This window comes from Eutrigla gurnardus, assembly GCF_963514095.1.
Source record: "Eutrigla gurnardus genome assembly, chromosome: 12".
Lineage (NCBI taxonomy): Eukaryota > Metazoa > Chordata > Actinopteri > Perciformes > Triglidae > Eutrigla > Eutrigla gurnardus.
This window is the reverse complement of record NC_139926.1, coordinates 20,693,159-20,756,465: the sequence shown is the minus strand read 5'-3', so window position 1 is coordinate 20,756,465 and position 63,307 is coordinate 20,693,159. Positions and strand designations below refer to the sequence as shown.

Genomic DNA, 63,307 nt, shown 5'->3' with positions numbered 1-63,307 from the left:
TATTATTATACTTTTTTATAGTTGGAATGTCACACAACCTTATTCACCCTAAATGCAGAATTCACAATTCAATTCCACAATCTATAATGATGCAGTTATAGATTGTTACACCACTTAAAAGATATAATGCAGAGGTGGGGGACAAACATGATTCAATTCTACATATTGTATAACTTCGCCTCCGTTGTCAATCATTTTCAAGTTTGTGGGGAAATAAAGAAGTCAAACAGCCTGAGACTCACCTCTGCTGCTCTTGTTTTTTGTCCAAACTGCTGCTAATGCAAATGTCGTGTTTGCCTGTATTGTCTATTTCCATGTCTTCTCTCTCAGGTAGATAGTCATATCTGGAGCTAATGGAGGGCAAGCTTCAAGATCCCGGCAGGACTGTGAGGGGAGGGGAAGCCTCCCCTGAAACATTGATAGTCTGGTGTAAATTCTATTAACGGCAAGGGGATATTGGGAAGAATGAAAAATCAATACCTTGTGGGCAGTAATGTTTGAAGGATCGGGCTGAGTGGAAATGTGAGCTGCGTCGGCCTTGAGGCTGCTTCTGTAAGTGGTTAATCAAGTGCTTGTCTGACACCCAGATTGCATTTTCTTCCCACCATTCCTCCCGTCTTCCCCTTTAGTATAGAGAAGATGTGCTATCAAAGGTAAGATGATAATCGGAGTAAACTCAGCAGGCACCGATATGATATAGCTGCACTCTACTAAAGGGATTGGAAATTGCGTTTTGTCTGAACATCTCAGATTTCAAAAAGACAAATGCAGCGTTTCGCACTTCTGCACCGAATGCATCTACACCAGGGAGGCACACACACACACACACACATATGAGTCGTATGTTTGCTTCTCAGACTCTAATCTCACGATTATGTGACTCACCAAGCAAACATGTTGCATCTGTTGTGTTAAAGTGAAGCCCACCATTCTGTTAAATAAAGAAAAGGAGACAAATGGGCTTTAATAATGGCTATTTGTAAAAATCTGCTATAATTTAACTCAGAACTCAGCACTTTGTTTGATTTTTTTAGCTATTTTTTTTTAGTATCTGCCCACTAGTGGAAGATAAATAGGTGTCATAAACAGAATAGCCAACGCAACATTTCCAAAGGCGCCGTTTCACTCTGTTTTGGTGGCCCACGAGGACAGAGTCGCCCTTTAATGTGCATCATTAATGGTTCATAACACTATGATGCCATGGGCTGCTTGCACTAAATCTGTGCCTGACAGTACACCAGCACAGACAAGTGACAGAAAGGGGGCACTGCATTTGATCAGGGCTAAACTTAGTTCAGCTAATAAATCAATGTTCATCATTTACAGTTTTAAAGTTGTAAGCTACCCATGATATTTGTTAACTAGCACGGTCACAAAAAAGAAAATAATGAGGCCTCCAGTAAAAAAAAAAGTGACTGTTTCGTCATCAAGTGCTTATTTTATTTGCAATATTGTTTTATTTATTAGATAACTTTATTGTACATTTTCATGGTATTTTGTCTACAAAATTAAATCTAACAACACCACAAACCAGGGCCTCAAAAAAGTAAAGATTTACTCTATTGTCTTACATTACAGTGTTTAGGCTTCCATTGTGTCCAAATCCTGTATCAGACCTCACAGATTCATAGTAATAGTGTTTTCAATATGGGGCTCACATGCACCACTATACTATAATATTCACTCACATTAGAATGGCCTTAGGGTGAGTCCTGCAAAACCACAGCAAACCCAGGCTTTAATATGCGTAGAAATACTGGAAGGGGTTGATTGGGGGAGTATAGGACCTCAGCAACTCATTTTTGCTCAAGGGCCCCCAAGCAGCTTAATCAGGTCATGCCAACAGCCCAGGTAAATTACCCAAATCAGTCACAACACAGCCCACTCAGTTGATGCTAAAGAAACAATGTGTGCTACCGCCATCTAGTGGACTTCTAGGTTGGTTTTTTTTTTTTTCACAAAAATGAGACTCAACTCACATCATTCTGACTCATTCACAGCCTGTCAGCTGCACAGAAAATCAGTCAGGGTTAGTGCTTCCCATTTCATGTCATTCAGATACAACCAATCCTCCAGTAGAACATCCCATCTGTATTATACCAGATGTGGCTGCTCCCAAGTATATGCTAAACTTTAGGGGGAATATAAATATGTAATACTCACATTATGCCATTAAAACAAATCACTTTTGTAAAGTGTAGGCCAACACTGGCCATCGTGTCTCATCACAGGTCTTAGCCTCACATAGAGAACTCTACACGAGAATCTAAATGCTTAAAAAGAGGCTGTTAGAGGCATTATTATCCCCCTCAAAATCTAATGATGCTAGTAGTGACCTAATAAATGAATAGCAAAAACTACCTCCCACTGATATCCCCAGAAAAGCTACTCAGTTCCAGTGAGACCACAGCATCCCTGTCAGCAGGCTGCACATTGTTGCTCATTAAATTGCTGTCAATGTCTGCACTGTACAGTGGAGTGCCTCTTGGAAAGTTCGGCGCATCAAGAGAGCAATCATTATTTCTGTTCAGAGGAGCTCATTATATTAACGTTTTCACTCCCCACTCGAAGCCTGCATGATATACAAGTTTCTGCAACCAAACACTATTTCGCAAGGTATTCAAAAAAGCCGCATTGATGACCTGCGTGGGTCAAACGTTTACCCTGACATCCTTCCAACGGTTAGTGGACGTAAGCTCCCGAGGCTGCACTGAGAGATGACATAACGGGAAGTCTGATGAGAATCTGCCGTCTACTCCAAACCTCGCCACCACCAAATAAGTGGATCAAATGCAAAGCCGCCCTCTTATCACCACTTCCCGTGTCTGTTTGGTAGACTCTGGTATCTGATGAATCCTTATCGTGGCCGTACAGTGCTGGCTCACATGTCATGTTATCACACAGGTCCCTTCCCCGGGGCTCCCACAGGAAGAGTCCGTTCCCAGGGCACCACATGCCACGTATGGCAAATGCCTTACGGTGAGAAGAAAGAGAGAAATGTGGTGGGTGGGGAAGGGTCTGCTCAGTGTTTCTGTCATTATTACGCTCTTGTAAGTCTCAACACAGGACACTCAATGCTGGTTCTGAAAGTGCCCCACTTAAGATTCAGATGGAGTCAAAAACTGCCATGTAATATTAACAAAAGTTAAGGTTAAACACCAAAACCGATTTGTCATTTTTAAAGGTTGTGTATTAAATAATGTCATTACGGCGACTGGGACGTATATTGTGTGGCTTAATCTGGAAAATGTAATATTTTACATTCAAAATCCAGTTTGTAATTGTCTTGTCTCAAGTAGAGTTTTGAGTGGCTAGATTTGATCAAATAAATTAATAAATATAACTACAGGAAAACTCCAATTTGTTTCTAGTGGTTCATTTAAAGAGTGTTTTTTTTTTTCCATTAACTGCATGAGTCATATTTGAAAGCCTCATTACATCTGTGTTATACTCTCTGGTGTGCAGGATAAATCCCTTTTTTGTTGAATTTAACAGCAGGAGGATGTAAACACGTGTCAAGCCAAAGCGTAAATATACTAAGGGGTTTTTTGCCCTCCGGTCTCGGAGTGTAGGCTACACTTCACTGTTCACTGAGGAAATCCACCTTCGATTCGTGGTTATTAAAATCCTGGTAAGGAGGAAGTACTGAGTCAGAGTGTGTGGGAGGCGACCAGGGACTCCACTCCAGGCGCGGATTTCATAATCCCCCCATCACGGTGACGCGCTGGTGACCTGCTGCTGCTGCTGCCGTGAAACGGTGCCTGCTCCTTCGCTCGAGAGATGCATCTCTTTCACGTTTCTACTTGAATCACAAGTTGATCAAGAGGAGACATGTCCGCCCAAGGATTGCTGAGCAGCGTGTTCTCGTGCTCGCTGAGCCCCAAAACTCTCTCCAAGCGGAGACTGAGGCAGACCAGGAGCTTGGACACGGCGTTGATGAGACATTATGGGACCGAAGTCGAGGAGACGTCGTACAAGGTTGGTGACCCGATGGCTCCGCGGTGCGTGCGGTTGTACTCGTTGTCGTATTTGATTGGCTGAGGAACTTAGTGCACGATGTTCTTCCGCTTCCTAATATCGAGATATTAAATCGGGTTGCGGTCCATAAAAGTTGTTGGTGTCGATGACGTGTGATTGAAATTAATAGAATGCGATTTTTAATAAACTGAGCCCTCAGTTTATTAAAAATCGCATTGCATTAATTTAAAAATAAATAAATAATATATTAATAATTAAAAATAAATTATCTAAATATATATATAACCATTTTTTTTTACTGATATGACGTTTGAACTGCTGTTTTATTGTCCAAATGCATTAAGTTGTAGAATACTTCAAGAGTGAACATAACTTCACTTCAGCGTTGTACAAATATTGCATCCAGGTACCGGAAGTGGCTGGAATCCCTTTGGATGATGTAGCCAAGTACAGATTGTCAGTATTCCCCCTTTTTATCTTAAATTAACACATTTTAAAACATTTTTATTGTGCATTTGGCACATGTGATTATTATTTGCATTTCCTCAAACAGGAAAGACGATAAAAGGAATGTGTTTTCTCCCTATTGCAACACCAAGACCATGACTAGTGAGCTTCATGGGCCGTTGGTGCACTATAGTTCTGTCGCTGCGTCACCGGACACCAAAAATGACTCAAGTCATTCCTTTTTTCTGACATGATGTCAGCAGAAACCTTTGCTTGTGCCAACTTGCAGATGTTGAAAGAGGTGTGAGTGGAAGTCTTTGTCAGGTTTGGCAGGAATCCAAAAAAAAAAGAGAAGCATTTTCTCCTATTAAAATACAAACTTTGAGGTGGAGTTCTGGAAAAACAAAAAGTGTGGAAGAGGCTGTGTGGGTTTAATAATTTCCCATGTGAAACCTCCAGCCTATTGTACAAACATGGCAAACAGCAATTTGATGAAAGTATCCCAAATTGGTGCATTGTGAAGGTGAGGTCGCCTGAAAAAGAGCCTGGAAACACACAGCATGGTCTGCTGTGTGTGTTTTCAGGCTCTTTTTTCAGGGTTAGGGTTAGGGTCCCACCTCTGTAAAACATTTTTCTGTTTCCAAGGTTATTTATTGATGTATTTATTTATTATAAGCCTCATAAACAAATGTATGACCTCCACACCATGTAAAGCAGCAGAAGCAGTACATTTTTTGTTTTAAATACTTTTAAATTGTATTATTGAATTAAGATTATTATTCCTGCATATCAGGGCCTGGACACATGGAAAACATTACTGTATGTTCATCTCCACAAGGATGTGTCTTACTATGTCATTTAATAAGCAGAAATGAGAAGGAAAATACACAAACATTATAGTAAATTCCATTGCAAAGGCCATTTCCATCCCTTTTTTATTAAAGATACATCTATTTTAGAGTTATAGTTATACTTGCAGTGTCACATGTTCATGATTTGAGCGGATCTGTACTGCTGTGCTTAAGTCGGTCCTCATGGTAACACTGTGTGTTTAGTATAATGGAAATGCATTACAGACTTGACATTATAATAGGCTCGTAATGAATACCAGGTATCTGGTCGCTCTTGGAGTCATCAACAAGAACCCAGATCCTGCAGCCAGAGCCCTTAAAAATGTAATCACAGTAAATCTGAATGAAGCTGATTAATATTGGAGACAGCTCTGTGTCAGAGAGGATATTTAACGTGATTTATGACTTTGGAGGAGTGCTTGCGTGCACCATTATGCTCGGAGAGCTGCAGTAGAGCCTCGACATTGTTAAGATGGAAAATGTTCCCCCCACTGCAGAAAACAACCTCAGACACATTCTGAAAAGTAGTTGTTATAGATATCCTCATCAATCACTGATTATTTTTTATTATCACTAGTCCGTTTTGGGGTTATTCAAGACAGTCGAGCTCTACTATATTTTTGGGGTCCAAGAAGTGGTGACATCTGAGGTGTGAGATCCTTCCTGGAGACTCACATGATCGTGCCTTACTGTATGCAAACTTCCCTCCAAGTCCGTAATGAAAGTCACATTTTCAGGGTGTGCAAATATCAGCCCAGCAGTTCAGTTGAGGACAACGGTATCTAAGACACCACCACAACAACATTAATGAAGTCAGTCTGACAATGTCTCTCCCAAAAACACACACTGCTACACCTCCACCCAATAACAGCCCAGCTCTGCAAGAATCTCCTTTTATGAGATGCACTATTATATGTCTTGTAACTAAGACTGTCCAGGCCTCTTGTAAAAATTGCAGTATTTAGTTGTTTGAATGCCATCCAGTCTATATTTATTGCGCTTAGGGAAGAGTTAATCTCATAGGCAACTACAGGTTATGTACAAGACATACCTACTATCACAGCATGCCAAAGATGGGTCTATAATACATGGAAATCCATTATTGCAGCGTGTTTGGTCAAAGTGCATAGTCTGTAGTCTATGGTATGCTCTGTTTTATGTCTGTGATGCATATGATTCAAATGATCACCAAGAGGTAATTTATTGTATGGTGCTCCTGGCATAAAAACACATAATTTCCCTTGTGTAAAAAGCAGTGTCAGACTGGTATTTTTGATCTATGTTCCGAGTGACCTTGCATTTTCCATAGGTTGAACATCACCATCATCGTCTATTGGAGGGTGTACTCACCCGGGGTCTCGGTAGTCTTAGCTGAGATGGAAAGCAGAGACATCTGGTTTACATGAAGACGGCTTCAACTCTTATTTCTCACAGTAGTGCAGCAGGCAGCATGACCTGATCCTTGGCTACGGTCCCTCGGGCACATATTTCTTCCCACAGGAGACGGTCCGTTTGCATGGCAAGGAACTGAACCTGTTGGCTTCAAGCTGCAAGCGCCATAGCATCCAGTTTGTGTCTGATGAGAGGTCAAATGAACAGAGGGGTTAGACTTGAACATAGGTGGTAAACCATTGCGATCAAATATTATTATGATTGGCTTCTTGCTGAAGTCAAACGATATTCCTAGCCTCGATAGTTAGATACCTGCACTGCACTAAATACCCAAAGTTCCCGTGAGAAGTTTCCACTCCAGTCAGAAAAGGTTGGCACACTATTGTGTGTTTGTTAGGCTTTCAAGGTTGATTTTGCATTTCATTTTGGGCTATTATTCAAATGGAAATTAAGCCTTTGTGAGATATTGGAATATATCCCAGTTTGGTTATTACCCATCATTCAATGTCTTTTTATTTCCACATGAAATCCTGTCCGTGAAAGATGGTGATTTTGAAAGGACTTAAGGCAGTGTGTGATGTAATCTTCATTAATTTGATATAATGCACAACCCTATAGAGAAATAACGTAGTCGGTCACGCCACATAGGATCGCATCAGATATGCAACTATAAAATATTTCTCCATTTGCTGGGGTTTGTCTTGGGAAGCCAGTAAATTGCAGGAAGTCATAATGCCTTTAGAGGGAGCCATTCAGTATTTTGTTGCAGTAATGTAGAGAGCAAATGAGGACATTAATCACAAGAACAATGCTGAAGGTTAACAATAGGTTTAAACATGTGGGCATTAATCTTATATCATGCAAAATTCTTCATTACAATTAATTAGTATGTTATATAAAAATGCACATAGCTATCCTATCACTGCAGTTTTAACATTGTACATAGAGTATGGTGTATTACTTCAACATTAGGTGCTGCTGCATGTTAAATCAGCATGGCTATTGGCCACATATTTCAAATGTTAATAACTTCTATGTCAGGCTGGAGGAGGCTGAATTTATACTTCTGTGGCAGATTTAAAGGTTGTGGTGTATTTTTTATGTACTATGGCAGCTTTTCTCTGGGCATTACAGTCACTCTTAAACACCCAGGGGTGATTATTATTCCATCATTAATGAAATGTAGCTTTAAGTGCACATTCTAATTTAGAATGCCAGTATGCAAAGCTGCAAATGTAATCCTGAAATAGAAATATTTGCTGTATTAAATATCATTCCATGATGTGTCCAATGGCCCCTTAAATATATTGGTGGAATAATGTCATGATGCACAGAAGGAAGCTTTTGAGAGTACTGTAGTACTGACACAACTGTAGAGCCATCTATTCCATGGAGGAGAGGTGGCTTGCAGGAGGAGCTTGCTTGGAGGACACTGACATCTTCCCTCTGTCACAAAGCCACTCGAATCTCATGAAAGGAAATTAATTTACTAAACACAACACATAGATTTGGAGACCCAGTGCTGAAAGTAGGGCTCCAATTAAAGGATATGAAACACAAATATTTTTGACCTAGGTGGCTCACCAAAATCTTTTCTCTGTCAGTGTACTCTTTTACTTTCAGTACCAAGCACTGGAAACAATTTACATCACCATGAGACAATAAACCTTTCCATTTAAATTCCATGCTAGTGAACTCATCAATGCTTCAAGGGAATTCTTCAAAGGAATACGTGACTTACAAACATTTGGACGTGCAGAATTTGCTGTTCTGACTACTAACAGTGAAGCTAATTGTTGTCAACAGAATGTGTACTCAACGCAATCTGCAGGCCCACACAGCTGCTGGTCTGCTCGCAATAAATTGATATGATATTATGATATTGGGGCCCAGGTACCACCTGTACCCTGTATTTAGACAATGTGTCCTCGACTCACTGAACAGTGAAGTCGAGGACAGTGATCATATCTGTATTTAAATGTCTAAAACATAAAGCTATCAATATACTAATATATGTTTTAGGTGAAATTATATGTAACCGTTATTGAGACTTCTTTATTGAGCCCTACGGTTTTCAAGTATTACTAAAGACACTGGGGACCATAAAGAGGTCTTAAAGTGAAAGGGAAATTTCTCCACCCAACATTGCCTGCAAAATAGTTTGTTACTGTCGGACACGCTGCTTCCTGTTTATCATCACCCTGCCCGATAGAATGTAAAAGAAGAAAAATGTCCGACCAAAATTGTCTTCAGTGTCACCTCCAGTGGCGGCTGGCCATATATGGTGCTAGGGCAACGCCCCCCTTACGCCACAAATTAAAAAAAAAATAGTTTATAATAATCGCCTCACACATTATTTACAGTAATTTATAATAGCCATCTGATTTTGTTCAAGTAATCAGAGATACATGTTATTTTACATTTCGTTTACTGTGATAACGAAATAGGTTGGCCTATTTAATAGCATTAGCCAACACTCTTTCAACACCTCACCAACATATTTAGTCACCACTGTGTTAGATTTATGAGTTTGTCTGACAGTTTATTAAACCAGTATTTGAAAATTCACTATTAATGTTGTCACATTTCACTGTGACCTTTGAAATCAGTCTTTTATTGTGTACTTTATGACAGAAAGATGACTGAGCAAAATCACACTCTGATTGAACCAACCAATCTACAGTACAGTAATTGCTGTAATTAAATTGCATTAGATTCATGTTGTTATCGGGTTTTGAGATGTCTTGGAGCTTTCCCGTAACCACCATTAAAGTTAGCATTAGCCTGTGTACACACACCAACTACCTAGCTAGCACTGAGATGCCAGCAATATGCATTAATCGGAGTAATCACCAAGCTAACAATTCTAGGTGGAGATTTTGTTTATCTTTGCTACAAGTGCCTCCGTAATTCGCGCGTTTGACTTCTTCCCCATGGCAACGGTGACCAAAGGCTCATGGGTATTGTAGTATTTAGAACGTTTCCAACCTGGGCCAAGCAGACGTTCTAGATATTTAATCACGTTATCGTGGCTCAGTGCTACGGTAGCATGACCTCCAGCCATACGTGTACGTGCTGTGTAACACTGCCTAGCTAAGTCAGTTAAGCACGTCTGGTTGTTTATCTCCTCAGGGGGGGAAGAGTTCTTTTGTTAACTTGTGACCTGACCCTGTCCCCGTCAACCCCTCCCAAATCCATTCACAATCAGCGGCAGCGTTAATGCTACTCACTGGGTGTGTGTTTGGGTCGTCTGTGTCACCGTCACCGTCACGCTGCGCACTTAAATCAGACGCTGGGTTAAATTTGAAATGCGCTTTATCCGAGATCTGGACCCAGGCTGTGTGAGCATGCGGACTTGTTTTTACGTGGGGTCGTGGAGTCCGAAGTCAAATGGCGTTGTTTGATTCGGCATCCAGTGGTGGTCTAAACCTGACGGGTTTTTGAGTGACTTCGGGTCCGGTTTCGAGTCTCTTGGAAATGGGGGATCCCCTTGTCAAGCGAAGCATCGCCTATCTGGTGAGTAGATCTGTTGTCGGGCTTGTCTCGGTAACTAAAAGCTGATGCGTGTGTTGGCTTCCTGGAGGTTTTTGCCCCCCAGTATCACAGCGTTAACATCAACAGTTTAAGTGAAGGGAATAGTTAACGTCACAGGACAGTAGACAGTTAATGACATCACCTCAGTGCACGTGACTCCTTTTATACTTATCATATTTTTTGTGATTTTTTTTGTCATTTATCAGCTCATCAGGATAGTATTGACTGGTCTCCTCTGTGTTTCTCACTCCTCATATGTGTCATCACCATAATATTCCAAATTTAGACCTAAAAGTACTTTTTGTTAATACATTTTTGGTACCATTACCTTGAAAGCAAAAAAAGAAAAATGAATAGACTGCTCTTACATTGTGCGCAATCTCAAGTACTACATTAGAGCACATTTATACTCCTTTTTAAGAATAGCAGGATGTGAGTAATTGAATGAGTTTTTGTGCTGATGCTGCTCGGGTCCAGCTTTCAAGGACACCCCATGTGTTATTTTTATCCTGTGACACATACAGTATAGTGATAGATGGGGTGAAAATCACCAATCAACGTCTAAGTTAATGCAGGATTTGCTGTGGAACCCAGAGGGGTGTGAGGCACTCTTGGGGGAAAGTTTTCCCGCCATTGAATGGCTTCCTCGAGGAATATTCATCACCTCACTGCATCTCGTCCAAGTGTAATCTGGGTTTTCAATCTTGCTATATTGTATGAACCACCTTGCACGTTTCCTCTCATTGTATTCCAGTGAGCAGCACGAACAAAAGCGTTGCATTTCAACAGGGCCTTGAATTAAAATTAGGGTACTGCACAGCCGAGGAAAATGCACCTTGGTGTGTGTGTGTTTGCTGGTGCAGAGGCTTGTTTTAACAGCATAGAAGTGGTGGATGCAAACAAATAAATGTAACATTTGGAATAAAGCAATGGGCTTGTTTCTGTCCGGATGGCTGATGACGTTAGAGAGGCAGCCGGGACAAATCTGGTATTTTCATTTTAAGGTTATGAAGCGCCGGTTTCATCAGTGACCGTCGTAATCGTGAGCTCCGTGTGATAAGAAACAGTAACTTCCTCCAGCTTTGACAATGAGCTCTTCTGTAGCAGCTCGGAGCGGCTGTTTTGGGGTCTGACTTTCGTCCACTGTGACAAATGTACATGTTTGTGTAAAAACTCAAAAATATCTGTATTTATAATCATTATAAAGAAATGTTGACTCACTTTTGCATCGTCTGACAACGATCAAAAGAGGAAATGGGTGATGAATTAGTTTCAAGTGAATTGTGCTCTCAAACATCATGTCCGGACATGATTTACTCAAACCTGTGATTATGGAATAGCTAAAGGGGTATTGCAAAATGCGATAGACATACACATGTTATAAAGTTTAGAAATGCAGGTGGAGAGAACAGGCTCTGGTTTCCTTCCTCTCGTCGGTCGAACAAATGTTTCATATTAGATTCAATCTTGTGTGCCTCGAAAGTGTTCTGTGACTGTGCAGATGTAAAAGAAAATGCCAGAAAATCAATGGAGAACAGTAAAACTCCTTGACTGTGACCCACCTGGGAGCTAAGACCAGTCCTTGGGAATGTCTGGGCAACTCAGTACTTGAAATTCCCCCCAAAAAAAGGAGCTTTCATTTGAGAACGTCACTTCACTGACAGAGAGAAACTGTGGGAACTAAGCTCACCCATCATCAGATAGGGAGAAAGTTTCCACTCCCATATAGTCACACGAGAGGAATGTCTGAACAAAATGGGTAGATGGCTACAGACGTTACTATGTTTTTGTGTTCAGATTGTCACTGAATCTCCCAGAATTGCAACACAGAGTGCGTACACGCTGTTACTTCTTTTGTATTCTTGATAGCGTGCCTCTGATCATCTGTTGGCGTGCTTAAATGATGAATCAGCCATAAAAAAAATAGGCCTTCAGAAAGGGATAGTTGTGACAGACTTATGTGTGTGCCCTGCCATCAAGGCCTGTGTTGAATTTTTTTCCCCCCAAATATTAACAGTAAAGCTAAGGCTATAAAGTAGAGAATTTTGCTTTTTTTCTGATAACAAGCTATATTGTTTTTGTTTCTAATTATCATCACAAAAGTTCCCATCGTGTTATTCTGAGCTGCTTTGCTTTCTTGGGTTACTTTTTTTCAGGGGTTCGTGGGTTTTGGGCATCAAGGTTGTAAAAAGTGTCACTGTATGTTTTGTTTATGACAGGTTAAGTACCTTTTTTTTTCTTTCAAATTCATTCAGCCTGGGTGGCTGTGACAGATACATTATTGGTGAGTTTGCACCACCCACAGCCTTACCCTTTATTTTTGCCTTACTCGGCTAGTTTGTGAATATTCTGAACAATAAATAAACCAGGGCTTTATTTGCCTTCTCCTCCAGCAGTCTTGTTGCCCTTTTCCCTCGACAGCTACACCTCCACTGTGCTACACTAACATTATATATTCTGTTTTCAGCAAAATAGTTATTATTGTATGTATATATGATTGTATATATTCATTATACAAACAGCAATTGCTTATAATTCATTGTCTCTGTCTCTAAATCAATTTTTTTGTTTTTTTTTGTGTGCAGTTAAGGCATTAATTTCTTTCTAACCGTCCTGATAGAAGACACCGGTGATCAGTTGCTTATCTAAAGTCAAACAGGGTACCGGCCAGTGACCACAGCCGTTGTACAGTGAGCATATGGACAGAGAAAATATGTCATATCACATTCTCAGGGCATATACTGTATGTGTCATACAGTATGTGTACTAGAAAATCGTATGCTACTGTAGCCCGGTCCTAATTCTCATTTAATGGGAGTGAGCCACTTTAGTGTAAGCCTTATCCTGATAATGAGTTACTAAGCCTCTTTGGAACATGGCTCATATGATTGGCTTGACTGTACTGGATCAAAGCACTGTAATCTCCAGCATGGAGATACTCAAAGGAGGAGGATTTCAGATCAGATTATTTGCCCCGTCATTACCGCAGCACTAAATCTTCAGAATGACTCAACTGTAGCAGTGTTTACTAATGAAGTGGGTTTTTTATTAAAATGTTTTTCATTTAGATTGATAATGAATTATTCAGTGGAGTGTGCGCTCGAATTGGACGCAGCCTCATGCACTTTATTAAGTTGTGAAGAGACCGAATTACGATGAGGTGTTTAACATTTAAGAGCTCATGGTAAAGTGTTTGCATTATTTATAAGCATATTCTTGCTACATGTAAAAAAAAAAAAAAAAAAAAAAAGCTAATTTACATAACTGGTATTTTTTGCTGCTTTCTCTTATAAGACAGTTGGACAAATACTGCAATAAAGGAGTCCTGCCAGACAGTGTTACTAATGTCAACAACTCACAGTCCTCGTTTTGCTACAATCAGAGAAATTAAAAATATACTATTTAGACATATCTGAAAATTAAATGTCTCCATCTGAACCTCAAACCAACCAGCAGGTTTGAAAAGCATGTTTTCTTAAAAAGAAATCAGCAAAAATAGACAGTTCATCATACCCAGAAGCTGTAAAAACAGACTTTACTGTATCATTGGATTTTAAACTTTTTCCCAAAAAAAAAAATCATATAAAATACAAACCGTTTTGCAGTAACCAGCTAGTGTAAAAAAAAAAAAAAACATTAAATTCTAAGCTTATCAGGGCGGCTGGAGATCCGTGATTGACTTGGCTGAGAGCAGTCACATGACAGAAACTTGACGAATCTGCAAGCTGCTGAAAACAGAGCAGAGAGGAGAGCTTATTATACAGATTGTAAAAATGTAAGTAGTTTAATATGTACATCACATGAAGCCTCAACTTCTGCCCCAGTATTAGTAACACTTTGGACCTCTTGGAAAAATATTGAATAACAAATTTCAAAGTCAATTTGTTTTTTTACACAAGATTTTCAAGCTTTCTACTTCTAGTTATGTTTTTGCTGCAAAGGAGCAGGACTTAGATATTGCTGCATTAACAAAAAAAAAAAAAACTAAAAAGCTCCGAAACTGCTTGAGTTTCAGAGGGTTTGACGTTTTTGTTGTCATGGAAACAGATGATTAATGTTGTCGTGACTCTCAGCCGGCAAGTTTTAGAAAAGGTTTCTGTCAGCTCATCCAAACTGAGGTTCTGTAGGGGGGTGCGATTGGTGGTGAACTTAGAAGGTGACGGCGATGATGGATGATGTATCTGATGTGCTGTGTGCGTGTGTGTGTGTGTCCTCAGGATGACTTCACCTGGAGCAGCGTGTCGGGGCGCAGCGTTGGCCTGAAGCCCGTCCCCCTGCAAAGCCTCTCAGAGCTGGAGAGGGTTCGACTCCAGGACGTGGCCTTCAGGAGACTGCTTCGGGATCGCGACCTGTGCTGCCACATCAGCATCCCGAAATGTATTAAAACACACACTCGCACTAATTGTCCCCTCCCCTTAGTCACCAAGTTGCTATCCCATCCCAAGCGTGTCACGAGTTTCTTTGCATTTGTCAGCTCTATTGAATGTAACCAGATGAGAATATCAAGTGGAGCAAGCGAGAGCGGGAGAATATTAACCTGGCTTCCTGTTTTAAACCGTCGCTCTCCGTTTTTCAGACGGCCACAAGCAGAAGAAGTTACTCAGGCGGAAGTTGGACTCGTTATCTAAAGAGAAGAGCAAAGACAAAGGTAATGTGGGATGTACTGGATGCACTTTCATGCTGTAAAGGGAGTGTTTGTTCTCACCCTTGCTAATTGTATTTGTATATTATTGGTCAGCGTTTATGACTTGGTTGAAGCTGTGTAGACCCACTGACACAGACGTCCTCAGCTGTTTGTGCCCATGAAGCGCTGAGTGATGAGAATCTACAGTATGGTAAATGGGTCTCAGAGGGACATGTGATCTTCAGCCGCCACACCGCCCCGCCCCGCCGCGGCAATCTGGCAGCAAAGTGATGTTCTCTGTCAGCCGGGGAGTCGAGGGAAATAACAAAAACAGTCTTAAGTGGTGGCTCATTCATTACAGCCTATCCTCCGGCACGGCCGGCCCCCTCTTTCCTCCTCTCCCCTTTTTGTTTACAAAGGCACTTCAGAAAGTATGCGCTCCCTGACTCTTGAATACTGAGTGTGCAGTGCAGAACCCGCTGTTACGAGGCATTTCTCTTGTTAGATTCATTTTAAGCAGCGTTTATTTAATGAAAATTCAAATGTTTTTATTGGATTTTTTTCTCCCACACTCCCAAACATCCAAACTAAACCGCAGCATTTATTTAGAAAGATCAAGTTAGAGTTTAAAGGACGAATGCAAAGAGAAAAGGGTGCTTTGAAGAGAACATGTAAGCTCCAGACACATATATTAGTAATACGCAGACATGGCTGATGCAGTTGACTTTGAGCCAACGAGATGAACTTTAAGTCTCGCCCACTAACAACAGAGGCCGTGCCCCAGGCGTTTGGCATACCGCTGTCGCAGGTCATATCCAACGACCGCGCGCACAAGCAGCGGCACGATCCCCCGCGGGAGGAGCACAGCGACCCCACCGAACTGATGCTGTCCTTCCTCCACCTCAACGCCGGCTTCAAACGGGGCAACAAGGAGCTCTCCAGCAGCAACTCGTCCCTCAGCTCCACTTCCGAGACCCCTAATGAATCACCTCGGCTCAGCGTGCCAGACGCCGCCCCGCGGACACGCAGGAGGGTAGGCTTGTTTTTTCTGTCGATTGCGGCTTCACAAGGCTGCTGGGGAGCAACAGGAATGTGTCACATTGCATTTGCACAATAGATTTCTCTGGGAGTCTTTAACCATTTTGGACATTCACTCTGACTGTCACTTTATGGTTGTCTGCTCGACAGGGCGGAGTATCGGTGGATTGCATCACTGATCTTGATGATAACCAGTCTCGGCTCTTGGAGGCCCTTCAGCTCTCTCTGCCAGTGGAGGCAGCTGGCAACAGGAAGAAGCACCGTGATAAAAAGCTCAGCCTTAACCCTATTTACAAGCAGGTGCCCAGGGTTGTAGATCTCTGCTGTCAGCACCTGGAAAATCACGGTACGCGCTATCAAAGTTGAAAATGAACACTTGAGAATCACATAATTTGAATGTCTTTGAGGACATTATTTTCCTCTTTGCTTACAGGCCTACAAACGGTAGGAATCTTCCGCGTTGGGAGTTCCAAGAAGAGAGTGCGACAGGTACGATTTCAGCTGCTTTTACGCACCTCTCAAGCTAAATACATTACGACGACGAGTAACATCTTTTCTGTAATGATTTTTCATAATATTTCATCTAGCTTCGCAAGGAGTTTGACCAGGGATGGGAGGTCCATCTGGAAGAGGAGCACAGTGTCCATGATGTGGCTGCATTGCTCAAAGAGTTCCTCAGAGACATGCCTGACCCACTGCTCACAAGAGAGCTCTACACAGCCTTTATCAACACAATGTGTGAGGAGCGCACACACACACACACACACACACACAAGCAAAATATAACAAAAGCAAGTCAATGGTAAAATCTTTAGCTGTTTATTTGTCTTTTCTCCATTTTTTTTTCAATGTGTCGGCCTTTTTTTCCCCTGCAGTGCTGGATGATTCAGATCAAGAGGGCGCCATCCAGCTGCTGATATTTCTGCTTCCTCCCTGTAACAGCGACACGCTGCAGCGCCTCCTCTGCTTGTTGTCCACAGTGGCTGCGCATGCTGACAACAGCCTGGACAATGACAGACAGCAGGTAAAGAAAATGCACACGAAACTGCTTTGTTTTTTTTCCTGGCCTGACAAGGTGAGATTTCCATACACATTTTAACACATTTTGTTGATTCCACCAGCACGTACAAAAAAAAAAAATCTGTGAAGCAGCTATCACGGAAAAACAACGCAAATAAACAGTTTACAAGTTTAATGTGATTGTGATGAATCCCAGCAGACATCTGAAGGCAGTAAAACAGATGTTTTGGTACACCTGCAGCCTCTAATTTGAAGAAAGTGATGTGCCAAAGCACGGCACATTATGCATGATTTTCCATTGTGGGTGCCTTGATTAAATGATGCACGACCAACACCAACCACGCTACACTAACTACATACATCACAGCGCTCGGGCCTAATTTACTTCCCCAGGTTTTATGTGTTGTAAACAAGAAGTGTAAGTAGATTCAATAAGTAAAGTAAATTGCAACATAGTGGGAAAGAGCCACATGGGGAAACAAGAGAATATTATGACCTGCTACATCGAGCCAGTCTGGGTCCAAAGTCCCTTTTGTAATGATTATCTTTTCATAGTAATATTATATTTTGACCGCTAAATCGCCACAGCGGACATCTAAAACCAGTTTGCTCTTGGCCTCGGTCCTCGAGGATACATACTGCAACGGCGAACAAGGTGAGCTCGGTCTCTTTGAACAACAGAGCTCGCCTTATTGATGGTGGCGCTGCTGTGTTTTGTGCACATTCCCAAACATTTCCAGGGTGCCAAGGTCTCCAACACAAGGCTCTCCAAGCCGTAATTACACTACTCATTGCGTTGGAAGTTTTCATTCCTGTGTGCAAACACACATGCAGACTGAAAGAAAGTAGGGTAATTAGCTCCGTTGTTAACTTTGATACCAATCATGTGAGAAAGCATTTCTTGTAATTGCGGGGGTCAAATATCCCAAAACTGATGCATTAGATTAGTTTTGCTTTAACTTTAAGATTATTTAAAAAATGAAGTAGAAGAGTTGCTCGAATCCTGACTGTAGCTGAAGAGTTGACGTCAGACTATCCGGTGAAAATCCAGACAGATAAATGATGTCCTCCTTTCTGTCTAGATCACAGGAAACAAGATGACATCACTCAATTTGGCAACCATTTTTGGACCCAACCTCCTGCACAAGCAGAAGAACTCAGACAAAGAGTTTGCGGTGCAGAGCTTTGCCCGTGCAGAGGAGAGCACGGCCATCATCAGCGTGGTCCAAAGGATGATCAATACGTACGATTCCCTTTTTATGGTAAGGCAACACAAAACGCACCCAGACGGACAGCCCTGGGCTTCACCAGACAACCTCAAGGCCTTAGTCAGGTCTTCTTTCAGGGGCCACTTCTGAGCTTTCAGCTATAAAACGAAGGAAAACATAGCAGCATGCAGTTGTTTTTTCTCTCCCGAACCTCACGGAAATTTTAGTTTAGCGAATGCTCTTTGTCGTGCATTACAAATGAGAAACTGGAGAGGTTAATAAGTGGCAGTTTTTTTTATAGTCAATGATTGGTAGCAAGGGCGAGATCATCACCTGCATTATGTTTGCCTCTTGTCACCAGAAAGTGCACATCCACTTAATTGGAGTGTTTTAAGAAATGTCAGATATTTGCTCCGCAACATTAGTTCTGCTTTTTAGAATTCTGCTGTTAATTGTTCTCACCTCATAACCGCACAGAACTGGAGTCTGGAGGTTAAAAAACAAACACATCTGCTCCGGTGAGCCAGGACGGCTGTTATCTGCATGCAGCGCTTTATATGCATCGTTTTCATGATTAATACGGAGAAGTGTGTACTCCATGTCAATGTTAGTGCAAGGCACGGTGGAAATTAGTGTAACAAAGATTAGACTTTGACAGTCGTTATACCTAACGACATTATGATTCTCCCAGGTTCCTGCCGACCTGCAGAATGAGGTGCTGATGAGTGTGCAAGACACTGATCCAGATGTTGTGGATTACCTACTGCGGCGGAAGGCCCCTCGCAACTCGTGAGTTTTCCACCTTGCGTCCCATCGTTTGCGTATGTCCTTTCCTTTTGAATAATACATTATTATTGTGTGCTCTTTGTTTCTGCAGCGAGCCGGGCCTTCTCAGAGGAGGAGAATCCTATCGTCTGACGGAGAGATGCTTATCCAACGACTCCATCAAAGAATCCAGCGGAGAGGTGTCTCCCTATGACAACAATTCCCCCGTCCTGTCGGATCGACTACTGTGTAAATACCCAGAGGACGGCAGCCCCTTCAGGGAGAGGAAGCCCAGACTCTCCAGGCAGTGCAAACTCAGCGGACGTTCTAAAAGTGGATCTGGCAGCGCCTCTCCCACACGGTCTACAGATAAAGGTGAACTCAATTGCAACATACACTTTAGTATCAGTGTGTGTGTGTGACATATATGCCATAAAGACATGAGAGTGGTATCGATCTTTTTTATCTCAAAAATGGTCTTAAGGATAAAAAAACCATTAAAAGGTCAGTGCCTCTTGTAAGGTCATGTAAAAAAGTGAAGAGACATATTATTTTGTAACAGGTGCTCCGATGGACTCTTATCTAGCTTAATTATCATCTTTTTCCCAAACTGTACCAGCACTAAAGTGATCGATAGTCATTCATCTTCGAATATTGTCTGAAAAAAACGATTCTGGTCATGTTTTAGCTGTTTAAAAACCCATGAAAGAGACCTGGCTACATCGTCTAGCCAACGTTACGGGAACAGAAGCTTGTTTAACATTTGAGCGTGATTATTTTTTATTGGTATGATGATTGCTTAAACCAAAGTAAGTAATCCTCTTTGACACCCTTGTTCCTATTAGAGGCCTCGACTGATGATTTCTGGGACACCTGGCATGGACTGTTCAGCAAGGAGTTTACTGACTATCATATCACTGGTAATAAAAATGAAATGACTTCTATTATTAAGTCTGTAAATGTTGCTGCGGATGATCTTGAGATGCGTGGAGAATGAGTGATGGGGGTTAATGAATGGTTTCTCCCAGGCTCGCTTGGAGACGTGTCGGAATGTGAGTCGTATGGATCGTCGGAGGGGCTGAACAGTCACCAAGGTAACAACAAGCTGCCCATCAGACCGACGCAGACCTCATTGGGTGTGCTGGAAATCAGGCCACACCCCCCGGTGACTCGCAGCAGCAGTGGTCCTCACGACCAGAGAGGACAGAGACGAGCTCAAGCTTCATTACATCAGGGAATGAGCAGCCAATCAGGAGCACTCAGCTCAGACAACTTAGCAGAAAGGACAGGACATCCTGCTTGTCCATTACTTAAGGTCAGGGGGGACGGTTTGTATCCCCTTCACCACTCTGGACAGCTGAGGGAGACCCATATTTCTTACTCCACACCCTCCCTCTTCAAGTATCAGGCTGACTCCCAAGCCCCGCAGCAGCACCAACAAAGCCCCGCCCCCCAGACTGTAGACGCTGCAGATGCCTCGGGGCCTGGACCAGAAAGGGGCCCTGGTACACCCAACTGGCAGACAGAAAGGTGGCATATATGGCATATACTGTCAAAAGACAACGCAGACGCCCTGCCTGAAACCTTGGTGTGACGCACCCTCTGAACTATGTTGAAGACAACTTTAAGAGGAACTGTCACATCGTCAGTCACTGAAATGCTAACGTCTGTCCGGATATGCAGGAGTTCAGTTTCTCATTCACATGTATATTGATTTGGTTGTGTATGTTAACATGATATAAATAATATTTTTAAAGTTTATTTTAACAGAAACACACATTATTTGCAACACACAACCATCAAATGTTTAGACCTGAATGTCATAATTAGACTTGAATTTAAAGGTTTAATTTGAACTAATGAATGTTTTTAAACATGAATGTAAAAATGTAAATAATGTTTATGTCGTACTGCTTTGAGTAGTTTGCGAACATTGCGCTTCGTTACATTACATTTCATACTTTACCTACAGCATAGATTTATTACAAAGTGGAACCGTTTACAAGGTCAAATGTATTATCATTTGGTATCATTTGACCAATTCACATAGGATTTCATTCAGCAATTGGCATGCAGTTAGATCCAATGGTTCCTTAATTACTGTGGGCAGCACACAGTCTGCTCTTTAATCAGACAACAATGAAACAATTACATGAACTGGCCACAAGAGGGAAGTATAAGACCGGGAAATGGTTTTCTGTTCCTCGCTTTCTCCAACTGTAATCCATGTGCACTGTGGGTATACAGTGGTTTTTAATGCCTCATTATTCATTGAACAGCTATTAATTCAGTATTCAACACCGTCTCCAGCTTTGATAGGGAAGTTGCTGATTTTATATGTTATCGATGATGTTTTTAAAATCTAAGTTTACATCCTTACTTGCTGTCGCTACCATTAAAGAGTGCATTTTCTTTTATCAACAGTAATCATGCTTTATGTGACTGAAAATAAGAGATCTGAGCTGAGTCAATAACAGTAACATTTACCGCTAAATGAACTTTTAAAGTACTGGAATCGCAAGAAGCACCCGCAATAAGCATGCAATTATGCATGAAATGGCTACCATTGAAATCTGGTACAGATTAGAGGAAGTATACAACAATCTGGAGATGCATATTTGAGGATACAACAGTATGCGTTTTTGCCTTAAAGTGACGGGAATGATTGAGAGATTATAATTGTGTAATTTAATCGATTTGTGTTATAAATTTAGCGTTTTAAGGTAAGTAATCGCATTATTTCTCCAACAATAAACCTCCCATAATAAACTCTTCCACGGTTAAACAAAAGCCTTTGAGATTTCTTCAACGTCGTCGAGACTTGTGGGTAAACCTTCTAGGCCATATCTGTCTCCACAGCTGTGTGAGCCAAGCTGCATTTGGCCACCACACAATCCCATTCTGACGAGACCAAAGAGACAGAACAGGATGTCTGGTTGTGTTTTACAGAGATTCACTGCTGTTTGCATACACTTTTGCATCTGCACTGCGAGTCTGCCTTCACCATCCCATTGAATGTCCTAACCACTAACAGGCCGAGCCGTGGAACAAAAACAGCCTGGAGATGCTTTTTTCATTTCTGTTTTTCTTCTTTTCTCCTCACTTGTGACCTGAACAGCTAACAACCGAGATCAAATATTTAATTTCACATCTTATCTTTGCCGCACTGATGGATGTGAGTTGATCCTTTGGCAGGGAGCTGCGACTGCTCCCAACAGGGGGTCCGTCCTGTCTGAGTCCTGCTCGCTGGCATCAGGAGCAGCTGCAGGGAGGACAGAGGAAGGTCACCACCGAAACCAGGCTGGAGTGTCGAGAAGCAGGGAGAGCCGCGCCCCTGGTGTTTCAAGGTCGAGATCGATACACGAATCTCTACAAAGGGGAAAAGAAATAAAAGAATAGAGCTCAGCGAGAGCTCATTAGTCTGTTGGTTTTGGCACAACACACTTTGAAATCAAATGTTAAAAAGCCTCAGTCCATTTTCTGTCATTCTAGATACCAACCGCTGCTGTATGCTGACATCTTAAGTGCTTACTTGCCTTTACTCCCCGGCCTTGTTGTTTATTCAACTTCATAACAAAATCACCTTCAAGTCAAACGCAATTATTGCCATCAATCACCCTGTCGTCAATAGTAATTAAACGTGATGCATTCATATTCAAAACAATGAGCTATTTTCACGCTGATTCATGATTCCACTCGTCCTCCATTGTATCGGGGGAATGTACTACTAAGCCTTCCGTGGTGAAGGAAACACAGCAATGACAGTATATGTACAATAATGAGCTCAACACAATGTTTCACTGATGGAAAAATATATAGTCAGCAGGCTGTTCACGAACGTGAGAGTGACACGGGACCCACATGTCAATAACCGTGGCTTATAGGAGTCACGGTCATGACTGGGTAATGAAGTTTATTTTGAGAAAAAGAAATGTTCAAGATTAAAGGATTAGCAGTGATTGCATTAAGCCTCTCGGCTTTAGTCCAGTTCCACACTTTATGAACAAAATGGGAAGTTTTAGATACTAAGTGTTTCACTGATAAGACGAGTTTGAGCAAGTTGGTGCAATTTTTTGACTGGATTTGTATTCTGGGCAACATCCCTCACGTCTATGTTTTATTATTATTATTATTATTATTATTATGGGGACGGTGCACTTCCATTTCTTCAATCATTAATTTAGTTTCAAGGATTTCCCAGTAGATTTCTTTATATCCTTTTGCAGCCAATCAGACCAGTATAACAAAGAAACATTTCCCCCTATCTCAGTAAAACACCGGATCTCACAAAACCTCCTTTCATGCACCCCATCTGTGCTGCCTCATGCTCCAATTGGGATCCATTTGATAAATATTTCTCCTTTTGAAACAAGGCCCAACATTGTACCCAAAAAAACATGTTGAATTTGTTTGTGTTCCAATGATCGGCGTACACGTCGGCCATGAAACCCAATATGGTCGCACATGTGGTTGTTCTGGCCTGAATGCATCACGGCTTTTTGAGCGCGCACGTTGCCAGCAATGTTTCCCCCCTCCCCTGTCTCTCCTGGAGTCCACGTGACACAGTCCAGCGGTTCTGTTCAGGGGGACCGCGATGAAGTTGGGTCAACTTCGATACGTCAGTTCTTTGGCAGGCTCCGGCGGTGAGTGCTCCACTGTTCAAGACGGCCACCAAAAGGCAGTTTTCAACAGGCAGTTGGGGTTCAGCCTTCCAACTTGCGCAACAAACGGAGAATTATGTGGCTGAGTGTCCAGATGTTTTCCTCCAGAGCTCGTTGTTATGCAGCTTGTTTCTATGAACACATACTGATTATTATCTTCTTTTATTTAGAAATCATTTAGTGTTCTGTGCACGTGTTTTCCCCTTGGGTTCGGATACGGGTGTCACGTTTAAATGACACGTCAGACAAAAACGTGGGGGGCAAATGTAAATATGAATGCCTTCGCTAACTCCGTTCTGTTTATATAATTTGTAGCAACAACAAAAAAAAACAAGCAATCATTATAAAATATTCAATTTGTTCATTTTTTCCGGGAGAGAAACTCAGCGTGCTGGAAGCCACATTTGTTCATTCCCCCATGTACGCTGATTGCAAGAGAAGACACGTAGCATTAAATCAAGCCTCAAACATATAATCATGCTTTTGGTGCTTCAAAAGAAAGTGCCAGCAGTTAATAATTAAGCAGAGGATCGACTGAAATTATCCCAGAGTGCCTTGCACACTGAAACCGTCGGAAGAGTCACGGTGCAAACGCACAAAAAGGTTTGTGTCCGAGAGAGAAGAAAGGCTTCGTCACCTGTAAGATTTCACACCGTTGTCCAGAAGACGGCGAGCAGCAGTAAAACACTAAAACATCACTTTGAACATTTTCCCCCCACCGTGTCCTACAATTTCCTGCTGGCGGTTCCCTCTAGTTATCTTGGTTTTGTCTTTATTCCCTTTGGGTTTAATGAAACAGATTTCCAGGGAACATGCTGATTCAGCGGATTCCCAGAATGCGCCATGTCATGCTTTCTTCTCCCAGGTGTTTTTGGGAGCGTTGCTTACAGGTTCCACACTACAAACACATGTGATGCACGCTGAGGAGGAGTATATTATTCACTTTGCAGTGATCTGTTGTGGCAACCAGCGAGCAACAACCAACCCAAAGCAACCACTTAGGGATCCCAGCACACAAGAAACAACAAACCGTAACGTTTTAAGCCTTTGATTGTTAGCTTTGCTATTGAAGTACACTGTTTTCTCAGATGTGTGTAAGCTACATTATCCTCCTTCTTCTTTATTTGAAGGACTACTTCACCGGTGGAAACATGAATGAAAGTGGGTCATGTATGTAGTCGAAATGTGAAATAACTTTAGAATTGGGTGCATTCTTCACCGAGAAAAGGCAGACGGTGACTTTTTGGAGCATGTGGATGGAAGACAAGGCCACTCCCACTATAATGCAGCTCATAGAGATAAACATCTGATTCAAGCACCTTCAAAATCCCCTTCTTCCATTCTCATACTTCTCAGCTTTCTTCACAGCCTGTTAGCAAGATGGCGGATGTTGCTTTTAGCTGTATAGAAGCTTTTATAGCTCTGAAAAATAATAAATGAATTAAGAAAAAGGAATGAAGAGCAATCAAACTCGTAGTTTGAAAAGCAAAATCAAAAATTGTTTCAAAGATTCCTGTGCAATAATCAACCTTTTTAAAAATCGAAGGGCTTGCCAGCTTTTTTTCGGAGCACGGGGTTTGAAAGTGATTTTTCCTTTATCAAGTGATAGCTTTTATCGAGTAGACGTTAATGGGAATTGACTTTCCAGTGTAACAGAGAGATCAAGTGTGAAGGCAACTTATCAATGCCTCGTTTTACAGAGGTCAAACATGAGAGAAAAGTAGTGAGCAGCGCGACTGGAAACAGCACCGACGGGGGTTTGCATAAATAACCAAGGATCACTGAGTGTTTTGGTTTATTGATTTCTTCATTATTTGAATTTGAATGGATATATCCGTGTTGCATTTCTGGCACCAAAAGCATGAAATTAGTTTAAAACAGAAATTGAGCGCCGTTGCTTCAGAAGCGACTTGTGAACGGTGCCGTGGCCTTCTGGGATCCGTCTTTCTGTCGGTTTGTTCTCAGAAGACCAAAGTGCCGACGGTGTCCTCTGTAGTCCCGGCATCGGCATTTGTTGTGATCTTCAAAGCAAACGATCGGGAAAATGTGCCATTGTTTCATCAATCTCTGCAGCGACGGCCTTAATTCTGTATAATATGCGGATAAAACGAAATTATTCTCATCCCAATTAGACTAATATTGTTTCTGTAGGAAAAATAATACTTCTCTTGGACACATTTAAGACTCTTGATGCTGCAGGTTTTTCAGTGAACGTGTCAAAGCTTTTCACACCCAATTTCCGCCGTCGGACCGATCAGACATCTGCTGAAGGTAATGTGGGGGAGTCATCAAACTGCACACGCTCAAATGAATCATAATGTAAAGCTGTAATCATCCCGCCATAACAGGTGTGTGAAAAGTCCCTCTAATCCCAAACTTATTCCCCTTCCTAGCATGCAGGCAGAGCCCGGCACCGTGCCAAACTGTCTCTGAACAAAGGCTCCATGTGGGGGCCACCTTTTCACTTCAGAACAGGGGGGGGTGGAATCAGAAAGGGGACATTGCAGACGCCGCTCCAAACACTGATAGTGAACACAACTGCAGTATTTTCAGTCTTCAGCCTGGGAGATTGGGCTTTAGCTGCTCCATACAGGGACTCTGCCCATAATTGCTACCAGCATGTTTCACTTTGCTTTGCCATCTAGCGTCGTGCAATTTTAAAAGCTTCTGGCCGCAGTAGAAACACAGCAAAACATTGACCACATTGAGATGGATCCATGCTGTGACTGGGGAGAATACGGTGAGAAACACCTGAATGTGCTGACCTTGGGAAGAATTCATCATGCACTACCTTTGTGTTTGGGCCAAACGCTTCCTTTAGCTCTATACGCTCACCTGAACATCTTCAGCAGCCTTTTTCTCTGGATCCACACACCAGACTAATGATCAGGTGATGGTTCAGGGACATCACAAAATGAACATATGAGACCACATCCACAGCAGTGGAGTAAAAAAGTCTTTCTGTAACTAGTCTCGTCTGTATTGTAGGAGAGCTGCCTGCATTCTGATAATACAAATCAAGGGTATCGATGCCTGGTGGTCTTTAAATCCTTTGAAGAGAGTTTTCCTGCAAGAATATTGTGTCAATTTCCAGATCTCCTCAGTCCATTTTTTAGTAAGTTTCATGTCTAAAGCTTGCCCAGACGCTGACCTCACAAGCTTTACATTCTGCGCTCCAGTAGAAATGATTTTATCCGTGCAATTTTTCTCACTGTGACTGTTACAGCCTTCCAGCACCCTGTTTGACATGTAGACGCAATTAATGTTCATAGCCAGTCATTTTATTTTATTAGGAGTTGAAAAGGAAGGGGGGGGGGGGGGGGATTCCTCACTGTATGGTTAGGCCTTGCTGAAATCCTTCGTAACCTTGACTTTTTTTCTTTTTTCACTTGAGGGATGAACACCCAATTCCTCAAATATGATCTCATTATTGCAAGTATGGAATTGTGTTTTCACACTGACTCATCTATCTCACAGGATGAATTCTCATTAGGGTGGAGAAAACCAATTCTCTCTTTCTTAATAGCAAGTTTTTTTTTCTTCTTTCTTTTCTCCCTTTGCTGCTCTCTGTCTGCTCGCCGCTGTGGATCCTTAAGCTTGATCCTTATTTCTCTCCGCCTGGTAACTCAATGGAGCCGCCTGCGGTGACGAAGAAAAAGCCTGTCATCCCTTTTATCTGCCGCTGACTCGCAGTACGTCAATACCAGGTCCGACAACACGTTTTCACTCATTTCTCTTCCTTGAGAAATTGTGGAAAAGCTCCCACATTAACAGCACCATTACCCGAGCTACCGATAATAATGTGAGAAAAATCGTTTCTTGGAATCGAAACTCTGATAAACTGTTTGCCGGATTGTTATCATGCATGCAAATAAGTTTTTTCCCTTCATTATCTCATTATTCCAGCCTCTGCAAGGGGTTAAGTGCTCTTCCTTGGAGCTCTCCATGCTCCTGTGTGAACCTGTAGATGAGAAGCAGAGTGTATGTCAGTCAGGTATGTGTGTGTACACACCCCAAATGAAGGGGAGTGAATGTGCAGACAGAACACCTTCAACCCCCTGTCTCCTGTTTGTTTTACCTCAGGGGGAAGTACCAGCTGCCTAAGAGTCATACTCTGTATTAGCCTGGTATTTATTCAGAAGGAGAGACCCACTCCGGCACAGCCATGGGGAAGCAGGTAAGATCTGATAAAGAAACACTCAGTGGCATAGCGGTGAGGGGGGTTTAATGAGGGCTAGGTCGTAAATTATGTTTCTGTTGCTTAGAGGAGCTAATCGTCTGGAAACGTGACTGAGCAGTGGGACTTGTGTCGAGTCAGAAAAAGGTGGCGGCGTTGGCCTAAAATCCTTTCCACATATCAGATTTCTGTTCAGTTCCAGGGTCTCCCTGAGAGGAAACGTCCACTAATGTTGTAGCATCACTCATCACATTATCCATCTCATACGTGCATGCTGATTTCTCCTCCATGTGAATCAACACACTGCAGTCTGCAGAGTCAGGAATATATATCAGAGACGCATGCACGGATGCACAGGAGTGAACCGCCGGGGTTCGCACAAGAAGGAGCGCCGCACTCGATGGGTTTGTCAGCGAGAATTTTTAATTTAGATGTGAGCCGGATACGTCGCCTCCACGGCAAGTTCAGCCTTGTGTGCACATGCGTCACATCTGCTGACAGTCCAATACACTCATATCAACTTCCTTGAAATCTATTGAACTGGCAAAAAATAAAATTAACATTTCCTGCACACGGGGGAATAAAAATGTTCATGCTTTTGTTGTCCAAGGTTTTTTCAATTTGGGGGTAATTTCATGAGAAGGCTTTTGATTTTCAGTATTGCTCTCGTAACTTTTGTTTTGGCGAAAGCTAAAGCGATACCTTGTTGTTCTAAGGGAGAACAGAATGTGTAATTGTGCCAAATAACTGTGGATAGGGAACTCTGGTGAATTCATTTTAGTTTTCAGTACTTTCCCCTCATGCAAGCATCTGGTTCTACTATTGCTCTGACCCCCCCTCTCCATTCCCTCTGTTTCAAGACGCTAAAGTAACACATTCCTTCTTCGTATCAATCTTTTTGCGCCTTAGGTATTAAAATATTGTCGTCCAACCGTTGTTCTTTTTGCTTGTTTTTTCACATCACAAACTGGACCGTTCGTTTAAAACGTGTTAACCTTTTAGTGCTTTCAATGTGTGGTGATGTCATTACAGAGCTCCGTTTCCCTCCATCTTGAGGCCAAATGTTAACAAAACGGTCTCCATCAGGTCGGCGGTGCCAGCTCCGCCAGCAGCTGTGAGCTCTCTGGGCCGGCTTGTTGTGACAGGGAGAGGGCTGGTTCTGTCTCATTGTCAGAGCAAATGAGTGCAGATGGAAATGGGAGTATTCGTGTGTGTGTGTGTGTGTGTGTGTGTGTGTGTGTGTGTGTGTGTGTGTGTGTGTGTGTGTGTGTGTGTGCACTCCACAGCTGAAGAATATTATTCTTTATCAGCGATACCTCTGCGGGAGAAGTAAATGTTTCATCCAATTCAAACTCCAGCAAATGTGCGTCACGAGCCAAGATTGAGGAATGTGTCCCAGTCTGTCTCTGAAGGAATGCTCTGTTGACATGTGAAGTGAGGATATTTAGGAGAAGGCCACACCGAGCCAAAGCTCACAGCAAGAAAATAGCTGAAAATGGATCCGTTTGACTGACTCGTTACATTTTAGTATCTGGGAATAAAAATATATATATTTCTGTGTGTGTTAAACACTGCAATGGCGCTAAACTGCATCAGTGACAACTCTGTCAAAAGTGTCTCATCCCAAGCTGGATGGTGTTTGGAAAACATCCCCGGGGCCCCGGATGCAGCCGACCCAGATCCCAACAGCTGGGCTCCTGCCTTTGGCTCTGACAGTCTCCTTAGACACATGAACGCAGCAGCACAGCTGCAGATGTTCAGACCTCCTCCAGCAGTTCCCTTCTCAGGAGTCTTACCATGCAGGATGGAGATACAGTGCAGGTGTTGGAGAGGAGCTTTATATGTAAGATTAGCAGCGTCTTTAGTGCTACGTGTCGAATATGACTACATGTTGGGTGGGGGTGAGTCAGCAGATTGGAGAGACCATATCTGATGAAGATCAGCGTCGTCGAACGGAAATTCTTGATAAAGACGCGACACTAGTTTTATACAGTAGATCCCTCAGAAGCTGGAAACAATTACAGACTTCTCAAAGCAGCAAAGAATGTAGCAGGCGTCCACCGCACCCTTTCAGAGGGATTCATTTTTTTTTTTTTTTTTTTTTTTCAGAAAAAAATAAAAGCCAAGACTTTCAGGCAACGGGACTGTGGTGTGGACTAAACATAACACATGAACCGTGCTCTCCCAAAACCTCCATCACTGTGAGGAAAATGCCAGACAGCGGAGTATTTCATTGTGTTGCTTTCAGACACAAGGTAGAACTGCTTTTCTTGCTGAAAGATGATTCCTTTGGCCTTTTGTGCATTTTCTTTTCATCTTTCAGCAAATCGTGGGGAAAAAAAAAAGCAGATAATAAACCATTATTACAACTTTAAATGGACAGTAGGCATATCATTTTTCTAATGTGTCCTTGAGGCACCTCTGCTAAGAAGACTTTAACTAGGCAGCTTTGTTTTACCCCTGACATCCCTGAGGTTCACCATTGGAGATTAATAATTATTTATATCTAATCTAATCTGAACTATCAAAATTTACATCTACGCTTTAAAAATGTTCGGGTTAAATAGAGGAGCAGTATTGTGTCGTAATCATGAACACCGAACACCAATCAAACCGCAGCACACTCAGAGAAAAGGATTAAATTCCGGGTCAACGCTCACAACAGTCCTATATGTTCAGCCAGCAAACCTCATTAAATAAATGTAGACATTGACTGAAGTGATTTCACACACATCAGAGCAGTTGTTTGATAAAAATACTTTTCTTTTAACACTTCTGTAGAAAGTTGGAGATAAATTGCAGTGGTGATAATTGGCTTGCATGGAAACGTGTTCATTTATTTGCTTGATGTTTGGAGTGATTGTGTGTTGCTTAGTTATGGGCAGCATGCCTTGGGGATGAAAGCAATTAAAATCTTGAACCTTTGCCATGGTGAGGACCGACTCGGCTTTCATCTTATTGTTTACTGGCAACGTCAGGAGTGGCACGGGTTTTTGGTCCGACCTAGTTGGGAAAACAATCATTGCTGCTCGGATTAACGTTAAAAAGAAGACAATCTTGACGCCACGTGCTTTAATGGCTGCAGTTTCTGAGGGCTTAACCGTTAAATACAACACGATGGAGACGTTCTGTGTTGTGTTGGCTTGGACGCGGTCTATGATCTAATGAGCGCCGTTTAGTGAGGAGCAGAATCCAACATTTGTTGTGCGGATGCTCGGAGCTGTGTATTAAATGCAACCATGCAGCAGAGCCCCGGAGACTGGTCCCATCTGTTCAGGGCCCCGGTTGTGTAGTCAGAAACTCATCAAAATGGTCCCCCCAAGGTTCATTCACCCCCTCTTTGTCTCTCCATTTGCTACATCTTTGTCTTTTTCTTTCTGCTGAGAGGGTGTGGAGCCAGGGGGCAAGAGCTCAACCCTGGAGAGGAGGAGGGGTGGTGTAGGTGGTGGTGGGGGGTTGGATGGACCCGAGCTTTTAATGGAGACAATATCCATGAAATGACCCAGTGGAAGTGACGCTTCCTGGGCACGTTTTACGCTTGCATGAGCATGCGGCTGGGGCTGGGGCTGGGGCTGGGGCAGGGTGGGGATCTCTAGCAATGAGGGAGGGAGTGTGCAAAGAGACCAGCCGGGATGCTACTGTATGTTTTGTTTAGTTCTTTAGTCCATGTGCTGCTGGACTAGCATGCTGAGCCGTCGGCGGGAGTTGCTTCTTCCTGCTGCGTTTAAGACGATCACACTGGATACTAACACGTGAGTCAGGCTTTCTGTTTGGCTGCTGAATAGAATGGAAAAGTTGTGATGCGTGACGTCCTCCTGCGTCTTTAGGTTTCCTTTTTCTGTCACATTTAGATTTAGATATTTGAAGATTACACACAGATTTCCGGGATTTCTTTGTTTCTTTGCACTTGCTGGTGGCTGAGCTGCAAGGTGATGCATAAACCGGCTCACAAATGTGTGCTAACCTCCTCCCTGAGAGAAATCCTGTTTCCTTTTCTACCCATCAAAGTTTATGTAACATCACATTTCACAGCCTGCTTTGTTCCAACTTCTTATCTGCTCCTTCAGGAAGGCTTTTGTGGCCCTTTTCAGGTCTTTGTCCAATTAATGCAGCTTGATGTGCCAACCGCCACCAAGAGAACTGCTTCAGGCAGCAAATGGCCTTATTTAGTGGGGATGAATATTCATTTGTTTTGAATAATTATTGCGACAGTGCTGTTACTTATTGATAAGGGAATGTACATTAGAATTCAGCATATTTTTCTGGGAGTCATTTTTACTAGGATTACACCAGGAGCGTCGACATTTCCACTTCTTATACAGATACATAAACAATTGTTATTGTCAGTTATTCAACCTCTGGACTGGATTTAAATTGTGGCTTTAGGTCATATTTTATCAATTGTTTGTGATAGAATTTAGACAGTTTCTCTTCTTTGGTGATATATGATGACATAGTAGATTACACATATTTGGATTTGAGCAATATATCATATTTGTTTTGATTTTGTGGAACTCAAACTGCCACATGAATACACAAAAATACATGTTTTTCGTCCATTTTCCAGCCTGAAAGCCGCAGAAACTGTGTGTGTAAGCCTGGATCATGGATCAGGTTTGGTTTCCAGTGAGTGAAGTGGGAACAGTCGCTAAAACCGCAGCCCAGACAAGTTTTCTTTGTTGGAATGGATAAAACAGAAACAGACATTTTTCCACTTAATATGCTGTTCAGAAAAAAAGGGGGCGTGCCTTTGAATTGACCCTGGAGTGGCAAAAAAAAGGATTTTCACCTTTAAAAAAAAAAAAAAGCACTGGCCTCTAATGCCAGCGTCACTCCACCATCCATGTACATGTCGTGAGTTTTATGGCATTTTATTGCACCCAAATGAATCTCAGTGCGAGAGACGGAAGAGGCGATGTCATTATGCAATTTCAATGTGTGGCCTTGGGCGATGGCAATAACACTGTCTTGTAGATTTTCTTGCCGTTGTAAATTACTGGCGTGGCGGCATACGTTCCAGGAGCCGTGTGAGAATAATGTGGCATAGGAGTGTTTTACATGGGAGAAGGATGTGTGCTGTGCTGTTTACAAATCCATTCGCTTGTTTGGTAATGTGTGCAGAATGACTGGGAGTCATGCTTAATGTGTCTATTCTCTCCCCTGCAAGAGTTTAGCTGTGGTCAATGGGAGCCGAGTGACCCCTGTCTCCACCACATTTTCCTTTTTCGTTACAAAACGCAGCAGACTTCAGACTGGCATGGGACGTCGGAAAGAAGTGGAGAGTGACAGACAGCGGTAGGCTTGACTGAGAAACAAACAAGCTGTGAAGAGAGAGCTGAAGGTTTGCCAATGAAAAGATTAGAGTGGCATTTGGCTCGAGCGCCAAGATGCATCGTTGCTCTCGCCGCACCGCCATGGCAACGGAAGCTTTATGCCTTCCTCCCCCCCTGCTGAGTACCCAGACTGTACCAAAGAGTCATTTAAACATCCTGTGATTCCTCACGTGGGACCCTAAAATGTATGACATTTGCACTGACTTCAGCTGTGTCAGACATTTGCTATGTCAGCTTTGATTACTCGCTCATTTCCATAGCTTAATTTTCCTTCGAATGACATGGTAATGAGTGAGCTGAATAAAAGTCTATTATAAATGTGCACACAACCTCAGCTGAGCATCTCTACAAGGCCCATCCATCCCAGTGCTCTCATTTGTCATGCAGGGCACCTCTGTTCCCCAGTGACCAATCAGGAGAGCCTCCTCGGCTGCTAAAAGCATCCCCCCTCGCCACCTCATCATCAGTTGTGATTGACAGCCTCCCACAGGAAGGAGGGGGGGTTATTTACCTCCTTATGTTCTCATGGGACTAAGTTAATGATCCCAGCCAACAAAATAATACAAAGAGGGGAAAAAAGCCTGAGAAGTCGGCGTTTGGAGCCGTTTTTTTGGCTTCCTTTAGAGAAGATTAGAGAAGAAGAGGTTGTGTGAGGAGAATTTCAGAGATAGCAGGGAGACAGACGAAGCAGCAGAGCCCAGACAGAAAGTAGGAGCTAAAGGGAGGCTTCAGAGGAAAGCCGCTGTTGTTTTATTTTTTTTGGAAAAATCTCTTCCCTGGCTTTATTTCAGTATTCATCTGTCACCGGGACTATGGACTGTCTGGTTGACTGACTTACAGACTGCGAGGTAAGAGATCATTTGTATTTCCAATGGATGGCTTTATAAGTCTTTAGGTCTCTTTTAGGCTTTTTAAGTTAGGCTTTGAAAAAGTTTCGGTGTACTAAAATGAATATACTTGCATGCTTTTTGTCTACGGGTTTGAAATTTAGCAAATTGTTGCCGGATTTTACAGAAAAGCAGAAAAAATATCAAGGATGTTGCAGCTACGGTCTGCTTTTTTTTAATGCATTTTCTCCACTACAGAATGAAATGACTTTTTAGGCTTCATCATGTAATAAATGGCGTAACCTTTGCATTTGCATTGGGTCTCGCACAATTATCAAGACATTAATAGGTTTGATAAGTCTTTATCTGCTTTAACAAACCTTTAAATCTAAGTTGTTTCCACTGCTCTCACATTTCTTTTCATATATTGAACCCTGCAGGCTAACCTGAAACACAAGAAGTCCCAGCGGGGACTTTGGGTTACGACTGATCCAAATCAATCCATGCCTTATGTGCTGCGGTTCGACCAAATAACATAAACATTTGCTTTACGCAGAGATGCTATATCAATAACAGACTCCACGTTGCTGACAAGGTCGTTTGAGGGAATTGCCTCAAACGAAATACCTCAAAACCTCAGTGAACGGTGGGCTTGGATCCAGAGCAGAGAACCTGATCAAACTTCACGTGATCAGCGCCGCCGTTTGGATGCCAGTCTTGGCGGGGGCCACGTTTGCGTTGGTTTTTTTTTTTTTTTACGGCGGTGCCAACATTCTGAGACAACTTTCAACACCACCTAAGTCGACTGTCGCAACCACAACACATTCCTGTGTGTTTCCATTTCAGTGAATGGTATTCACATTGGAGAAACAAAGAGGGGTGTAATCGCTTTGAGAAACAAGGTTGCTCAATGTAACAGAATGCGGTTTGCTTGATCGCCATCTGTGCTAATGAGCGCCGCAACTGCCAGCTAGTCGCCGTGTGGCAAAGAACAGGGGCTTGTCTGTAAATATAGAATTGTTTATCCGCGTTAGCACGTGCGCTGGCACACAAAGCATCAACTGGAGACTAAAGCCATCATTGATTACTGTGTTTCCTCGTGCACTAATTCATTTGGCCGCGTGGAATCTCGCCTCGAGCATGCCGATTATGCAAGAATCGAGAGAGAATGTGTTTCCGTGCACTGGGAGTTGTTTTTGTGGTGTGCAGCTTCAGCTATGTGCATGTTTTTTAAGTTGAAGATGACCAAAAAAAAAAGAAGCTTTGTTGTGAGTTATGGCAACACTCCATGTTCTCATAGCCTCCAGTGATAGTGCAGACCAGCAGAAGTCCTGCCCCTTTTATGTGATTGGTCAATGCAACAATTTGCAGCCCACTTTGTGTAGATGGGATAGGTAGAGTTCTCAGTGAGAGGAGAGAAGAGGGTGGAAAGTTTGGATCCTCCCACTGGGTTTTAACAGTGAGCTCGGAGTGTAGGGTTAGAGGGTCAGAGACTCACACGGAGTAGGACATATACAAGTCAGGCTCAAAGTTCAGACCGCTGCACCGGATCAGCCTGGGCCGAGCCCCAAACATCAACCGGCGACTGATTTTAAAGGTGGCTCTCTCTCCTCTCATGGGTGTAATCATGTGGCAGGTAAGTCAGAGGGTCCTTCTTAACTCAAGCCTGTAGGATATGTCACCGCGCCTCTGTGTTTTGCTTCCAAAACACTGAGTCATCATATGTTTCCAGGCCTGGAGACAGAGCTCTGCGTGAGTGCTGAGCTTGGTTGGACTTGTTGTGTTCACAGATCCTGTCACGGTTTTGAACTGTGGATAGTACTTGAGGGATAAGATGACTAAGCGAGAAGGCCAAGGGGATTTCTTTTTGTGTGTGTGTGTGTGTGTGTGTGTGATCAAAACGCACCTAATGAGAGTGGGAGTAGCTGAAGTAGGGTTCCAGTGTCAAAGCGGCTATTCAGTGTTTCGCTTTGTAGACTTTTTCTTAAAACACAAGCATTTGCACACGGCTCTATCTACATAAAAGGGTATCATATCATTTGAGTGTTACCTTACATTACAATTCCTGACTTTCCCTTTCATTTTCTCATCATAAAAGTATTTTTTTTATTACCTTTAACTCAAGCAGAGAGTTCCTCTGAAGCACCGATGGGACATAAACCCTTTCATCTATAATCTGGTAGCCCCATGATGACCTGCAGAATACTGATAAGATAAAAGATACCGACTTTTCTCCCCTGCTTCATCCATATATGCTCTAATACATCTGGACATACGAGTCACTTTACATGAATCTGAGACAGAAAAAGAGTAAAACTGAGGCGCCGCCATTAGGGTTCCCTTATTAATTAGTAACTTATCTGGTCCCTGTGAGGAGGAATGTTAGACATCTTCCCACCAGAGTGTGCCGCCTTTGATCACCATGTGTGACAAATAGATGTCAAGTCGTTACCGTGGCAACACATGTGGCGGTCTTTATGAAGAACGCTTGCGTTGGATTTAAGTAGGTGATTTTCACCCGGAGGGGTAGCTGTGTGAATGTGAATGGTTGTCATGGTTGTTGTTGCAATTAGTTGTAGGATCAGGATGAATATATATATATATATATAAAATAGTAGTAGTTGAATTTGCATGTTAATTGTATTCGTTTTATCTTTATATGTTTAAATATATATTTTATTATTATTGTGCAAGATGTCACCATGTCATTGTTTTTTTTTTAATGGGAATAAATCTGTGGAAAAGAAAAATCATGTATTTTACAAATCAGCCACAAGATGTCGCCCTTTGAATATCTTCCCCCGGCTATAAAACGCCCTTCTCGTTGTAATGACGTTTAAAACTCGCTTATCCACACGCGACGTAAGAGTGATACATATGCTAAGAGCTGCCTCGTGCGTTTTAATGTAAACGACGTGCTTCCTCACGGTAGTTTTGCTCGAGAGATTGCCTTTCTCCTGTGAACTAATGAGCAGCCTTCTGCTAGCGGCCTGCTCCTGCAAAGCCACATTCTGCAGAGTTCCTGTGGTCGTGGAAAAGGATGCGGTGATTTCCCGCCGATGCCACCTGCCAAGCCGCGGAGACAGGAAATGTGAGTCCGGTGCAAACGTGTGCTGCTGACCAGGATGACCTGCACAGACAGTAGCCACACAGAGACATGAAAGAAAGGAGGGAAAATGACCTTTAGACCTCCCTTTCATGTCCTCAGTCTGTATGAAACTCATTAGCTACAAACCATCATGTGCTTTATGGCTGTTTTAGTGCCTTTGCCTCATTATAAAACATCCTGTTCACTCTTGGAGGAAGTTGGAAGCCTCTCAATGGAAAGTTGCTTTGTCATATTTTACTTGCATAAGCCTCCTGGTTATATATAAGTGCATATATGATGGTTGCACTTCTCACAGTAATCCTGTTTGACAGAAATCACAGTAGCCTAAATGTTTTTTTGTAATTGACTCTCCCTCCACAATCCTTTAAATATCAGTAATGCATGGATGTTGGTCGGCGCTGGGGCTTCATGCAGCTAATCTCAGTAATGTGTGCAGCTGCAGATCAGGTAGATTTGTCAGTCTAATCAGCTGGCTTGTGCCGCCACAGCTGTAAATCACATTAGACCTGAGTGGGCCGCTGCTGAGCCGAGCTGCTTCGGGGGAGCCCCAATAGGCCACACATTGGTCACAGCCACGCCGTGTAGACAGGATTACAGATAAATATGTTAGGTGCCTGCCCCGGGAAAGAAGACAAAGAGCGATCCCACTCTCAGCCGCCGAGTACATGGTTCAGAGCCACCATTAAAGGTGATAAAGGAGCATAACCGAGGGGATTAGGGAGTGCTTGAGCAGGAAATTGCCTTCCTATCGGAGACGGTGTAATTGTTTCATCTCCAAATGAGCCATTTACTTCCTAATCAAGTAAAACTCCAAATGTTAAGTCAGTGCTCAAGTTCATCATTTGACAAAAGAGGCGCGCCGCTACGAGCATACGTCTTCCACCTGTCATATCTGCTAGCGTTGAGCGTCGTGAAGCACAATTCTGCTGCGAAACGCGGACATTAATGGACATTTGCCCATAGCAGACTGTAAAATCCTAAACATATTATATTAACATTTGCTTTGTGGTTCTTTATTGATGAGGGAATAGATTTAATTTGTGATTATGGATATAAGGGATGTCTTGTCACATTCCCATGCCTCCCAAGATATGTGGCTCACATCCAGCGCTTTGTCTGAACTTGAGCTGTTTCTTAAATATTTACAGTGCGTATCAGTCCCTAGGAGGGGATCGCCACTCTTGGGGGACTCCTTTTGAATGACAGGAGGATTGAAAATGAAGCGCAGTGGGGGCGTCCCTGGAAATAGAGCCACATGGCAAGCAGATGGTACGTCGGTGATTCCCCACACGAGGGCCAACTGGGACGGAGTTGTACGTGGCGGGAGGAGGTTTTGGTAGCGTTTGTCTTCATTTGGAGCTGTCAGAGATGATGCTCAGTGACTTTCAACGGTTGCTGTCATGGTTGAATGTAAAATTCATAAAATAGATGCTATTTTAACGTCTATTGAGCTGCGTGTTGTTTTGAATTTGTGGCACTCGTGAGGCATATTCCAAAAACAAGCCACACAGATAACAGACTGTGATGTAAGTCACTTCTTCCACGTCACCTGGGGTGGTGGTGGTGGTGGTGGTGGTGGGGGGGGGGGGGGGGGGGGGGGTTATTTTATTTTGGTTGCTGAGGGAGTGGCAGACCTCTCCGTCCCACGTTCCAGATGAGTCCGGCTGCCGCCTCTCAGGCTGCCTCTCAGCCGTGTTTGTGTCTTCAGCCCTTTTTCTACTTCCAGTCCCCGGTGGCATGGCCAAGAAAAGTTCCAATCCACAGCATTGTGCTGCAAGAAGGTAGAGGGACGGTCACACAAGGAAACCTGAAACTGATCCTCGATGCTTTGAATTTGTGAATGGGCAGGGCTGGGAGGACACTAACCTGCCTGTGAGGGCAGGGGGCTGGGGGTCTGCACAAGCCTCCGCTTTGCTGATTTAGCCTCTCTCTCTCTCTCTCTCTCTCTCTCTCTCTCTCTCACACACACTCTCGCTGTTGTCTGCTCTCTCTCTTCTTCCAGTACTGGCCAGCGCTCCAGCTGTAGGTGGAGCTGGCTTTCCTGGAATTGTCGGGCAACTTTTCCTGTTGTGCTTTTCTACCTCTTGCTCAATGTCTTGCTTAATGACAACCCTGCTTGCGGGACTACAGACTTCTCTACGGCATGCCCGGGTTTAGGACCGCTGCGTTTGTTGTTAGCAATATGTTTTCATGATCTAGGACAGAAGTTTTTTTTTTTTTCTTCAGCAGAAATGTCTCGGCATTGCAAAGTGGGGCGAAATCCATCGGTGGGTAAAGTAAACTGTGTATGAATGGGAGTGTGTAATGTAGTCGAGTTCGCCGTGGCTCTTTGCCACATTGTTGTTTTTAACGAGCTTTTTTGAAACTTTGGGGGATATTTTTATACAAGAGGTGATGACATCATAGGATCAGCGTCTTTGTATTGTGTTTGTCACACGAAGCTCTTTATTCATGTTGTATTGAGCCTGGCTGAAGTAGCGACATAACCTGTTTAACCAGACCTGGGCCAGTACAGAAACAGCTAGAATGTAGCCCTCAGCGTTGCAAAAAGACCCCATGTATTGTTGTCTTCTGTGTTGAAATAAAGTTGGCAAAGAAAATGTAACATATAGTTAGTTATTAGCAGCATTGGTTTGGTTCTAGGCTACTAAGGAAGCATGTTACTGCAAACAGTATCTGAAATGTTAAAGAAAATGTGTTAATAAAGTATAAAATACCAACTTTTAAACAATAGCAGACACAAAATGCTTGATGTTTAGCATATTTTGACTGAAAGGGTTAGCGAGGTTGTGTTTGATCCTCTGTTATAACTTTGAAACACCTGCTAAAGGACAAAAAAAAGCCGAGAAACAAAAGCCCACAGATGCATCCCAGTCACCAGAGACAAGTGCAACAATCGCCTCTTGTCTTAGTACAGTGGGATGGCTGCATGTCTGTGGAGATCTGAATAGAATGGGAACAGAACAAGTCCAGGTCTGTAGCTCGCAGTATCCACCGCAACTTCAAAAGGCTACTTGTGCCCGACTGTCCTGATAATGAGCTTTTGCCTTCTTCACACATAATGAGTGGAGGTAGAGAGACGCTGTGAGCACAGTGTGTCCACTCGCAGCTGGGGTGTCTGACTGGCCGGGAACAAAGGCTCAGTGTCTGTGATAGTGTGGAGGCCCCAGCCATCAGCAAGCAGGCCAATACACTTCTGCTTGGCTGAGCTGTCAGTCCTCGCTGGCCCGCGGACTACAGTACAGAGCGGAACACATTGGGATAGGCGAGACGGCTCCTTGTGCCAAATTAAAATGATCCACTGCTGCATGCTTTAAAGTTGTACATTCAGCCATACAGTAGTTTCATATGTGCGTAATACGCAGACACTTGTCTTCGTTTGGTATATTCTTACCCCTTGCTTGTTTTATTTTTTCCACAGTTTGCTTCATTTCCATAATCCGATATCTCATACAAAATATTTACATACATTTACAGCGATATTTATATTCATGGTTTGTCATATTGAATCTGCAATGGAAATCAAATGAATCTCAAGATGGGGATGAATAATTTTGCTTTTATTATACCGTACTTAGGATAATAAATAGAGACAGAATATGCATGGTATTCTTTTATTCAGTTTTTTTTTTCAAGTAAACTTCCTGTCCAAACCTAGGAAAGGTTATTTTGGATTAGTCATTTGGTCTATAGAATAAATAGCGTTGAATGCTACTTACAGTTTCCTAAAGCCAAAGGTGATGTCTTCTGATACCTTGTTTTGTCCCACCAGCAGTCTAAAATCCAAGATTTAATTTACTATAAGATCAAAAATTGACGAGCTGAAACAAAGGAATGAAAAATAACTTTGCAGATCAAAGGCAACTCATTAATTCCGATACAAGGAGTATTGATAACCCCTTTTCAAAGCTTCCTTCAGTTTCTAATTCCTTCCTGCGTCTTCTTTACAGACAGCTGATCAGCTTCCCTGGATTTCGCTGACGACCTCACTTTGTTTGGCCTGAAGATGGAAACGCTGGAGTCTGAACTGACCTGCCCAATCTGTCTGGAGCTCTTCGAGGACCCGCTGCTCTTGCCCTGCGCTCACAGCCTTTGTTTCAACTGTGCCCATCGCATCCTGGTCTCACACTGCACGCCCAGTGAGCCGATTCAGTCCATCAGCGCCTTCCAGTGCCCGACCTGTCGCTATGTCATCACTCTCAACCAGAGGGGCCTAGAGGGACTCAAGCGCAACGTTACATTACAGAACATCATCGACCGCTACCAGAAAGCATCTCTGAGCGGACCTAATTCTCCTAACGAGACCCGGCGCGAGCGAGCCGTCCCGGACAGCAAAGCCATGACTTCTCCCGGCGGCCGGGTGCAGTGTCAGTTCTGCGAGCAGGACCCGCCGCAGGACGCCGTGAAGACTTGCGTCACCTGCGAGGTGTCGTACTGCGATGAGTGTCTCAAGGCCACCCACCCCAACAAGAAGCCCTTCACGGGCCACCGTCTAATCGAGCCCTTGCTGGACTCCCACCTGCGAGGGCTTATGTGTCTGGAGCACGAGGACGAGAAGGTCAACATGTACTGTGTGACGGATGAACAGTTGATCTGTGCGCTGTGTAAGCTGGTTGGCCGACACCGGGACCACCACGTGGCGGCCCTCGGCGACCGCTTTGACAAACTCAAGGTAAGAAGGTGTCCGTGGGTCAGAGGAATGCTTGGAGATGTATGACGCACTGAAGTGGGCAGTTCTGCTCATTGTTATCCCACAGAATTCATAGATTTATGTATTTGTTCCCTTGTTTCGTCTGATACAGTATCACAGTGTAACAATACAGGCTATTGTTGAATTTACAGCGGTTTGATTTCAGAGAGGTAGAAATGTGTGCAGGCACCGAGATAAACTAGTTCAACCGTAAATTATTAAAAAAAAGCTAAAACTATTATGTATTTGGTCTTGGAAACCAGCTTCTTGTAAAAATGTATTAAATCAGAATCCCTATAATACAATTAAATGTGCCTCGCAGGGTACAAATCAGCAGGTAATGCTGCCCAATTTTTGTAAATCAATTGAAGCAACCTCTTTTACCACATTTGAGCAAAACTGTAAACTCCCTATAATTAGAAATATTGTATTATAACTGATGCTACAAAATAACCCCAGTCAACTAGATTTGACAGTAATATATGTGTGTTTGTGGTGATATTCTATATTTTTCTTCTTGTCAACCAATCCTATGAAAAGACTAAAACCTGGTATAGTCCAATATAGACCTGAAGTGAGATGGAGGTTGGTGCAAGAGAATACTTTCACCGTTTTTAGGTTAAGTGGAAGCGCTCACTTGAGGCAGATGGGCCGATATCAATAAGGCATGCGATGATGTTATCCGCCGCAGCACATAAAAAGGCTCGGCATTCCCTGCTGTTAGGAATGAATCAGCTTATCATAAGAGTGAACGTTTGGTCGGTGCATTGTCAACACAATGTTGGTCTCTATCGCGTCTCCGGCGACCCTCAGGGGGTCGTTTCCCAGCCCACAACAGGGCATTCATGCAGCAAGGCTTTTATTGGGAAGCTTTTGACACGGAAATAACAAGTTAGCTTTGACCTGCTGTGTGTGTCAAGATGTATGCAATGTACGCAACTCTCAAATACGACGGCGTATTAGTGCCACTGTAGGAAAAGAGGTGGGCAATATTCTGAAAGTTGCAAATTTGCTACTTTAATTATAATGAAGTGCAAATTTGCCACTTCATTACGATGCTAACAACCAGGATTTATGCTAGCTAAAATCCCATGAATGTTGCATTTATTTTTTCTAATTAATACATTAAAACGTGTGACAATGCTTTGCTAAGGTCCTTACAGTGATGGCTGTTAATGATTATTGTTGTTTATGGGCCAAATTGTCATCTTATGGGCTTTAAAACTAGCAAATTAGCGACTTTAAAAAGTAGAAGAATTGCTAGTTTTAAAGTCGCAAATTTTGTTATTGCTCACCTCTCTCGACTCCATTTTTTTCTTTTTTTCTACAGTGACCCTAATACGCCGTAGTACTCAAATCATCTATTATAAATTATAAAATATTTACTAATTATTAAATATTGACTGTTTTAGTTGAGGACTATGTCTTTAGCTCAGTTGTATTGTACTTTTCAGTTCTGTCAAAGTTCTCCCTAAAGTTTATCCTGAGAATTGCATGGCATCTATACTGCATGCAATAAACCCAAGGGTCTGCTTTGTTTTCACAAACACTCACAGTGTCCGTGCATGACTCACAAAAGGTTAACTATATCCTAAGTAGCACTCGAAACCCTTTTGTGTGCCCGTTCCTCTCTTTCACACTGCTCGGCCACTGTGGAACTGGGATGCAATCTTTTTTTGCAACACTTTTGGCAAAGAAGAGGTCAGAGGACCAGCCTTAACCTGTCTCCTTTGTTTTGATCATGCTGTCATTGTGCAGAAATCGCCTGGCCGCTTGCTCTGTGTGGTGGGGCGTGGCCATTCACACCAGGAGGCAGACCAGGTGACCAGCATCATTTCTTTAATTCCACATTCAGGGACAGATTTGTTTAATGGAGAGAGAAAACACAATACACCTTTTCAAGGGTTGTATCTTTTGCAAACCAACAGAATTTGCAACTGGTCAGCCACATAGTAATGTAGACAGATTCAGTACACTGCTTTGTGTTTTCATTATTTGATGCAACAGTTAATGTATTGTATTTTATCATGAAATGAGCACCTTCTCCGAGTCAAAGAGAAAAGAGTGTCCTTTAGCTGCAAGACTTACTAGCTACGAACCGTTTTCTCTCCTATTTTCTCTCCAATTCATTGCTGTTGTTGTCATGTGTCTTTGTATCTTGTTGACCTCACATTGCATGCACTTAGCTGCATTGTGAGAGGTCTCCAGTGACAGAAGAGGGAACAGCCGTTCCCATCTCAGAGAGAAATTGTGTTTTTTTTTGTTTTTTTTCTTCCCCCTGGCTCGCGGGACGGACCCAGGTGGAGCGCAGCTGAGCTTGTTCATTGCTGCTGGTTTCTTCCAAACACATGTTTGCAGTCACAGTGCCTCACGCTTCTATGAAAATTCCCACACAAGGGATGTTGTGATATGGGCGTGTGTGTTTGTGTGTGCAAGCATGCATAATGCAGTTAATTCCTTCAGTCTGCTTTTGGCTGTAAGAGACATTGATCCTGGTCTGCTATTTTAGCTGTTATTATCCACCCATCGTTCATTGTTTATGTCAATCTATTCATATTGAGGGGTATAGGGCATGACTGGGGGATATCCCAACATGCAATAGGGGAAACAGAGAAGAACTTTTTGCTTATTGTCTGTAATAGGCCTTTTTTCATAGCAGACATGTTGACTAGTCATCGTAGCGAAAGCGCAAGTGTTCCTAATAACATTAAAAACGGCCCCTTTGTATTGAAGTATCCCCGTGAGGCATTTGACACAATAGTACAGCCATTCCCAAAGACTGGGTCGCCAAATCATCTCTCAATGGTCTCTTCCATTGTCTTTCATATCTGCAGTACACCTTTGAGCCACACGGGAGAGTCTGGATGTGCGTATTGTTCTGATCATTTTAATATTTCTAACATTGAATCTAATATGAAAGACTATACCATACATTCTTGGGGTTTTTGTAGCTATGAGAGGAAAGAAACCTTCAAGATAAGGTGATGCATAAATTACAGAAACAGGAATGTTCATTCACGCAGGAATTCGATGGTTTGGGAAACAGTGTAATAGGACTCAAGCAGCTACATGGAATCCATGCATTTAATTATTTACACCTGTATGCTTTCCTCCTGTGACGTTTTAAAATGACCTACGCAGCCTCACACGAGAGAACACAGAGAATAAAGCAAATGAGGGTTTGTTTAGATGAGTAGAATCCACAGCAGTTTACTATTCAATTATGTCTAACTAATAAACATTATGCTTATTATCCATACTTCAGTGAGGTACATTTAATGATGAGTTAATGGATATTAGAATATTTATCTATACATCTATATTTGTCTTATTTTTGTCTTTATACCACACTGTGATTCTGCATTTTTCCCATTCAACAAAAGCCTCAACATCCCTCCAACAAAGTAACAACCGCTGATGTGTAACGGGGCCTGTGGCGTTCACAAGGAGGAAGTGAGAAAAGTCCGACAATGAATACAATTTCTAATGTTGACACAGGATAAAAGTCGCAGGTCCTGTCAGTGACCTGTCAGGACTGTGAGAGGAAGGAAGAGAGACTGGCCAAAGCAAAGGTGTGGGACCAGAAGCATTCTGGAGGAAGCTGCTATTCTTTCCTCTCATCAGCTCTAAACGACTCTAGGAAAGAGCTTTCCATCAGGCAGAGTATTATCAATGTTGCAGGAGAAGCTGTATTTTAAGGTGCATTCAGAAATGCATTACGCCAAAATGTCTCTCGCCCCTTAAAGCCTTTTTCCATTCGCCCTCCCTTTCTTTCGGCTTCATGTTGTCATATTGAAACAACAAACACGTCGGGGGAGTTTCAACCGTATACATTTGGCTATATTCAACATCAGTTTGATTAATATGTGATGGTGCGCGTGTTCGTTTTCAAAGTTTTGAACTCACCTCACCCTTACCTTCATCTGAAAAGGCTTTCATCACCTTCTCTTATAAATAAATCATATCTGTGAGAGTGGTAAAATAAAGCCTCCGCTATTTCAGTACACAGTGACGCACCGACCTTATGAAATCACAATGTGAGACGTCTAACCTGAAAGAGGTCTACCCACCATTTGGCACAAACTTTTGATCTCATGCGCCTCTTAACAGTTAGTTCTCTTCTTTTGATTAGTTTCAGTATTTTGTTTTTTGCACATTTTTGGAATTTGTGAAACGCTTCTTGAAGGGGAAAGTTTTGTAATGTTTTTGCTTTGAAAATATGGAGATGAAGTGAATATAGAATCCATCTGAGTTTTTATACTTTTACAGCCTGAACCTCCCAGGCATCAATTCATGAATATCTTTATAAAGCTAGAGGTGGTAATCTTCTTCTTCTTCTTCTTTTTGGTAAATTTGTTGAATAATTTGGTGAAATTCCCTTTGACAGCAATCAATAAATCAAATGCTTTGGGTGATAAAAAGAATGGTATTTCTGGTGCGACTGTAATAAGCTCACTACTTTTACTGGAAAAGAGTTGGAAATGCATAAATTAATGCATAAATTAAATGAATACCTATTTTTTCAAGATGACCAACCCTATTTTAGTAATAGATAAATTGTAAAGCTTCTTCTGTCACGTCCGACTCTCATTGACAGCAGCATCCACATGCAGCAGTGAACACAGATCTCACTTTTGCACACATAAGGGAAATCCAGTTGATCAACTAGCAACACACTTCAAAGCTCCAATATTCCACGGCAATTCCAATTTCTATGCAAATAATCATTGGCAGTGACGGAAAATATCAAGCTAAATTTTTGAGTTGTGGTGGATGGAAGTGTGTGTTTCCTGAAGAAACATTCTAGTAGTTCTCCTGTGTACATGTGCACAAATATGCAAGTGTATGTGCAATCATTTATGGAGGAGTCACAATATACCACCCACTTATATATATATGACTGCCCCATCTGAAGAGCACTACTAGATCTGATTGATTCAATGGATGTCATAAGTGCGCTAATAGCTCAGTGGTAGAGTTAGCACCCCATGTACCGATGCTCACTGCAGCGGTTGCAGGTTTGAATCCGCCCTGCAACCCTCCTTTAAAGCTTGTCTCTCTCTCGCCTCGTTTACTCTGACACTGTCCTACGCAACAGAAGGCCAACAATTCAATTCAATTTTATTTATAGTGTCAAATCACAACAGAAGACATCTCAGGACACTTAACACATTGAGCAGGACTAGAATACGCTCAAAATTTCAAGAGTCAACACAATTTCAAATTCCCAACATCACCCAGGGGCAAGCGTTACAGCGACAGTGGCGAGAAAAAACTGCCTTAATAGGCTTTTAGGCAGAAATCTCGTGCAGCCCAGGCCCTTGGGTTCCAACTGCATTTGGTGTTGGTAGTATGGTAGTAGTAGCATTAACAGTAGCGGTGGTATTAACAGTAGCAATAGTATCAACAGTAGTAGTCCATGGACTCCCGGGATCACTGGCTATGCTTTCTGGTCCAGCAGAGTCCACTGAGATCCTGACCGATGCAGACTGCTAACTGGCCTGATGCTGGAAACACCACATTGTAGCTCCACCTGCCCGCTGTGTGACTGCTCAACTGCTCAACAATCTAACTTTAAAAAAATGAATGTGTTGCTGAGATGTACTTTTACACTATATATCAGTGCATCCCTGCTTTACACCTTTCATATTGCTTATATGACACGTCCGGTACTACCACGCTGACACTTTACGGCAGAGACATCAGGTAGGCGGCGGAGCAGGAGCGATGGCAGCCGTGACGTGATCCACAGCTGTAACGTCGCCTGACGCTCTTTCTTTAAGTGCTGCTGACTTCATGCTCACCATCATGCTCTATCTCTCTCTCTTTCAAAGTAATTTTAAGCATTATTAAGTATGCATATCGGTACTCGGCATCAGCAAGTACCCAAATCTAGGTCCTTTTGTTCTTGGTCTGAACAAAAGTGGTATCGGGGCATCCCTAGTGTCATATGTTACTTTGTTGGTTTCAAAGTTGGCAGCTGCTCTTTTAAATGAGCGAGCCTGGGATTTTTTTTAAGTTATCTAATTGTTAAGTTGGGGAAACCGGAGCACCCGGTGAAAACCCATTCCCAGAGTGAAGGAGCATGTCTAGCCTTACCTATCTAAAGCAAGACTATCTCCCAGGCTCAACTCACATCTGGTCAGCTCAGCTGGACTGACGCCCGTTTTGGAGCCTTTCAGCTCTCAGGATGTCCCTTTGGTGAGACGCCATGTCTCTTTCCAATGTGATGTCTCTGTGTCTGTCCTCCACGCTTTCAAAATCCTTGAGCTTTTTGTGGAACTGCTGGATTTCGTAGTAGAGGACAGAGTTCTCCAAGCAAATGCTGTCCCGAGCAGATTTGAGTACCTCATACTCTCTGCGTAAAACGCCTTGTACTCTGACCTGGTTGTGGAGACACTGAATTTGGCGCGCCAGACATTCTTTCTCAAGGGAAATGTCATTCACCTCTTTTTTGAGGTTGCAGTATTTGTCGATAAAAGGTTTTACAATTTCGTACTCGCTTCTCAGGTCTTGGACTTTGCGATCGAGGTTGTAATTGTGCCTCATCTTCGACGATCTTTCGGCTTTCAGCGCTCCGTATTCAGCTCTCATCCTCTTTTCGTCTCTGAGTTTGCCCTGAAGCTCATGCACCTGTTCTCCCAGAGAAGCGCATTCTATGGTCAATACACTATTCTCTCGCAGCCTGTTTGCATGTTTTTCTGCCAGTTTATCCTGCCTCAAGACCTTCTGGAAGATGTCCTCAAATTTGTGCTCCAGCACATTATTTTGCTGTCTCAGGGTCTTGTTCTTAGCCTTTGTCACCCTATATTCCTTCTCTAGAACATCGCAGTCGACCAGTTTCCTGGTTATGTCCACAAGTTCTTCCCTGAGATTGCAGCTTTTTTGGAGGAGGATTTCTTTTTCTTCTTGTGCGGACCGACATTTTTCCTCCAAGGCTGTTTGTTTCTGGAGTTTAATGCGCAACTCCTGCACTTGCTTCTCCAGTCTTTTGTTCAGCTCATTGGCTTCTTTCCTGTCAGCTTGGAGCCCTTTATACGTTTTCTGTAAGTCTTGGCCATTTGCAAGCTTACTGTTGAGGTCATCTATTTCGGAAGTCAGAATGCCATTCTGCTGTTTTATGGTATCTGTTTCATTACGAACGGCACAAACCTGGAGAAGCCTCATTCCTGCAGGTGTTTTGTCATTTTCCTGGATGGTCATTGTGCTCTCTTCAAACTCCCGAGGAATCACCGTTTTACGATTGAACATTTTTGCCAGTTTTATCATTATCTACTCCTTCTGTTTATCAACAAATGTAATATGACTAAACAGCAATCTGGGTGAATTGTTACGAAGAGGTACACTACAGTGGAACTGTGGTTACAAACTGCCTTTGAGCTGAATTTATAGAGCAGACGTGCCTTTGAAGTGTTCTTAAAGAAAAGATTGACTCCGCCCAGAATTTGGAACATTCATCAATGACATCATTAGGGTATTCCCCCAGACTTTTATTTTTTTACTGATTTTTTACTTTTATTTTTTACTGATTTTATTCAGATTTTCATTTAATTTTTCATTTGAATATTTAAAGCAAATATCTGATTCAGTTGAAAACTTATAATAATCTAGATTTTGTTGTGTGTAATAAAAAGCCCACCAATCATTTTTATTTATTTTTTTTGAGCTCCAGCAATTTCCACACCTTTTGTTTTTGATGGATCGACACTTTTGTTTTCATTGAATCCATTGATAGCAGCATGTAAATGTGTAATTAGGCGTTAATCTTCTATTTAAGACGGAGATGTTTTGTCCTACCACAGTACAGAGTCATCATGCTAGCCAATTACAGTAAGAGATTAAGCTTGAAACATAAGCCTTTGATCTGAGTCAGTGATTAACACAGCCGGGGTTTAGTTGTCCAAATCACTGGCAGATGCTCTGCTAAGCTCCGTGGCCTCAGCAGGCAGTACGATGGGATCTCTGGCACACGGGGGGCCTCGGCACTGATCGGGGGCCCGAGTGTGACCGGTCGTATCCTGTTGAAGCCTCGCTAGTCCTCTCGTGTGCTTCATTACGCTCCAGCCAGATACGCTCCTTATGTTCCCATTCACCCAGCTCTCCTCCAAGGTGTAGTCAGTTTGAAGAGGAAACACTCATTTTCAATTTTTTTTTTGCAGCAAGCTTTGGATTCCAACCTCAACAGTCTCATCAAGAGGACCAGTGAGTTGGAAAGTCTGATGGGGAAACTCATCCAAACCTGCCAACACGTGGAGGTGAGCTTTGCTTATCTGTCGGCTTTCAGGTTCGCTTCTGTTGGCACTTCACGGGCAAAACAGCTCATTAAATTATTAACGCAGTGATGAATTACTGTATCCGAGAGCGGCTTTTCATCAGGTCAACAAAATGTACTGCTCATTAGTCTATAGATCCATAATTTCAATAACATGCACACACACTTGGAACTAAACACAGATGTTATTCGAGTCCTCAAAAAGAACATTGTATATTGCGAACATGTTTATTGCAATCACGAGCCATGTGTTTGGGTTAAAAAGACAAACTGTGCACAAGGTTGAATAATTGCTGCTCTGAAAAGGCAACATTATCCCTGTAGGTTGTTTTCCTATCACATGGGGTTCGCACAAAATGCATTGCCCTGTCAATAATGTATTAAAAATGATTTAATTCATTTTTTTCAATGAGTTAGAAAAAAAAGATTTCCATTGTGAACTCTGTTATCTCTTATCTCTGCGTCTGTCCCGTGTAGGTAAATGCGTCACGGCAAGAAAACAAGCTGCTGGAGGAGTGTGACCTGCTGATTAACATCATACAGCAGCGGAGACAAATCATCGCTACCAAGATAAAGGAGGGAAAGGTGCTATTTATAACCTCTCGTGTCCGGATAACCTTTGTTTGTTTGTTGGTTTGTGTGTTGCACCTTGCGTGTGATGATAACCTTGCCTCCCCACACGGCTGACAAGCTTGCACAAAACTCAGCTTCTTTATTAGAACATAGCAGTGACAAATCACTGTTGTTTGGTAAAAAAAAAAAAAAAAAACTCCCCAAAAGGTTGCTGTTAAGGTGAGACACTTTTTTGAAAGAATTAATAACCCAATTGTGTTCTTTTTATCTCTTATTGCAAGATTTGGGCCTCCCATTTAAACCAATGCTACATTTTCATCACATAACAACATAGGTGACAAGGAAACAAAACATAGAATGCATTGATGGTTCAGGGAAAGCTTTCTGACATCTCATCTAATTGAATCGCTCATCCTCTTTTTGTGACCTTAAAGCTCAGACGGGGGGCGATGGCAACATGTCCTCAGATCTGTATGTGGTTTCGTCTATTTAGCTACAAGCTAAATGCACTGAAATACCCACCAGACTGCAGAGTTTATTGCTACGTTTTGTCTTCCGTATCAACCCTCAGCTCAGGAGTACTTCTGGCTCAGTGTCCATACATTTAATGTGCTTATTCTGTGCCTCCTGAATCATTTCCCTTCCTTTCCCCGTGTTCGATGCCATTAGAGAGGCAGTGACATGGTGTGCCATACTCAGTGTCAAAGTAAAAATCAGCCCTGCTTCCTGTGATGGCCCCTCTCTGGAGGAGGGCTCTTTCCTTCCTCACCTCGTGCCTTGTGTCAGGTTCTGCTTATTCTTTCAAACCTATGCCAATGTGACACAGATGCAGGATAGCAGGGTCTGTTTACGATAGCAGAGTTATGAGGGATCTTTCATGAATACACTCCTAGTGCCAGTTCCAACCTGTTCTTGATTGAAGAACAGGTTGGAACTCACAGTCTTGTGAGTATTACACAACTGCAAAATCTAATCGTCAAAGGTGTAAATCAGATTTCTCCCCAGTAGCATTTTGTAATTGGTGAGATAAAATCAAATCTAGCATCTGGCAGGTTGGTGCCTCATACAGTACATTGGTTGGTTATTTACCAAGCTTTTCATCTATCAACGCGTCTATTTTTTCCCCCTCCCCAGTCTGTGCGGATGAGGAAACTAGCCCAGCAGATAGCCAGCTGCAAGCAGTGCATCGAGAGGTCCTCCTCCCTCATCAGTCAGGCCGACCAAACTCTCAAGGAGACAGACCACACTCGCTTCCTCCAAACGGCCAAAAGCACCTGTGAGAGGTGAGGAAACAAAGATGGCCGACACTGTCAACTGACAACAGATACGGTCTAATAATACTGTCTAACAATATACTTCTTTTTTTTTTACAGAGTTTCTATGGCAACAGCCTCCTCTCAGATCCTGTTACCAGAAATTAATCTGAATGACACCTTTGATACTTTCGCTTTGGACTTCACAAGGGAGAAGAAAATGTTAGAAAGCTTGGATTACCTCACAGGTGAGTGGGGTCGTGCAAATTAAGCACAATAAAAATGTTTTCCCATAATCCATTGCTTGCCTAGCATACACTACCATTTATCAGAGCCTGAAAGCGAAATCCTCCACAGCAGCTGTAGCTAGCGTTAGCACGCCTGCAGCCAGCAGCTAAACAATCTAACTTAACCCCTAATAGACAGCAAAACTCTAAGTGAAGCATCGGGAACTTCATCAGCATGTTTATGTGATTAATCAGCGCGTTGGACAAAACTGGGGTGTTTACGACGATAACGTCTTGGTTTCTTAGCATTTTAATAGCATTAGTAAACACCTGAAACTCCTCACCAACATGATATTTAGTCACCACAACACCGTGTGACATGTATTAGTATGTCCGACTCCTTAGTATGAACTATTAACGGAAAAATATTAACGTATGAGTGGTGCTAACGCCACAAGAACAAAACAGGAAGGAAATCACGCGCTTTGTCTGCGTCATCAACAACAGTGTTGCCCTGGTTTATGACTGACAGGCTGCAGCTTGTAAAGACGGTTTGAGTCGAGAGGGAGATGGATTTTATTTTGTGTGGTGTTAAAATAACCGTGAGGGTTGAGAATTGTAGTCGATCTGCAATTAAGCACGCTGACTACACACCATAAACTGGGTTTCACCTCGTCTTGTTCACTCACACTCTGTAATTTTGAAAGTGGATCATTTGTTGGGTTGCTTTTGTCAAAACAGTGCTTTAAAAAAATATTTTATCCGGGACTCACTCATCTGACTGTTTCAGTCCAGATACTGATACCTGGGTTTTGGCTATCAGCCAGCACCGAGTTCCTGTGTTTAATTAATAACCTTTATGACTCACTGGGTTGAGTGTACTGGGATCATTCTTTCATCGTTATTGCAACATCAGGCTTGACTTAAGCATTGCTTTCCTAACTAGATCCAGATCGGCGTATCACTGATACCCAATCCAGCTATTTGAGTCAGTATCAGGTCGATTCAATTATAGAGCCATGCGATTTAAAGGCTTTGGTGTGAATAGACGCAGGTTTATATATATATAGAGTTTATATATCAACTTTATGTCTCTTAGCGACAGAACGATTACAAAGCTAACAAATGTTAGGCTACAATTAAGCTTTATTTTCTGCAGAAAGAAACAGGTTTATGCTCAGTGTGAATTTACCACAGCATGGGGGCTGTTAGCTATAATAGCTAGGGGAACCACATTCTAGCTTAATTACACTTGTCAGAATAAAAAGACAGAAATGGATGGTGCTATTTACCACCACTGGCTTCCACATCATATTGTGAAAGGTTTATTTATGTCGCTGTGTGCAAAACGGAATCCACTCAGCTGTCATTACTGTCTCAGAAAAAAAAAACATTTGTCTTTTGTTTTTTTCCCCGTTTGCAGCACCGAATCCGCCAGTAATCCGCGAGGAGTTATGTACAGCCTCGTACGACACAATCACAGTTCACTGGACATCAGAGGATGAATTCTCTGTTGTATCGTATGAACTTCAGTACGCCATCTTCACCAACCAGTCTAATGTTGTCAGTAAGTCCACATGCCGCTCTCTGCAGGGGATGAAGGGATTTCACTCAGAAACGTTAAATTGTTTGGGGGCTATGGTACAATCAAACATAATATTGTATTTCAGCAGCAGGAGAGGAGAGCTCCGTCCATGCTCGTATGGATAATGAGATGTTACCAAAATACACTGCATTGTTTCGCATTGTTTGGGAAAGGATATGGGGGAAAATAGCTAAGTCACACTGGATTCACATCCAAATGCAAATCATAAGCTCTATATTATCCCAGGGTTGAAATGAGAGAGACTGAATTGATTGCTCTAGCGAGGTCACAACATGCTCAATAAAGCAATTTACTCTCAACTGCCTTAGTGCTCAAGCACACGTGGATGAGTGGTAATGTGACAATATTGATTAGTCAAAAATAGCAGATATAGATTGAAACACTGTATGCATATACGCTGTATTGTTCCAGTGAGGATAACATTGGTTTGTTGCGACTCTCTGTCTGGCTTTGCTGCAGGTTTGTGTAACTCTGCTGACAGCTGGATGATTGTGCCAAACATAAAGCAGAACCACTATACAGTCCACGGGCTCCAGTGTGGCACCAAGTACATTTTCATAGTGAAGGCCATAAACCAGGCTGGAAACCGCAGCAGCGAACCAGGGAAACTCAAGACCAACAGTATGGCAAGAATTGATTCTATAACTCATTTCCCACGAGAATTGCAATGCACGTTGAAAATGATGTTTTTTTTTTCACCCCTTCCTTTGAGGTCAACCATTCAAGTTGGACCCAAAGTCAGCTCACCGTAAGCTGAGGGTGTCCCACGACAACCTGACGGTGGAGAGGGACGAGACGTCGTCCAAGAAGAGCCACAGTCAGGACCGCTTCACCAGCCACAGCAGCTACGGCGTCACGGCGAACGTCTACATCGACAGCGGCCGCCATTACTGGGAAGCTCTGATTGGAGGAAGCTCATGGTAAAAAACGTTTATCTGTGACCATTCGTGGTCCCAAGAGGGTGCATCCGGATGTCTTTCGTTATCCTCTGACTGTTGTGGTTTTGTGTCAAATGACTCCACAAATATCTGATGTGGAAGCTTGGTACAGACATTCATGATCCACACAAAATGCATTTTAACTTCAGGTCAATAATCTTAATTTGTCCAATATCTTTTGGTTCATTACCTGCACAAATAGTGTCATGCCCCACCCAGCCTCAACCTTACCTTGAGTTTATTGCTAATCATGAAATGTTAGCATGCTAACATGCTAAAGTATGATGGGGAACATGCTACATAGCGGTATGCTAACATTGCCGTTGTGAGACATGTTGATGTTTGCATTTTTATCTCATAGCAGCTGTGCCGTTGTTGTAGAATGTGCATTTATGAAGTCTAACTTTTGTTTTCCACCACTTGGCGTGCAGGTTTGCGGTGGGCATTGCATACAAGTCAGCACCGAAACACGAGTGGGTGGGCAAAAACTCAGCGTCCTGGGTGCTGTCTCGATGCAACAACTCGTGGGTGGTACGTCACAACTGCAAGGAGATGCCCATCGAGCCTTCACCCCACCTGCGTCGCCTCGGAGTGCTGCTGGACTATGACGCCGGGGCTCTGTCTTTCTACGACGCTGTCGGCTCTCAGCACTTGCACACATTCGATATTGCCTTCGCTCAGCCAGTCTGCCCCGTGTTCAACGTGTGGAACAGGTGTTTAACAGTCCTTACTGGACTGCCCATCCCAGATCACTTGGAGGGGACGGACTACAACAACTGACAAAACCTTTCCTGCTGGATTTTTCTTTGTGTAGCCAAAAAGAAACCAGACTGTGATGCCCACATACTGTTGATAAGAGGAAAAACAGTAACCGAACGAGATGCAATTAATAGTTTAAATGAATAGGAATTATTTGAGAAATGATTTGCAAGCATCTGCGAATCTATTTCTTTGCTTTGCACATGTATGTATGTTACACTGCTGGATGGTTTTAAGGGTTTGCTTACAGTTAATTTTCAAATAGGCTCCAGATTTGTTTTGCTTTGTTTCTAAAGGCATGTTACGCGCTTTTCCATTCATGTGTTAGGGGTGATGATAAACCTTTAACCTCGAGTGACAAGCAGACTCACTCTAATGTTTCCCGAGGGTTGTATCATTTGGGTATTTTAAATGAAAGAATTTTTTTTAAATCACAGCACTTTGAGAAGTTTTCACTCTAAAATGTATATCCAAGCCACTTGTGTAATACAAAATATTCCCTTGTCATTGTGTTGTAAATTAAAAAAAAAGCACTTAAATAAATCGGATAACAAAGATTAGCGACAGTTTCACACAAATCAGCAATTTTCCAATATTTATTATCTGTAAATGTGTCACAGTTCAGCATTATGTGATCATCCATCACAATTTTCACATTTAAGTGTCTCCCTGACAAGATGTAATAAAAGCGACTTCATTTGATTAGCCGTGTGATTTGTCCTCGTTTTATGATGTACTGCGTGCTAAAAATGTGTTGCAGTGAGATGATAATTTAATATAATGCACACTCGTTGTCTAAGCTCATTTATATTTGATCTCTCATTAAAGGTTGAACAAGCTCCCACAACACTAGAGTGACAAGAAAACAACAGCGCCATTGAAGAGAACAGTGTCAGTCTTGCTTTACAGGACTCACGCTGACCCACACTGAGCCAAAATATAACTTTTGACAAGATTTGCTCTGACATCTCTTTTTGTTCTGGCGTAACATGGCTTGAATTCTGCAGCATCCCCTTTCAACTAAAGTAGACAGGAGCAAAGAAGGGGGGAAAAAACCTGAACTCTGTCTGACCTCCCCATGAGACACCCTGCAGACAGAGCTGTACTGCATGGATACTACCTCCTCCATGTCAGACCACCAGGGTTTTGCTGGATTTTGAGATGTGTACACTTTTGTTTGTACTAGAAGTCATTTGTGAAATCACAGAGGAAACTTGACACGGTTCTAGTTTTGACAAAAAAAATGTTCTTTAATCATTTTAAAAAAATGATTTAAGCAAGAAACATTTTCAGAGAAGGAAAGGTTTTTACAAGAAATATTGAAACTAAAATATGATTTTAATTTTAATCAAGTAATAAAATGTGATTGAAAAAAGCCATACAACCACAGCTTCATAGTAAACATTAATTTTGTATTATATTATCATATAAAGAGCATGCTGTAGAAAATATGGACAATGGACCGTTGATTGTGAGGTGCTTGCGATGATTTAATCACTGACCGTATAAACAAACAAAAAATAACTGTTAACACATTTTGTCCAGTGTCTGTTTCATTGTGACATAAGGGGAAAAAATCAGAACACATCGAAACGAAAATATAATTTTTGTTCTCAACAAAAACAGGCATGGTCGAATTACAGATGTTAAAGTAAACGCTCTCTGAAATGTGTATGTGTGACTCCAAACTCACAGCAACTTCAACTTTACTCTGAAAGACTATAAACTGATTTTCAGACATAATGAATAAGAACTGAAAATCTCAACTTGAAGGATTAAACTTGTGCCCTGGGGCTCCACCTGCTGGATTTGTAATTTCTTTGATAAATGAGTGTGCTTCTTGAGGCTATGTCTGCCCCATCCAGAAATCCTATCGGTCATGTTGGTCTATTTATCTTATGGTGTTAGCATCGTAATAATGATAAAGTGGGCTTCTGGTCAGATACAATAAGATAAGATACAATAAGATAAGATAAGATAAGATAAGATAAGATAATATAAGATAAGATAAGACAAGTTAGAAGAGGACAGGATAAGATAAGATAACATAAGAAATAACAGACACTGCATTGTCATCCTTCTGTGCAAAACAAAAAGAATGAATGATGCCACATTCATTGTCATGTGACAAATGTCACTTAATGGAAATACAGAACAAATAGCAACTTCAGGTCAGGAATAATAAAAGTTACAATAATGTGAAGCGATTAACTTGTCAAGAAGCTACTATATGAAGGTATGATGAATAGAGATTATAAAACATTGGAATACAATTTCCCCAACATTGCTCTCTGTTTTATTTATTTATGCATGTATTTATTTAGTTATGTATGTATTTATGTAACTTGCACTGCCATACAAATTTAAACTGCAAGTTTTTAAATAAAATGACTTATTTGGTTTGAATGTGGTACAACCTGCATACATATTACACATTAACATTAAATAATTTAATTAAAAATTAAATAAAATACATCAAACAACTAAATTACATGAAAACCAAATATGTTCCACAAAAAGACAAAACAATAATAATAAAACACACATAGAGTTATGTGGTAAGCTTTATTTCGGACAGGCCAAGATCACTATAAAAAGAATGTACATGAAAAATAGCCAAACTATTTTTGAGACCAGTTCACGCTTCACCAAGCCCCGCCCACACTCCCGGAACAGGAAGTACCTGCGCGTATTTGCTGCTGACGTTGTTGCTGTACAGAGTGACGATGGCGTCAACAGATCTGTCCCTCCTGGACCTAACAGATAAAGAAACCCGGGAGAAACTGTCGCAATGGGATCGCCGCACCGACGCGATGGCTCCCCTCACGGAGAAACAAATGGACGCCGTCCTGGAGATCCGAGCCGCAGCTGAAACGCTCTCTGTCCCGTCAGAGGTGAGCTCTGGAGCCAGCTAGCATGCTAGCAGGGTTGCTAACTTACTTTCCCAACGTCAGGGGATGTTTGCTAACTCGAAGTTGCCTCGGTGGGAACTTAGCTCATCTCTCTGCCATTTAAACCGGATATTGTAGTTCATTTATATGGCAGAATGTTAGCTTGCAGGCTAACTAGCGAGCTTGCACTCCGCCACGTCAAGCTGCGCAGCTAGCTTCCTACGAAGGCTTGTTGGTTGGTTGTTGGTTTAAGTTTAAGAGACAGAGAGCCCTGCTTTGTTTTACAGTTGCCCATTGACGACTTGTGCAGCCTCTCGTCGCGGTCCTTACAGTCCCCCTTCACAGCCACCGTGCCCGCGTCAACCGAGGATGTCCTGCTGAAGGGTTTCCAGATGCTTGACATGGAGAACGACAGGATAGAAACCGCACAGCAGGTGACCGTCTCTGCCCGCAGTAAACAGACATACAAACACCACAATGAGTTGCGTGATGCTAATACGGTGTCAATTGTGTGTTTCAGTTTTTTGCCTGGTTTGCCAAGTTACAGGCAAACATGGACCAGGATGAGAGCGCGAAATACAGGTGCATGTTGTTTGAAGTGTATACCGTCCTGAATGCAATGGACTTGTGCTTGTTTACAGCAGGCTTATAGTACAGCTTCTGGAAAGGGTTAATCCGTAATAAACCACTTGGACAAGGCAAAGCAGTGTTATTACAGATGATGGCAATATTTCATGGAAAGTACACTCAATGTGCTTTACATTTAAATGCTGGTTTGTCATCAGACAACACCCCTCATGAACTAGCTTGGCCTCTGAAACATCAACATGCACAGATGGAGAAACAGTATCTAATCATAAGCCAGGGGTCAGGGCATTTCTGGATTATCAGGGAATTTTAATAAGTATTTTACAGACAGGGAAAGTCAGGGGATTTGAGAATCATAGTCATGGAATATCGTTTTTGTAGCATGTTTACATGTTAGTTGCCATTTTTTTTAAATGCAATATTTCCCATGCCGTATTTACTTGGTTTACAGCGCCAACACAATAAATGTGCACTCTTCAAGCAGTGAACACCATACATTTTGTACCTCAAGCGCATAAAATGAATGGGTTTACAATACTGTGGATTTTTCTGTCTGCTCAACACAAAGGTGTTTGTCTGTGTGTACCATTCATTATAGGTCATGGGCTTTTTAGTCAGTGAAAGTCAGGAAAAAGCAGGGGAATTTGACATTTGACTTGAAGAATGATGATAAGCCAACAAAAAAAAAGTTTAAGGTTGCCACAGTTGTGACAGATCTTCAGGCTGTGTGTGCTACAGAGGGGAACTAAAGCAACAAAAGGCAAGGCATAAATCTGCTGCTATGCCAAACTTTTCTGGTGCACTTCTTGCCACACCCCAATTACTACAACAGTGCGGCATGTTTTCTGCTCAGTGCTTAAACATTGTCAGTTTGAGGAAGCTTCTCTGCACCGTGTTGTCTTTGGGTTAGCACCCAATATTTCTGTTTTCCCTTCAGGAAAACCAGAGATGATCTAAACTGCTACCAGGAACAATGCGATGCTATCCTGAAAGATGTCACCACTGCTCTGGAGCACTTGGACTCCCTTCAGAAACAGTATCTGTTTGTGTCCAATAAAACTGGCACCCTACACGAAGCCTGCGAACAGCTACTGAAAGAGCAGGTAAGCTGCACCTCGTCCTATCCGTCTATTAACCAGAGCCACATGAGAAGCGGATTGCTGAGACTTGATCCCTTGAATGTGTTTAAAGTGAAATGTCACAGAGTGCTTTTTTTTATTTTAAACCCAGAAACTACAGAATTAGCTGTCTGTACGGTCTAGAGCTGTGGTAACACCCGAAGGAGTCACCCGAGATGACTGGAAATACTGCACACTATCTAGTTCAGAACAGCGTGACATAGATAAAAGCTTGTCTGAATAAAAGAGATTTCATTATATTTCATATCTTGGTGGCACTGAAGTTTCCTTTCTTTTTTTTTTTGCATGCAGATCGCTGCTGCTTATGTTCTCAAATAGATTGGACCATTCGCGCAACTTGAGCTGAATTGAACTTGAACTGTACTGAAATTAAACTGTCATGTTGTATTCTGTCAAATGCTTTTTGTTGTTGTTGTTGTTGTTGTTTCTCTGCAGTCGGAGCTTGTTGACCTGGCAGAGAGCATACAGCAGAAACTGTCATATTTTAATGAGTTAGAAAACATAAACACGGTAGGCTGTCGCCTGTTCTTTTCGTTGTTGTCTACATCTTGAAGCGTTTGTAACTAAATCCATGCGTTGTAGACTGTGTATGCTAATTGCAGAATATCTGTTATTTTAATTATTATTAAAGATCAGCAGTTATGTCTCAGATTGTAAACATCATTCTAATTCTGATTTATTTCCAAATAAGTATTAACAAAACTTTCATAAATGTACGTATGACATTTTTAATCTTCTAAAACTGCCAAACATGAAAGTGAAGTCAGATTTTAAAGTAAAAAAAAAACCTTTCAACCCAGCGTTTTCTTTTCTTTGCAGAAGCTGAACTCACCGACCTTGTCTGTAAACAGTGAAGGTTTTATACCAATGCTGTCGAAATTGGATGACTGCATTGAATATGTTTCTTCACATGTAAGTAGCTCACACTCAACAACATTTCAGTTTGGTTTGAACGCATCTCATTCATAGAATAATTAAATTCCAGATCATGTTTTTAAGCAGTACAGTAAATATGTCATCTAAAACATATTAATACCAGTGGGAAAACACAAAATACATACTTTTGACTTGGTATAACAGTATGATTAGTGCATCGCAATATATACCATGTGATCTTAATTGCAGCTGTCTTAACCCGTGCTTGTCTCATTTTATTGTAGCCCAATTTCAAGGACTATCCGGTGTATTTGGCCAAGTTCAAACAATGTCTTTCTAAAGCTATGCACTATATGAAGATCTACATTGTAAACACAATGCAGCATCTCACAAGCCAGTTAACGAAAAGGGTAAGGAAGAGTTCCACATTTCCTCCTCCGACTCCTATTTGTGCCTAGTCCATTATCAATACTTGATTCCATTTTTATTGTCTCCCCCAGGATCCGATGGGCTTGACCAACGCAGACAATGCGTTCACACTTTACTACGTTAAATATAGAGCAGCTGCACCTAAAGTTAGAGTGAGTGTACCGTTTTTTTATTACCCACTTAAGCTTAGATAATTTTTTGTAATGTAGACATTTTCATTGATTTTTTTTGTCCTTCTTTCAGTCACTGATTGAACAGATCGAACAACGAGCAGAGAAGATTCCAGAGTGAGTGTTAACGTGTTTCCAGAATAAAGTAGCTGCATTCTTGTTCTATTTTTCTTAAAACGAACCAATTCCTCCCCGTGTGAACGTGAGCAGATACCATCAGCTCCTCGACGAAATCCATCAGTGCTACCTTGACCAGAGAGATCTGCTCCTCAGTCCCAGCATTACATCCACCATTACTGACCTGACCAACCAGAACAGCAAAGACCACTGTGCTCTGGTAAGGCATGACTAGTTCACAGCAGAACTGCCCTTTAGATATGAAGTGACATTTGAGTTTACAGAGAATGCACAGTATGGTCCCTCTGGGGATATTTTCTGGGGTGTTTGCTTCAGACACAAAGCCGTGCACACAATAAATGAGATTTTCCACAGCAGGCATCCAAAGCTTGCTCTTGTTTTGTTCAAGTGAATTACTGTGCAGTGCTTTCCCCCCCCATTATACTCTGTTATACCTCCTCTACTGTGTACAAATTAAACCTGCAGCTTAGCCCAATAATTCCTAGTAAAATATATTTATTCTAATTCGATACTTGAGAGATAATTTTGGCACCCGGACGCACTATGTATTTTGACGCTGTTGTGGCATTTAAAAACACTTCACTAATTGGCTTGATGGGGATGCCATAATTAAAGGTCAGAATTTCATACAACAAGCGTCATAACAGCCTCGCCACCTGTCCGAGATTTTCCTTTTAATGAAACTTGAAAGGTTATGCATGGTTTGTGTGGGAGGATGTGTTTGCTGGTGTGAAGTGAAGCCAAAGCGTAGTATTGGTAGGCTCTGCGGCGGGTGATCATTATGTGTGTTTGTACAGGTTCGCAGTGGCTGTGCCTTTATGGTTCACGTCTGCCAGGATGAACACCAGCTGTACAACGAGTTCTTCTCGAAACCTACACATAAACTAGAGTGAGTAGAAATGGATCAATGAACATGCAGAGAGCCATCGTTTTGTACCACAGACAGGATGTGTGTGTTTTTAAGGTGCTTAAAAATGTGCGATAGCTTCATATTTGATATGATAGGGTAAACCAATTATCATAGCACATGCAGACAATTGGTCTTACCATTTAATTAAAAGCAAAAACATTTTAAACAGTTTGCATAATTATTTTCAGTCGTTACTTTATTCCTTAACTTCAGAAGTCTTTAAACGAGCATAAAGTGTAATTTTAGACTGCTGTTGGTTGCACAAAGCAATTAAATGGTGTTTTATCTCCGACAGCGAGCTGCTAGAGAAGTTATGTTTGTCCCTGTATGACGTCCTCCGGCCTTTAATCATCCACATCATTCACCTGGAAACCCTATCGGAGCTCTGCAGTATCCTCAAGAACGAGATGCTGGAAGATCACGTCCATAACAATGGTAGGTTAGAGCTTTTGTTCTCTTCAAAGTTTCTCACATCTTCACGACTTTTTCACTTTGGGGATTGAAATATTGCCTCTGCAGCTGGTTTTTGTGCTCTTTTGAAGACAATTATCTGAATTATTTTTTGCCTAGAATCACTAAATATGTATAACAAAGTGTACCAAGTTCAAATCCCTATTTTACCGAGGTTAAGTACCAGATTAGTACATTTAGTCAGCAGTTGTCCTGCAGTCACTGGAGACTCCAGGAAGCTACTAATCCCAAGCAATAGTCTGATGCATAAAACTGATTTTGTTACTTTGGAAAGAGCCAGGCTAGCTGTTTCCCCCTATTTCTAGTCTTTGCGCTAAGCTAAATTAGCAGGCTGTTGCAGAGAATCTACTTTGGTGAGTTGGTATCTGATAGCAGTTAAGTATACAAAACAAGGGAATGTGTTTTTTGTTTAC

At 42.2% G+C, this 63,307-nt stretch overlaps 3 protein-coding genes across 9 annotated transcripts in view; all 3 read left to right on the top strand.

Annotated features, from left to right (window-relative positions):
- Positions 1-3,644: 3,644 nt before the first annotated feature.
- Positions 3,645-21,631, top strand: LOC311021687 (rho GTPase-activating protein 6). The gene is made up of 13 exons (XM_084022403.1): positions 3,645-3,978; positions 14,420-14,579; positions 14,779-14,850; positions 15,597-15,859; positions 16,015-16,210; positions 16,298-16,353; positions 16,452-16,602; positions 16,740-16,888; positions 17,967-18,146; positions 18,784-18,881; positions 18,970-19,232; positions 19,703-19,777; positions 19,886-21,631. Exons 1-13 carry the CDS (start codon positions 3,832-3,834, stop codon positions 20,449-20,451), a joined length of 2,376 nt encoding a protein of 791 aa, XP_083878529.1. The 5' UTR covers positions 3,645-3,831; the 3' UTR covers positions 20,452-21,631.
- Positions 21,632-27,546: 5,915 nt separating this feature from the next.
- mid1 (midline 1) lies at positions 27,547-55,984 on the top strand. 5 transcript variants are annotated; one of them, XM_084023666.1, is made up of 11 exons: positions 27,547-27,695; positions 40,915-41,636; positions 43,413-43,475; positions 49,814-49,909; positions 50,404-50,511; positions 51,634-51,782; positions 51,873-52,000; positions 53,403-53,546; positions 54,045-54,206; positions 54,298-54,505; positions 54,955-55,984. In XM_084023666.1, the coding sequence occupies exons 2-11, from the start codon at positions 40,971-40,973 to the stop codon at positions 55,301-55,303; spliced, it is 2,073 nt and encodes a 690-aa protein (XP_083879792.1). In that variant the 5' UTR covers positions 27,547-27,695; positions 40,915-40,970; the 3' UTR covers positions 55,304-55,984. The 5 variants fall into 5 exon arrangements, with proteins under 5 accessions (XP_083879792.1, XP_083879796.1, XP_083879795.1 ...); XM_084023669.1 differs by lacking the exon at positions 27,547-27,695 and adding an exon at positions 33,855-33,876; XM_084023668.1 differs by lacking the exon at positions 27,547-27,695 and adding an exon at positions 35,344-35,491.
- A 1,992-nt stretch (positions 55,985-57,976) lies between these two features.
- The window catches only part of cog3 (component of oligomeric golgi complex 3), a 10,884-nt gene continuing 5,553 nt past the window's right edge, over positions 57,977-63,307 (top strand). For all 3 annotated transcript variants that reach the window (XM_084023071.1, XM_084023070.1, XM_084023069.1), the window contains exons 1-12: positions 57,977-58,176; positions 58,461-58,607; positions 58,694-58,755; positions 59,699-59,864; positions 60,336-60,410; positions 60,720-60,812; positions 61,061-61,186; positions 61,277-61,357; positions 61,449-61,492; positions 61,586-61,712; positions 62,311-62,402; positions 62,719-62,858. In XM_084023071.1, the coding sequence (XP_083879197.1) occupies positions 58,009-58,176; positions 58,461-58,607; positions 58,694-58,755; positions 59,699-59,864; positions 60,336-60,410; positions 60,720-60,812; positions 61,061-61,186; positions 61,277-61,357; positions 61,449-61,492; positions 61,586-61,712; positions 62,311-62,402; positions 62,719-62,858 (1,321 nt within the window). In that variant the 5' untranslated portion in view covers positions 57,977-58,008. The remainder of the gene's footprint in view (positions 58,177-58,460; positions 58,608-58,693; positions 58,756-59,698; positions 59,865-60,335; positions 60,411-60,719; positions 60,813-61,060; positions 61,187-61,276; positions 61,358-61,448; positions 61,493-61,585; positions 61,713-62,310; positions 62,403-62,718; positions 62,859-63,307) is intronic.

What these genes read in the sequence shown, in the direction of transcription:
- LOC311021687 (XM_084022403.1), top strand. Translation starts at nt 3,832, where the DNA reads ATGTCCGCCCAAGGATTGCTGAGCAGCGTGTTCTCGTGCTCGCTGAGC. An exon ending in CCAAGAAGAGAGTGCGACAG is followed by an intron (nt 16,354 to 16,451) that starts GTACGATTTCAG and finishes TATTTCATCTAG; the next exon opens with CTTCGCAAGGAGTTTGACCA. An exon ending in TACTGACTATCATATCACTG is followed by an intron (nt 19,778 to 19,885) that starts GTAATAAAAATG and finishes GGTTTCTCCCAG; the next exon opens with GCTCGCTTGGAGACGTGTCG.
- mid1 (XM_084023666.1), top strand. Translation starts at nt 40,971, where the DNA reads ATGGAAACGCTGGAGTCTGAACTGACCTGCCCAATCTGTCTGGAGCTC. An exon ending in CACACCAGGAGGCAGACCAG is followed by an intron (nt 43,476 to 49,813) that starts GTGACCAGCATC and finishes TTTTTTTTGCAG; the next exon opens with CAAGCTTTGGATTCCAACCT. An exon ending in AGGGAAACTCAAGACCAACA is followed by an intron (nt 54,207 to 54,297) that starts GTATGGCAAGAA and finishes CCTTCCTTTGAG; the next exon opens with GTCAACCATTCAAGTTGGAC.